At 41.8% G+C, this 72,089-nt stretch overlaps 1 protein-coding gene across 1 annotated transcript; it reads left to right on the top strand.

Moving 5' to 3' along the window:
* Positions 1 to 16,502: 16,502 nt before the first annotated feature.
* On the top strand, positions 16,503 to 37,246 carry DIRAS2 (DIRAS family GTPase 2). Its single transcript, XM_064140071.1, has 2 exons — positions 16,503 to 16,893; positions 32,606 to 37,246. Exon 2 carries the CDS (start codon positions 32,645 to 32,647, stop codon positions 33,242 to 33,244), a length of 600 nt encoding a protein of 199 aa, XP_063996141.1. The 5' UTR covers positions 16,503 to 16,893; positions 32,606 to 32,644; the 3' UTR covers positions 33,245 to 37,246.
* Positions 37,247 to 72,089: the final 34,843 nt, after the last annotated feature.

Here is a 72,089-nt window from a genome sequence, read left to right as displayed (position 1 = left end):
CCAGGGGAAATTTAAGCTTGAGGTGAGGAGAAAGTTCTTCACTGAGAGAGTCATTGGACACTGGAATGGGCTGCCTGGGGAGGTGGTGGAGTCGCCGTCCCTGGAGCTGTTCAAGGCAGGATTGGACGTGGCACTTGGTGCCATGGTCTGGCCTTGAGCTCTGTGGTAAAGGGTTGGACTTGATGATCTATGAGGTCTCTTCCAACCTTGGTGATACTGTGATACTGTGATACTCTGTCTGTATCCAGATAATCCTTTGTCAATGCACACTTAGCAAGGGACGTAACACCTATACTTTGGGTACTTTCTTAGTGAGTTGCCCTAGTTTTGAGCCACAGGCTGCCCAGGGTGAAAGGACAGAAAGGTATTTTACCCCAAAGGAGTAAAATAAAAACACCTGCACAGAACTGGTGGTTAAAGATGAATGTTATTTGCAAATATATAAACAAATACAAAAGGTGTTCAGGGAAAAAGAATAAATACACAAATTAGGCCCTGTTCTCAACCTGGCCTACTTGGCCTTCCAAAACTCCCTCCTCCCACTCAACTTCAAGAGGCCCAGGAGCAAGCTGAACTGCCCCCGCCAAAGATCAGCCTATCACGCCTCAATGCCCCCCCGAGGCTGGATGCACCAGGCATTGACCAGGCCTGAATGCCCCCCCCCACACACCCTGCCAAAACTGCAGCATAGCAAGAAAATAGTTTGCCAAGAAGGCTGCAGAAGGTCACAACCTCCCCCATAAACCAGAGAGATAATGGCTGTATGCCAGCAGCAGACAGAAGGGAAGGAGAGAGACAGAATTGCTATAAAATCCCTTTATATAGGGAAATACAGGAAAGGAAAATAGAAGACCAGTTTACAATATCCTGTCCACCCCCCTAAGACTTTCTGGTCCCTGGAGGACTTTTATCTCTATGGTAGGGTGTTGCAGAGGGCAAGAACTGATACGTGGCCGAGTGGAGAATTTATCAAAAATAGATATTTTTTATTTTCCCAAAAACCCGCCCCCACAACTATATATACAAAGATTAATTTAGTTTAATAAACAGGTTCAGTTGCATGAGAATTAAATCTACAAGGATACCATCAATAATCTGACTATATTAGAATAAAGTCAGTTTTTGGAAAAGGACTCAGCTATTAATTAATAGCAGTTTCTTACTAAATTAAGCTAAGCCAAATAACTCACTCAGGCTGGCTCGTGCGGTCTATGTTCCTCTCTTCCTTTCCAGCGGCTGCAGGAGTCGTTAAGGGTCGTTAAGGGTCGTTAGGCACACAAAGGTGTGCCTAACAGGAAAGCGAATCCTTGGTCTCTCTGCAGTCCAGGCACAGGGGAGTGTGTGAGCTCAGGCAGACACATATGTCCAGGCACAGGCAAAATCCAAAGCGGGAACCCCAAAGGCAGGAAGACCCCCAATAGTTATAACCTTCGCTAGACAAAGGGCAGAGTTACCACACCTTAGGCGCGAAAGCGCACGGCCAATCCCAGCCTGGCTCCAGCGCGGGAACTCACGGGGCAGTCCTCCCCCCTTCATGGCTGCAGGGCAGGCGAGGGGGGGGGGGAAACCAGGCGGCTTTTCCCCTTTCCCCCCGAAGTCTGGGCAGGAGAGGAATTTAGGGGTACAGGACTCCAGGACATAGGGTTCTGCACTTTGGCCACAACAACCCCAAGCAGCACTACAGGCTGGGGACTGAGTGGCTGGAGAGCAGCCAGGAGGAAAGAGTCCTGGGAGTACTGATAGATAGTAGGCTGCAGATAAGCCAGCAGTGTGCCCAGGAGGCCAAGAGAGCCAATGGCATCCTGGCCTGCATCAGGAACAGTGTGGCCAGTAGGACAAGGTCAGGCCACACCTTGATACTGTTTCCAGTGCTGGGCTCCTCAATTCAAGAGAGATGTTGAGGTGCTGGAGCGTGTCCAGAGGAGGGTGACAAAGCTGGTGAGGGGCCTGGAACACAAACCCTATGAAGAGAGGCTGAGCGAGCTGGGGTTGTTTAGCCTAGAGAAGAGGAGGCTCAGGGCTGACCTCACTGATGTCTACAACTACCTGAAGGGAGGCTGTAGCCAGGTGGGGGTTGGTCTCTTCTCCCAGACAACCAGCAATAGAACAAGGGGACACAGTCTTAAGTTGTGCCAGGGAAAGTATAGGCTGGATGTTAGGAGGAAGTTCTTGACAGAGAGAGTGATTTCCCATTGGAATGGGCTGCCCAGGGAGGTGGTGGAGTCACCATCCCTGGAGGTGTTCAAGAAAAGAGTGGACGAGGCACTTAGTGCCATGGTCTAGTTGACTGGATAGGGCTGGGTGCTAGGTTGGACTGGATGATCTTGGAGGTCTCTTCCAACCTGCTTGATTCTATGATTCTATGATTCTATGATTTGTCTTGAACCCACAATATGAGTGAAGATCAGAAGGTCATGCTGCTGTTTTGCAAAGTAACGGTAGTATGCCCAAATATTAACCAAAAAAAGAATATCATCTACTGCATTTAGTCAAGTTCCCTCAGCCAAACAGACATGTAGATATTAAATTTTGAGTTAAATGAATTAGTCAAGTGCACAACTATATGGTCTGTGCAAATGAACCTCCAGCCTCTCGCTGGACTCTGCAGTTCAACCTGGGAAGCATCAGTCTCTGCCTTGAGGAACTGCCATGGTCATGTTCACTGGTATATTTTTAAAGCTCACTGAAATCAAGATCTGTTTAAAGTACATTAATATTAACACAGAGTAGTCTCGCAATGAAATGCAGGCTGTGGAAACAGTAAAAAATCTAGTCTCTTGCATAGAGGTAGGTAAAGGACTTCAGTGAAATCTTTTGAAGTATTCTGCTCCTTCTTGCTTTCTTTGCCAGCTCATCTCCCTTAGGAGAGTTCTTTGTGGTTAACCAGAGTGGATTAGCAAACCTTATGTAAGCCAGTCTTATCTATCTATTACATTTCTATCCAAAATTTCATTCAATAAACTGTTTTCCTATTTTCAATTTATAATCAAAGCTGTAGATGCTGTAGTTGCCAAGCCACTCTCCATGATATTTGAAAAGTTCTGGCAGTCAGGCAAAGTCCCTAATGACTGGAAGAGGTCAAACATTACATCCATTTGCAAAAAAGGTAGGAAAGAGGACCAGCCGCTCAGCCTCACCTCTGTGCCTGGGAAGATCATGGAACAGATCTTCCTAGATGCTAAGGCACATGGAAGACAGAGAGGTGATTCAAGACAGCCTTAATGGCATTACTAGGGGCAAATCCTGCCTGACCAACCTACTTGCTTTCTATGATAAAGTAATTATATCAGTAGATAAGGGACAACCTATAGATATGATCTATCTGGACTTCTGCAAGGCTCTTGACACAGTCCCCCACAGCATCCTGCTTGCCAAGTTGGAGAGGGATGGATTTGATGGGTGAACTGTTCAGTGAATGAAGAATTGGCTGGATGATAGCATCCAGAGGGTAGTGCTCAATGGCTTGAAGTCCTGATGTACAACAGTGACAAGCAGTGTCCCTCAGGGGTCTATACTGAGACCTTTACTGTTTAATATTTTTATCAATGCTATAGATGGTGAGATTGAGTGCACCATCAGCAAGTTTGCAGATGACACCAAGCTGAGTGGTGCTGTTGATACACCAGGATGTCATCCAGAAGGACCTGGACAGGTTGGAGTGGTGAACCCAGGTTCAACAAGACCAAGTGCAGGGTCCTGCACCTGGGTGGGAACAATCCTCACTGTCAGTATAGGCTGGGGGATGAGGTGATAGAAAGAACCCCTGCGGAAAAGGACTTGGAGGTGCTGATGGATTGGAAGCTGGATATGAGCAAACAGTGTGAGCTTGCAGCCCAGAAGGCATATCACATACTGGCCTGCATCAAAAGCTACATCTCTACATCTGCCAGCAGATCCAGAGAGGTGATTCTGCCACTTTGCTCTGATGAGATCTCACATGGTCTCACCTGTGTCCAGGTCTGAAGTCCTCGGTATCAGGAAGACACAGACCTGATGAAGCAGGTCCAGAGGAGGGCCATGGAAATGATCAGAGGGCTGAAGCACCTCTGCTACAAGTGCAGGCTGAGGGAGCTGAAGATGTTCAGCCTGGAGAAGAGAAGGCTCCAGAGAGACCTAAGAGTAGCCTTCCAGTACCTGAAGGGAGCCTACAAGAAGGATGGAGAGAGACTGTTTACAAAGGCCTGTAGAGACAGAACAAGAGGCAATGGCTTCAAACTCGGGAAGAGCAGATTTAGATTGGATATTAGGAAGAGATTTTTTTATCATGTGGATAGTGAAACACTGGAACAGGCTGTCTGGGGAGGTGGTTGGGGCCCCATGACTGGAGGTATTCAAGGTGAGGCTTGACAGGGCACTGGGCAGCCTGACCTAGTTGAGGATGCCTCTGCCAAAGGGGGTCAGACTAGATGACCTTCAGAGATCCCTTCCAACCCAGATCATTCTATGATTCTGTGACTCTTGATGAAGTTATATTGAGAATATTTTTTTCAAATGAAACGTTTAACACACAGACAGAGCAATTAATTAGAATGATCAAGTGTGTTGGCGAAATGTCAGCAAATTTAGCAGGGAAAGGACACTGGGTAGGTATAGTGAGATTGGGTTACTCACAGAATGATGAAGTGGTAGCACTTAATGCAAGTGTATTCACTCTGTCTATGCCAGCACAATTGATTTGGGCAGAATATACCTACATTTATCCTTGTTCCAGGACTGCATCAGTGCTGCAGAAGAGAAGGAGCTCATTTATTTAGAACCTATATGCAGTGTACAACTATGCAACATAAGATCCAGGTGCTTGGAAAGGTCACAGATGTACCATCACTATCACTGAAGGCATCACACTGCATTTTTCAATACAAAGAGAAATGCTGAGCCAAGATTATTGTGCTGTTTATGATTTTGAAGCTAGCTTATCTGACACAGGCTCAAGTATCAGCATAGTCCATATTGTGTTCTTTAGACATGTTTTGAATGACCTGGAGCCTATAAACAAAAGTCAAACACCTTCTTGTTTCTAATTCTACCACCTTTCCTCAGAAGAAATGTTCAGAGGATTCAGATTGGTTCCTAGCTGTCTGTCTGCACAAAGACTGTCGGGATCACAGTTACTGTCCAGGTCTTCTGAGGCCTGTGCTTCACTCAAACCCATGCATATTAGTAGACTATGGTACAATAACAATGACAGAGAAAATAGTAGGATTGGCTTTCATAAGTAGTATAACCTTTTAAGTTTTTCTGCATTCAATTTAGATACTAATTCTCTTTAAATATGTTTATGCTATTCTGAAAGTGTTCTAGGATAGCATTATTTGTTTTAGGGACACATATGTGATATATTCCTTTCGTGTCGCGCAGCACAATAGCACAGAGCCCACACAGTGGGCAATTTAAATGAACAGCAGGTCTTCAAATTACACTGAAAGGGCTTTTGTATTTCAAGCAGGAAACAGTTTTATTATGGTCACATTCCTGTGAGTGCACACACAGTTGCATGCACTTTTTTTTCTCCTTTCTTTACCTTAGACCAGCAGGCAATCAGCTGGAATAAGTGGGCATCTCTGAGGTACACATAAGCAGTTTATGAATACGCTACTTTTGATGCTGGAATATTTCGTACTTAGGGAAAACTGCATTTTTGTACTGAGGAACTGTAGCGTGAATTGCATGCAGGAAGCCTCATCACATGCAATCAGTGATCCACAGTTTCAGAGCAGACAGCTACTAATGGCATTATCCAGCCCAGCAAGCAGGGGTTTATGTAAGAGGGCCTCCCGAAAGTATTAATGCAGCAGTGAAGTGAGGTGGCTGCTCAATATTTTCTGTTTACATTTGACCTTTTATCATGCTTTGGACCTTGGCACAGTAGCCATACTTCCCTCTTGCTTTGGAACAAACCTGGCCATTTTCCCTGTAGTTGTTCTAGGAACTGAGGGTAGTCCTATCCTACATATTTAAAGTATGTTTGGTTTCTTGCATTACTAGCTTTCTTCTTCCTCATCCTCACTGTCCTGTTCAATTTCTAGGCTACAGAAGCTGTAGTTTGTTGTGATAAACTGTACTGCATTAGTGGTGGTCTGCCACCCAAACAAAGTGAGCTAAAAGGCTGGGAATTTTATACTGTTCAAAGACAGTTTTTCAAGGCCTCTATCACCTAAAGAGGCAAACAAAAGCATCTAGGAGTTATTAAAAACTCTGTTGAAAAGATTCATACATGGCCATAGAATCATAGAATCAAGCAGGTTGGAAAAGACCTCCAAGATCATCCAGTCCAACCTAGCACTCAGCCCTATCCAGTCAACTAGACCATGGCACTAAGTGCCTCATCCAGTCTTTTCTTGAACACCTCCAGGGACAGTGCCTCCACCACCTCCCTGGGCAGCCCATTCCAATGGCAAATCACTCTCTCTGGCAAGAACTTCCTCCTAACATCCAGCCCATAGTTATGTACCTCGGCTAAACAACCAAAAGGTTTAGGGGTGCATAGAAGTCACCATGATTTGTGTAACATTTTGGAAATGAACTAAATATTTTTGAACATGCTACTTTGACAGCTGATGGCACTTCTTTATTTTCCTAATTTATTTTTCAGGCCAGCTCAAAGCATGAGCTACTGCTTCAAACTTGGTATTTCCACTTCCCCTATTTAAAAACATGCAGGATGCAACCTCCCAATCATGAGTACTGGCTGCCAAATTTATACCTGTTTCTTCAACTGCATCTTTTTTTTATATTTAGGATTTTTAAATTCCTGTAAAGTAGATTATTTTGTAGATTGCAATGAATGTTCACTGCCATTGTGAAACAGTCTCTTGATTGTATAATTCTTGTATAATGCTTGGGCTTTCAATACAGTATTTATATAAAGTATTCATAGTGTGGCTAGTAGGATGAGGGAGGTTATTCTTCCCCTGTACTCAACACTGGTCAGGCCACACCTTGAGTCCTGTGTCCAGTTCTGGGCTCCTCAATTCAAGAGAGATGTTGAGATACTGGAATGTGTCCAGAGAAGGGCGACAAAGCTGGTGAGGGGCCTGGAACACAAACCCTATGAAGAGAGGCTGAGGGAGCTGGGGTTGTTTAGCCTAGAGAAGAGGAGGCTCAGGGGTGACCTCATTGCTGTCTACAACTACCTGAAGGGACATTGTAGCCAGGTGGAGGTTGGTCTCTTCTCCCTGACAACCAGCAATAGAACAAGGGGACACAGTCTCAAGTTGTGCCAGGGTAGGTATAGGCTGGATATTAGGAAGAAGTTCTTGACAGAGAGAGTGATTTCCCATTGGAATGGGCTGCCCAGGGAGGTGGTGGAGGCACCGTCCCTGAAGGTGTTCAAGAAAAGAGTGGAGGAGGCACTTAGTGCCATGGTCTGGTTGATTGGATAGGGCTGGGGCATAGGTTGGACTGGGTGATCTTGGAGGTCTCTTCCAACCTGCTTGATTCTATGATTCTGTAATTCTAAAGCAATAAATATTAATGTTATGGAACACCTGAGTACATTTTTATCAGAATTGTCCCTCTTTCAATACTTTTTTCCCTTAAGTCCACATACCTGAAGCACAGAAATAACCTCTACAATACATGCTGATAGCTTTTTGTACTACATGCTATGCTCTGGATTGTTTGTAGAAATCTGGGCTTTGACTGATAGCAGAATGATTTGGCTGAATTGGAGTATTTTATAAAAGTTATTTCTTGATAATGTTACCTATGCAGACCTTAGCAAACAGGATTCAGGGAGAAGCTTTAAAAAAGGAAATGATTGAGATCCTCTTTACGGAAGGAAAAATGCATGTATTTTAATGCCACACAGAGGAGTATAGCTATCTAGGCATCAAAATGGGAAGCTAAGAGTGTTTGTAGTTTCCACAGGAGTCAGATTGTGTGTTCATTTTCCACTGATGTACATCATGAAGGTATCTAAAAGCATGACCCATAACCTTCTGTAATTCTGGAAGCTGTGTAGCCATAGGGACTTGTGCAATTCTGTGCAAGCACATTTCCCTTATTCCTGCAGCCACAATAAGATCGATTCTACCCCTCTGGCTAGCAGTGAAGATGTATTGTCAGCATTCAATAAAAATCAATAATACTTATTACTGTAAGTGATCCAAGAATTTTAAAATACTTTCATCCATAAGACCACAGCCCCATTCTCACAGTGAAAAGAAGAAACTAGCAGGAGAGACTTAGCAGAAAGCTATGCTAAGACTCAGCAGACTCCATTCTTAGCTCTGTTACCAGTGGACTAGATGACCTTGGGTGTGTGAATTCACATCTCCAGACCTCATCTCTACCCACTGAAGTACAATGGTAACTACCTAGCCCTTGGATTAAGGCATGTAGTTTGGAAAGGTTTAGTATTCCTTTTATTATTTATGGTTAAGGGTAAGTGAAGAACATGAAAATTCTGCCTATTATTCAAGCATGAGTTGTATTCCAGAAATTGAAGGTCTATAGATAGTGATTATTGGAATACTCTTCAGAAGGATAAACAACTTTCACCTTTCTCCAAATTAAGAGAATTTCTGCCAAGATATTTTGCTTACTCAGAACTGCCCTTTGGAAGAGCGTTCCTAATATTGTTTCCAAAGTGGCTTTGAAGTTTGTAAGGTCCACTAACCAACCTTCACTTCACATTTTTGGAGGCAATTGACAACTAAGAAACAAAAATAATTACTTTTTTGTTTGTTTGTTTGCCTGATTAATTAATGTAATATGGTCACTTGGGTGAAAGAATTTAATCTATCATGCTGTTCTTTTCCAGTGTGTGAATTCTTTGGTTTTGTGTGCCTAACAATTTTCATTCAAGATAATTTGTTTTTTGAGGAAGAGCAGAGTCATTAGGAAGAGACACTGTCCTTTTAAGGAGGATAAATGTACCTGACCTACTGGATTCTTCAGTGAGTCCACAGTGACAGGATGAACAAGAAGTAAAGACAACTGGTGAGAGTTATCAGGTATCCTTGATACCATGGTATTTTATATAGCTCTGCAGATGCGAATATTTATACAGATGCCAGCAAAAGCCTTAAAAATGTTAAGGCATTTAATAATGAAATATGTATCAAAACCATAGACAGAATTGAAAACCACCAAAAAGTAAAGAGATAGTAGAAATTCTCCTGCCATTTATGTGGAATCCCAAAGAAAAATCGGCAAAGTGGTGACAAAAGGGAATCTGACAGTAATATTATTAACAGAGTTTCTTATTTCTGTTATTTACAGTTTTCATATCTGAATATGAATGCAATGTTTTTTTGACTGACTTTGGTTGGTTGACGCAGAGCATTTCAGAGACGAGCAGGTGTATCTCCGTAACATGAGGTGGCTTATACAAGCTTTCCTAATCTCTGCCAGAAAAAGGATATGTGGAATGGCTTTCACTTTGGCAAGCTGTGTCAGCTAAGCAAACTACTTCCAGGTAGGGGCTGGCCTCTTCTCCCAGGCAACCAGCAACAGAACAAGGGGACACAGTCTCAAGTTGTGCTGGGGCAAGTCTGGGCTGGATGTTAGGAGGAAGTTCTTGCCAGAGAGAGTGATTTGCCATTGGAATGGGCTGCCCAGGGAGGTGGTGGAGGCACCGTCCCTGGAGGTGTTCAAGAAAAGAGTGGATGAGGCACTTAGTGCCATGGTCTAGTTGACTGGATGGGGCTGGGGGAGAGATTGGACTGGATGATCTTGGAGGTCTCTTCCAACCTGGTTGATTCTATGATTCTATGATTCTATGATTCTACCCTGCAGAAGCAAAGGAGAACACAACCTGATTTCTGCGCAAGATTGTCAGAGACACCTTCATGTCCCTGTCACCCTGGGGAAATATTCACTAGAGTCAGCCAGACCTACTGGAATGAAGGCAGGTGACTGTGGCATTCAGTGCTCTTCTTTAGCTTTGACAAGTGAAGATGAGTTTCGGTATTAACCAGGTAAAAGGCAGTGCTTTTCCAAACTGAGAGGGGGGAAATCTGTTAAATCTTCAGCCATTCTTGGCAAGGTGATGGAACACTGCTTGTTAAAATGTTGCCAGAGACACATAAAGTCTCTGTAACGACAAAACACTGATGAGAGGATTGAATCAACAGGAAAAAAAAAGGGCTGATACAGTGGGGCAGGGTGAGTGAAGCAGATCATTTTATCACTGTATTACATGACAGTGAAAAAAAAAGAGTTATGTTCTTAGACTTGCTTCACATCAGATGTCTTATTCATGGGTTAGATTCTGAGTGATACTAGTCCCAAAAGGTTTGTATACAGTGTCAAGTAATGCTGTATTATTTAACTTTTCATGGCAGTGTTAGGAGGGTAAGCCAGTTGGTGGTCAGGCAATTAAAGACCGTAGGTGTCAACTTAGCAAATGCCATTGAGAAATACATAGCTCTACTCTCCAGTGTGAATATCTCAAGAAAGAGATGAACAATGACTGCACGCTTCTGCATGTAGTGGAAAAAAAGATTCTTGCTACACAAACTCTCAGCTTCAAATCTAGTTGGCAGAAGTAAGAAATAATAACAGACTTATCAAGAGGAGAGTATGAAAAAGTCCTGCTGATATTCTGAGAATCTGGAGACTTGCTAATGTGTGTGCCTGTGAAATCAAACTGCATTGTTGTCCTTTGACATTTCTTCAAAGGCACAAGATTAAACCACTGATACTACGAAGACCTTCAAATCAGTGCAATTCATGTCTAATTAGCAATTGCCTGATTCTGCTCTCTATATGGAAAAAAGTTCAATGGCAATTGGGAGCAGCAATCTAACAAGTGATACCAGTGATACAGAGCTCTTCCTCTCTTGCTGCTCACATGCAATACCGTTGCAGCTGAATTATATTTGTGAGGACAACCTGTGATAAAAGTTCTATTTCAAGTAGGCAACCAGACGGTCAGAAGACCTCAGCTGCTCCTCATAAGAACTGTGTTCTAGCCTCCTCACAAAACTTGTTCTTTACACTCCACACCATCTTTGTTTTCTTTCTCTGGACATGCTCCAGCACTTCAATCCCCTTCTTGTAGCAAAGAATCATAGAATAGAATCATAGAATCAAGCAGGTTGGAAGAGACCTCCAAGATCATCCAGTCCGACCTATCAACCAGCCCTATCCAGTTAACTAGACCATGGCACTAAGTGCCTCATCCACTCTTTTCTTGAACACCTCCAGGGACGGTGACTCCACCACCACCTCCCTGGGCAGCCCATTCCAAGGGCTCAAATTGAACACAGTATTCAAGGTACAGCATCACCAGTGCCAAGTACAGGAGGAAGTTCACTTCCCTACTCCTGCTGGCCATACTCTTTCCAGTGTAGATCAGGATGTTCTTCGCCAATAGCAGATTATATATTTTTGTGTTTATATATGTGTGTTATGTACATTTACACTGCTGTAAAATTAACAAAGTTAATATACTAATGATAAATAATATTTTCTTACATAATACAACTTAACTTCTGCCTGATAACAGTAAATGAAGGTTTGTTTGTTTTTTGTTTTTTTTTTTTTTTATGATACTGAGCAAGGCAGTTATAACTCTTTTCACCAGCCACTCAGTTTTTGTGAGCCCTTTAATGGTTTACATTTAGGAGCTGCTATAAAACCCTGAAAAGGCTGTCTGCCTTTTAAGGAGTACAAGATAAATGCATACATTATAAAATGAAGGACTGAACAGTTATGGTTTTTATTTTCCTTCTTTATTTTTTTTTAATTATCAGGTACAATGAAAGTAGGTCATAAAATGTATTTTTAGGCATTGTGCTCCTATTAATATAAATATTTGACTACCTGAAATATAATTTTTCCTCCTGTGAGCTGTAATTACATTAATGACAATTGTGCCATCTTTGCTTCTTATGAGTCCCATGCAAATGTTGAAGAAAAGACTAATCCCAGTTCTGCAGTTCTGATACTTCTTTGTTTTATTTGATGTTGTTTTCCCTTGATAAAAAAAAAAAAAAAAAAAAAAAAAAAAGGCTTTACATACAGTTATATATTTGCACCCATGAATAACAGAGTTAAGACTAATGAATGACTCTTCTGGTTAATAGAATTTGTCTACATTTATCAAGTCACAAGTTTCTTAGCCTTCCTTTTTCATAGTGTGTTTCTTCAGTACGTCCAGAGGACAGTAGATCAGATGCTGAGGGGTTTAGAGTGAATATTGATCAGCAAGTGGAAAAACTATTCTTGACATACTTATTATATATCTTGGGTACTATTTGATGGTTAATGAAAACAGAAATGCTCTGTTACGCTCCAAAATTTCCTTAACAATTTAGGATTTTCACAAAATCTTTTAAATATAAAATATTGGTTATGGATTTATAATACAGCACAGTATTTCTCTCTGTATTTGTAGTTCTGTTCAATTCAATGATTCAAATCATTGTTTTGTAGGTTCACGTGCTTCTGTATGATTTAGTGAAAATTTATGCTTCATTTGCAGGAAGTTGTAGGAATTGGCTAAGATTCAAATGAACTGCACAAGCGCCAAATAACGGCTCTGGGATAACCTGTGCTGTAGCTACAGTCCTGTCATCCTCACAAAGTAGGAATCTAATTGCTTCACCAAGTACAGAGAGCTAACAGATTCACTTCTCACTACCATTTAACAATTCCTTGTCAGCTTTTGCATCTCATCCCTGCACATAAGCCTTCTGAGTTAAGGGAGGGGGTGGAAGAAGGATTAGAGTTAGTTAAGAGCCCTCTTGGGTGGTTTTACTATTTGGGAGGGGTTCTGAATTTCTCTATTACTTTTAACTTGTATATAATTGCCTATAATTGTAAATATCTGTACATATATTGTGTATATATGCTTTTAAATTTGTCCTGTGCTGTGAATATAGCTTCATCCTTAACTTCCAGCTGGCTGAGTTAGTCTGGTGAATAGTGGGAGGGGGGAAACTATCAAACTACCACACTCAAGAATATAGTGTGGGATGGTAACAAGTTACTTTTATAGATTTGTGGTAAAAGCCATTTGTAAGGACAATTGTAGACTTCTTCAACACACTGCAAAGTTTAAGACACTAACTTTCCAAGTGTGCAAGAGAAGAAGCCTGTGTTTTAGTGAGGGTGTGTGCTAGTTAGAAGCAAGCTGGAATGTTTTGGTAAAAGAACTTGATAACAGGCAGTGGAATGAAAACATGGTGTCGCCTTCTCTCACAGTTACGCTGAGAACTCTGGAAAGAAGAAAGACTTTTTCTCCATTTTTTTTTTTTTCTGCCTTTGCCTTCAGACCTGGTCACATCTCATTAACCTTCCTGCCACTAACCTTGCTCCCTAACCTCTTGGCCGCACCTCTCTTCTTCCTGAGAACTGGGGTAAGGTTGAGAGGGCAAGGGGAGGTGTTGGGGTGGTTTGAAAGCCCCTCCTGGGGACTCAGGTTTCTGGGAGGGGAGTTGTGCTTTTGTATTGTTTATCCTTTGTATATTTCTGTATATAATAGTATATAACTGTATATATTGTAAATAGCTGCTTGTAGATTCTGCTAGCTGTAAATGAATTGCTTCATCTATATTCCCAGGGTCCGTCTGAGTTAGCTGGGGCAAATACAAAGTGTGGGGGGGGGCGGGTAAGAGCCCAAACCATCACAGGGTGGGATACAGTGAAAACGTTTCAGAGAAATAGAGAATAACCCCAACAAAGCTATCCCAAGAAAGACAAAACTCAACTTAGTCCTTGCTCTCTGCTGGCTGTTCCCTGTCAAGATTATGTTCTGCCTTGCAGAAGGAAAGTCTTTACAGGTGAGCAACTGTTTTACATCTTAAATGTACAGGGAAACTGAAGACATTCTAATTTTCCCATGCCATACATGGGCCACAAATTGAAATCTAATTCGGTAGCTGTACTTGCAGTGCATATGCAGATTTGTACTAAATGCGCATTCAAGCTTTATGCAGCTCATATTTTACTTACTGAGGAGGTCTCTTGTTCCTTAAATGCCTTCTCTAGCTTTGGATAGATCACAGACACATAACAATCCCATAGCTTTCCTAAGACTTTTCTTTGTGAGGAAATTTTGTAAAACAAATAGTCTCACAGGGGTTTGTTCCCTTGTCTTCTGCACTTACACTCAGTAACATGGGAGGCACACTGGTACATAATTGGGAGTTGCAGAGCAGAGGTCCTCCGGGAGAAAGGCAGTTCTTGACTGAGAGCAGGCTCTGTCCACTCTGTTGCATGTTAACATCAGCTTCAGAGCAATGCAACCTCTCCGCACTTTAGGGCAGGAATATCTTTATCCTACTGTGCTGATGCTAGCCTTCATGGGACTGACCCCAGCTTATGTCTGCAGGATTCTCTGTTGGGCCCATATGTAATTAATCTGTACTTATATGGAGGTGACATACACCTAGAATTTTGGAAGTTTGCCTTGCCTGGCACACTTTAAAACTGCATTGAAAGCAGCAGCATTACAAAACCATTGCTGAGGGCTGAAACTGTCACAGTAGTTTTTAGCAGACATAAGAAAGAAAGTCCCTTTATAGTGTATTAACAGTGTGGTGATGCAGCACTGTGTTTCTACTTGGGAAAACCTCGTGGTGGTTTTAATGGGAAACAGCCTAGGTGGAAGCTGTAGAACTACACTTTGTGTTTGTCAGTGCATGTGCATGTACACATCTGTATTGTAGATGCCAGAGTTTAGTTCTTTGGACAGGTAAGTAAAGGTTTACAATGTGTGATATTGAAACTTGTAATTGATGTAATTTCCATTTTGGAAAGAATCAGGATTTTGAAACAGTATAATTTTTAATGTTTGAACATCCATCATTTTGGAGTAGAGTTCAATAACTAAAATCTCCGAGGCTTGTACTGTAAGCTGAGTGGAAGTTAGTCCAGATCATAACTCTGAATCTCACCAGGTTTGTCTGCTATTCTTGAGGAAAATTAAAATGCACATTTGCAAGAAGGAGACTGAGATCTTTGAAAATTACTGAGAAGCAGCATTGTTTGTAACTACAGAAGCACTTTGTGTAAGTGGAACTAGATTTTGTGCTCCTGCCATTGTGGGCCAGTACCAGGAAAAAGATCACTGTATAATGTTTTCAACTTTATAGATTAAACTTTGCTCTGTTGCTGGGATTGTAATACCATAGTATTTTGCTTTGGGATACTAATCAACCAATTCTTCAAGATCAAAGAATTAAGATATTGCTGAGAAGTGGTGACAAAACCAAGGGCAGGACTTTGCTACCAGGCAGTAGGATCAGGACTACAGCTGAGAAAGGTATGTGGCTTGATAAACAGCTTGATGCCTGGGAGCCTATAGAAAGTGAGGTCAAGATTAATCTGTATCAGAACATGCTAGGCCAAATTACTTCCTCAGGGTGTATTATCCAGGTCATCATGTATCCCAGTAGACTTAGACCTGTGTAGGACACATATGCTGAGGAGAAACCTTTTAATTTCTGCATTTGGCAAAAGTGTTAACACAATTAATGAATCTTTCATTAAAAAAAAACAACCAACCAAAACAAAACTAAGCCATTCCTACTGAGAGTGGCATTTAACAAATCGTGACTGCTGTTGGGAGCTGTCTGCTTCACCACAGCTTCTCTCTGACCATTAAGAAAAGTACATTTTCAATGCTGCTGTGCCAAGGATCTGGGTGCAACTTTTCCTCTGCAGGGCGATGCTTCCTGGGATGTGCACAGAGGCTTTTTAGGTCATAACTGAGTTCAGCTAGGTGCTGCAAGCTTAAAGAAACTGTGGTGTTGCATAGCCCTTCTTCTGGGTTATGAAGGTAGCATTTCCCAACACCTGTCCTGGAGATTCACAGAAAAGCACTGTACTTAGACTTCCTTTCTTTAGTGGGAGTTCAAACATCTCCAGTAGAACCTAATTCTAGTGTGGAGAGAAAATCCCTGAGTCTTTCTAGGAGTTGCTTAAAAATTAGACAGTTGGAGGAGACATTAATTCCTGCCTTTGGATTTTTCAGCAGTGGCAACAACAAAAAATAACCAAACCACTATTGAGGACAGGGGGGAAAAAAAAAAAAGTATTTTCTTAATTTATGTTTGCCCATAAAACTCAAGAGTTCCATTTTACATTGCCATCAGAAAAAAAACAAAAACAAAAACAAAAACCAACCAACCAACCAACCAAATCTCATCTGCCTCAAATGACTGAGGGTCTGTGTGGAACAAAAGCTGTTTTCATAGTGGTATGGTATCTACTGTACTTCTCTGAGTAATTGTTAGACCTACAGGATGAATTTCTCAGCTGATGCCGCAGCACAGCTACACTGATGCAAATCAGGCTGTGCTGGTTTATGCCCACTGGGGATTAGCCTCACGGAAGGCTTTGTAAGCTTTTTAAAGTTAAAGGAACAGGCTTGATTCATACTGAGGTGCTTTAAAAAGGGGAGAATTATGAGCACGGATGAATCTAAACTACAGTTTTAAATGTTAAGCCACGGAATAATTGGAGGACTTAAAGACTAACTGTAAAAATCTACGTTTATTGAGAAAAAACACATCCCACCGTATGTGCACTCTCTAAGTGTATATATATTCCACAATTATTCAGTAGGTGGCAGTTAAAAGCCTAGATGAGCTTTGCAGTCGCCATTTGGGCAGTAGCACCAGCAGAGGCTGGAGTCAGTCCGCTCGTACAATCAAAGAGAGGCTGCGGTGAAGCCAACGGAAGCATAAGGCACGTCCGGAGCCCTGGGAGCAGACGCGAAAGGAGCGGAGTCTCAGAGCGCCGAAAGAGTCCGAGCGCACGGCTGGCAGAAGCCACTGCAGGCTGCAAGGGGAAAGACGCGACAGAGCTGCAGCCCCCTTGGTTGAGACAGGGACTCCTTCCTCGTGGGGGAAACCCCGGGCAGAGAGGGTGAAGAGCGGGTGCGATGACAGTCAGAAACTGAAGAGCAAATATTTGGAGCTTTCCACTCCTATACAGGTAATTTTTTCTGTGTTTGGTCGTTTTTCTACATTGCCTCTTGCATTCAGCACAGATTTGCGTGTATGTTAGATACCTTCATTTACTTTGGCTGAAATACACAGTCGTCACTCAGGAAAAATTTCTGCTGGAGTAAATAGAGTTTTGCATGACTATGACTGCAAGATCTGGTCAGTAGAGAGTGTGGCATGCGATAAGCTGCAGCTGACAAGGCAGCCAGAAGCTGGTCATACGGATACTAACTAGATAAACAACATTTCCCCATGCGCTGGGATGCTAGTAGTGGCTTTATAACACACACACCACCCCCTTTGTCGTCGTCTTCTTCTTCTTCTTTTTTTTTTTTTAACTTTATGTGCTGAATTTTGCCCTGGTTCATACTGCTGCTTCTTGCTGCTGCAGTGGTTTAAAGAGAGACTAATTATTTTTAAAGTCAAAGCTACATTTTAACTCATGATTAAAGAGTACAAAAAATGTTGAGTTTGAGTAAAATCCCTCTAGGTATTTCTTTCTTTGAAACAAACACAACTTTGCAGCATTCCACTGAGAAACTGGCAAATTTTATTTGTTCGGTGGACTCTGCTGCTCTCCAACTGAGTGAAAGAAAATAAACCATGGAAGGGTGTTCTCAGGGATCTGTGAGTGACTAAATTCAGATTCGATAATACTTTTCTCTCTTGTTTTTTTCCCTGTGAAATGTGGGATGCTCCGTATGCTGCAGCGTTCAGTCACAGCTGGATTAGCCCAGAATGAAGCAACAAGATTTAGTGTATTTCGTTTTTAAAGCTTTTTCTGAATGTCTTGTTTTCATGAGTACCTAGTCAGAGATGAGTAACATATGCCTGTTTATAAAGGCATGCACATACATGCATATAATGTTTGCATCGCTGTATCTGTCCAACAAGGCTGTTGCAACTGATAGCTGTCATATATTTGCCAGAGTTTACAGTTTATGGTATCTAGAATGTTTGCATATCTCACCATTTTAAATTCAGGATCAGAGGGCTGTTTTGGTTTTCCCAACACCTCTCCTACCCCCTTTACTTTTCTCGTTGATGGTCTCCGCTAGTGTTCAGGAGCTTCTCCAGATGTGCTTACTGTATGAGGCAGCGTCCAGTCCTTGCAGAATGGCACCTGTGCTATCATTCAGGTGATACAAAATGTGATATCTTTCCAGCTTTTGTGCTCCCGTTCATGCTGCACACCACATTTCTGAGGCTTTTGCCATCAGGTGTCCGAACATGGAACAGGTTCAAATGCTCAGCTGCAAATCAGTGGCCCCATAGAATGATTGTTATGTACACCTTTTTATCTTCATCTCTGGGAAGAGAGAACATTGGATGGATATAAATGGGCTGTGAATGCACTTAAGGTTCATCTTGAGAAGCAATGGAAATTAAAATGTCTAAACGTTTTTCATTTGGAACTTTTTGGGATTATGTGAAATGGTTGCCTGCCTGATGACAAAGAATTTGATTTAGTAATCTAGAAGGTCTCTTTCAGTACTGAAAACCATTATTAGTTTTTTACTGGAAGTTTCCTGTGTTGAAAAGTCTCTTTGCAAATGAATAACCATGGTATGCTGTGCTGCTGTTTATACTGGCAAACACATAAACCCTGACTGTCATCAGGATGAGTAATAATCCCTCACAATGCAGAGAAGAACTCTGGAAAATGATTGGAGTTCAGAAGAATGGCTGCTTCTAGATGAGAGATTGAGGTTTTTTTATACTAGCGCTGCAATCTCTGTAGTAACAACAGAAACCGTGGACAATACATAAACTGATAATGCCATTGCTGAAGTTGTTAATAGTGCTGTTTCTAATTTCCTTTAAGAATCACTTGATAACTTTATTTTATATACTAACCAATATACCTGCCCATGTAAATACCCCGCAATTACACGTGTAAAAACAAGACTTACATTTTCATTGTGACAGTGTGCACTGTTGCCTCAAACTTAGCTGACTTTTAAAATCCCAAATAAAGAGTATTCTAACTCAAAGATGCTCCTGCAGAATGGCCACATTCAATCCCATATTCCCTTTTCCTCTACTTTATTCTCCTTGTAATGTCATCCTTTTCTTGTCCTTTAATGGTTTTGACTTAGATATTACATTGGATTGATTTCAAAGTGTAGTATACTTTAGTAACTATTTTGTAATATATAATAAGCTGCATCTGAATGTTTCAGCTCCCATTCTAGTGCAAGTATGGAGCCATTTGTACTCTTGAACTGAAATAATGCATAATGTCAAAAGATTTGGTTTGTTACACAAATTTCATTAACATTATTACTTTCCCCTTTATGTGAATAATTTCCTTAAGTGCATTGCATTGTTATTGTTGCATAAAAGTTAAAATAGTCCTTAAATTTTGTAATTGTACTGCTGGAAAGACAAAGGAAAAGATCTGCCAAGTGACAATGCATGTCTATGTATGACTTGGAAAAAAAAATATTTTTCCTTTTTGAGAAAACTGATATTGATTCAGCTTCAGCTACAAAATAGTGATTGCTGTATAATTCTTGAAATTAATATCAAAGGAAGATGAGGAGAAAAAAAACCAAAACCAACCAACCAACCAAAACTCAGCAAAAACAAAACCACAAAACATCGAAAAGGATGTCTCAGATCTGTGACATGCAAACTTTTCTATGCACATTGAAGCTAGGAGGAATTCCTCTCAAACATATGAGTGTTAGACTTTGGTATCTGAGATGAAAACCCAGTGGTTTCCTTCCACTCTGCAGGGCTGTACTCTACTAGGGCAGTAAAATGCAGTCACCCTCCTTTTAACTGCAGGTAATGGAATTAATCACAATTCCTTTTCCAGTTGAATCTGAAGAAATGTCAGTGAAGTTATGACAGCCTTTTAGCATCCTCATTTGAAATATATATGTAGTAAAGCAACTATATGAGAAGCAGAAATCCATTCCTGGACTGAAAGCATTTTCTTCCCAAAATACAGAATAATTTTAAATTAGAATTAATATGGAACTAAGACAGGAGATTTACCTTATTTTATTTATTTATTTACTTACTTGTTTGCTTATCTATGTATTAATTCCTTTTTAAACCATATTTTCATATTTTTCCTTAAAAATCTAGACTGACAGCTTTTATAGACTGTGAAAAATAATCAAATAGTAGCTGCACTCAGACACCAAAACATGGCAATTCAATTACAGCAACATTTTGTTCACTCGAATGTTGAAATGCTCCCAAGAGTTATTACAAAAGTATCTTTTAATCTTTAGAACATAGCTTTTATAATTTCGGGTGCTGCTGTAACAAAAATAAATGTGATTTGAGAACAAACCGCTCTAAATGCTAAACCTACCTTTCTTAGTGTAGAACAGAAAGTATTGAAAGCTGAGGCAGCGATGAAGATTAGCATGAAATAGCTTAACTGTTTAAAAATTAAATAAAGAGAATCAGTAAAGACAGTTTGTGTCAAAATCCTAAATTGCAGATTAGGAATTAATTCTTAAGGAAAATACTTTAAAGTAAAAAGTAAAATAAATAAATAGTGTCCACCAAGCATTGTTATGATAGCAGGCACCAAATGTGTTATGTTGGCTGGTAGGGTGTTTGGAGGGCATAGCACGAACAGCTAGTGCAGCTGGATAGATACTGATATTCTGAGTTTAAGCAACGTTGTTTTGAATGGGGCATTATTTGGGCTGTAGAAGAGTATCAGAAGTGTTCCAGTGATCACTACAGCAGTCAAGCTACCCTTTCCAGCAATCAAGCTACCCTTTCCAACCTAGTGAGAAAAATTAATGACATGAGTTATTTTCATAAGGGTAGGTCAGTAGCACTTAACCTCTAATAATTCTCTTGTGTAGAAGATTTATGCAAATCACCTCAAATTAACATTGAAGACTGCAGTGGAAAGGGAAAAGTGACAGTGGTCTTTTGTTCAGTTTCCTCTGCTGGATGGAAACCAGTCTTCCAAAGACTCATGGTTCTTCCATATGATAAAACGTACTTGCGTGGAGCTAGTTTGTCACCTATGCTGGATTTTTTACCATAAATCTCACAATGTGTGGAGTTTAACCTCCAAAGCCTCTAGAGTAAAATGATCATAAGGGACATTTTCCTTCTTGCATCAGGGTTTTTTTAGTGTTTTGTACATTTCTAACTTTCTTCATTTACAGAAACTGGAAAGCCATACCTTTTTCCATAACATGCAGAATAAAAAGTCACCTACCTTGCCTAGTGGACCTCTGGAGAAGAAGTTCATCAAACATGTAAAATCATGTGTGTCTGCCAAAAACACTATTCTCCTATTAAAAAAGAAAAAAAAAAGAAAATTAAAAGAGCTGAAAGGGCAGACTTCATCTCTAATCCTGTGTTTATATGAGTGACAAATTCCAGTTAATAACCTTACTTGTCTACCTGATGACATTAATGTCCTATATACTGAAAGGTGAACGTAAACTCTGTAAGCTGATCTGTTCATCTTTATTCAGGTAAATTAAACCTACTGAAAATTGGGCAAAAATTAGAGCATTTTGTCTGTTAAACTGGTAAGAAAAACTCCCCAAAAGCAGTCCCATAGGGGCTTCAATGCAGTGCTGATATGGTGACATTTTTACTACGCATACACAAAAACTGCTGAGTTATTTCTCACTGAGTTTTGACCATAAGCCCTTAAAAGATGGCATACCAAAATGCTTGAAAAGATGGATGAATACGAGTAGCTCCATTTAAGTCAACAAAGTATCTACCACGCCTAAAAGAAAGACTGGATTTAAATAGGAACGGAGCTATGAAATTATGGTGGTTTTTGTTTGTCTGCTTGTTTGTTTGTTTTAATTTTAAGATTAACCAACCCACTAAGTAGGAAGTGACCACCAGTAGAAAATCTGTGCAGCCTAGGTAAGCTTATTGTATTATTACTGCTTGTATGAAAGGAAGTTGTTTGTTTGTTTGTTTTCATTTGATAAGTATATTCAATGATGCTGAATCTTGACTTACGGTAAAGTGGTTCATTAGTACTTATCTGTATACTCTAGGATTAATTATGAAAGGTACAGGCAACAACAGGGCAAATATTTTAAGTATGCTTCTTGTTCTAAAGGTCTTTATCGGATGACATCCAGTGCCTTCTACATTTTTAGAACAGGAACCTACATCAGAGAAGGGTATCAACAGACCCTTCTGCATTGTTTGCTCTTCCATCAGCAGTACTGCCTTCTTCTTCAATAAACAATACCACTTTGCTTAAATCTCCAGAAATCCGTGATACATATTTCCTCTGTAGAAAACTCCCCTAATTTTATCTCCTTTATTTATTTTTCCAGTTCTATCTTGCCTGTTAAAGCTATTTCTGCCACAGTTTCTGTAGCTGTAGCTTATGCCCAAGGTCTAGTAAAGATTTTCTTATTGTAACAGCTAGGTGTTCATTGGTTTTGTTTCACCAAGAGATTTGTTTGAGAAGATAACTTCTTAGGGCTTAATTTTTTTTTTTTTAAAGACACTTGAAAATGTTTGAAAAACTTTAATCTATCACACCTTGCTAATGCAGAGCACAGTATCTCTGACCACAGAACAGCGTAGGGTTTGGTATCTGCTCCCTTTACTTAAAGATGTACGTAGAATAATACAGATTTTCTACTTCTGTAAATATAGGGGAAAAAGTGATAAATTATTCTGAAAGGCTCTTATGTTTCCTATTACTCTTCTATGTTAGGCCAGCAGCATGAAGGAAATCTGCAAAACCTCTCACAGAAACTCCCTACAAAAAATTGGTGCCTTGGCTTACCATCTAGACTATATCTGTAGTGCAGCATGTATAATGCAGTGAAGAATCTGTCCCAAAGTGAAGGAGGTGGTTGAGTCACCAACCCTGGATGTGTTTAAAAGTTCTTTGGATGTCGTGCTTGGAGATATGGTTTCAGGTGAACCTTACAGAGTGGGATTATCAGTTGCACTTAGTGAACCTGAGGGTCTTTTCCAACCCAAATGTTTCTGTGATTGATTCTGTGATTTTAGTCAACAGTAAAAGAGAGCAATTTTTATTTTTCTTGCTTTTTTTTCTGACATTGGAAAGCAAACACTATAATCACCTAGGCCAAACTGCCCCAGAGCACACATTTGTTTGATGGTATTCTGCCCATGCAGGGCTCTTTTGTCTTTCTTCTCCGTCTCAGTCTCATGCAATTTTGTAGAGACTGAACCACAACTTTCATTTCAATTAGAGAATTTGCAATGATTAATTTTTCCATTCGCATTCAAACAATTCAAATAGTGTAGAAAGTTTAGCTCTAAAATGGATGCTGCTTCAATATAAATAAAGGGAATTTCTAGTTTTAGCTTGTTTTTCCCATGGATATTTATGTGTTCATGGTTTGAAAATCAAATAAGGTTTGATTTTGTCTTTTGCTATCAAAAGCAAATATTACAAGAACAGTGTGAAACAGCAGGCTTACGACATCTAAGTTTGTTTTATTTTTTGTTTCCACAGAAGAAACCATTTTTGTTGTATCTCAGGAAGTCTGATCTATGTCATAGAATCATAGAATCACCCAGGTTGGAAGAGACTTCCAAGATCATCCAGTCCAACCTATCCCCCAGCTCTATCCAATCAACTAGACCATGGCACTAAGTGCCTCATCCACTCTTTTCTTGAACACCTCCAGGGATGGTGACTCCACTGCCTCCCTGGGCAGCCCACTATAAAATGTTAGGTTAGCATCGCTTTTCTTTCAAAGTGTAGCTGAGAACAGCTCTCTGTTGTTTTCTGCCATGGCCTGTGATGCCATGCAGTTTTCTATTCATTCTGTTCATTCACATATTAATATATTTTTTGGCTACACCTGGGAACCTCTACACAGATCTTAGATTATTAGGTTGCTTTCCATATCCCGTAGTTGAATACAGTTTTGGTGACATGAATTGTATTGAAAATTTCTCATGCATCTACATCGACTTGCAAAACAAAAAATCACTGATTTTCTTAATCTTTTCTCCATTGTAAACAGCATTTGTATCACAGGAGTGATGTATACATGTGCAGACTTTAGATACAGTGTTCAGTAAGACTACAGTTAAGCCTGGGTTGTGAAAACAGATTAGAAAATTGTACATAATTCAAGCACCTTTTATAAGACTTCGCTGGTCTTAGGTCATAGAAACAGCACTCATATTTCTTTCTGTTTTAACAGTACTTTATATGATATTAACTCAGCCTCCTTTCTTTCAGTAAAATCAGTGTTTTGCCATTCAGTGGTAGAAATCTTGAAGTAGGTTTAATGTTCACATAAATGTTCACTGACCATGCAATACTGTAATTATTTTGAAACGTGATTCTTCATATCCTCCAGGGTTAGCTGACAGTACTGTTAGTATTGGCCTATGTCAGCAGTAGTATGACAATAAGGAGCAGGGAAGTGCTTGTGCCTCTGTACTCTGGACTGCTGAGGCCACACCTTGTGTGCCCCGTTGAGTTTTTGGGACACTCACTACAGGGAAGACATTGTATTGCTGGAGCATGTCCAGAGAAGAAGAAAGAAGCTGGTGAAGGGTCTGGAGAAAAAGTCTTTATGACCATCGGAGGAAAGTGGGATTGTTTACACTGGAGAAGAAGAGGCTTAGGGGAGACCTTGTTACTCTCTACAACCGTCTGAAAGGACATTGTGGTAAGGAGGGAATCAGTCTCTGCTACTAGTAATGAGTGTCAGGATGAGAAGAAGTGGCCACAAAAGGTTTATATTAGGTATTAGAAGAAAACTCTTCATTGAAATGTTATAAAACACTGGAATGGGTTACTCAGTTAGGTGGCCAAATACCCATTCCTGTAGGTGTTTAAAAGGTAGTTTAGCACCAGACTTGGTAGAGGTAGATAATGATTGTACTCAATGATCTTAAGGTTCTTTTCCAAGTTGAATCTACTATTCTATGGGTCTACTAAAATTTCCATTTTTAAAGCCCATGCTCATTGGCAGATATAGTGAAAATCCCGTGGAGAAATGCCCATTTGCACACAAAATGGACCACAAGTAAAAGATCCTTGCATAACTTTCTTTCCATTTTGAATGTAAATAATGCTTACATTCTTCACGTTTGATATGGTGAAGTGGCCATTAGCCTTACAGCCATGCTGAAATCCATTTAACCTGTAAACACATTTGGTGTTAGCCTTCTCTTTGTGCCTTGTATCTTTGCACAGTAGTGTCATCACTGGGTAGCCTGAAGGATGGCTAATTTAAATTGATGCAAGATTTCAAACTAAATGCGTTGCTTGTAATTCATTGGATTTTCATCACAACACTGACAATGTGAACAAAGACATCTTGGATGTTTTTTTAATTATTTTTGGTTTGGGGTTTTTGATTGCTTGTTGGGGTTTTGTTTAGTTTTCTTTCAAAATAATAAAGTCAGTGACTAGCATGAGGTGATTTTACCTGAGGAAAAAGCTTTCAGGAAATTAATGTATAGCATCTGACAATTGCTGTACTGCATTTCAGAGTGACATCTCAGTAGGACATCATAAAACCTCAAGAACTGAATCAGTCAAAGCCTCTATCTGCAGACAGCAGAGGTGGTATCACGTTCTGTAAAATAAATGCTACCCTGAAAGAGATTATTAAAAAAACACCAAATTGCAACCTGTGACATTTCGTGGAAGTGTAACATTGCAATCATAGTAGCAATCTCTTGCAACAAACCCAGAACTGCAGAAAGGCCGGACATTGAGCAAGGTTTTCTGTTATCTTCTTTCAAATATCTGTTTTCTGTTATCTTCTTTCAAATACAAGCTTGCAAATCAACTGTGGGTCTAATCTCTTAGGGTAAGTTTTCCAGTACATTAATTTTCTGAAGTTATTTTTTTGATCCTCCCTATACCTTTTCCCCTTTCTATCATGTCTCATTAATGGCTTGAATACAAACATAGGAGGCAAGTCATAAATACAACTGATAGAAAAGGTTGATGGAAAAGTTTGAATATAAAAAAATTACTAAAGATGGGAGATAACTATGTAGATCCTGTAGCTAAATAAAGGATCAGTAACATCAACCACATTTTCCAGTATCACCTAAAGAGCATTAAGAATTTGAACTACCAAGAGAATAAAATGCAATCTTAGAAACTTTATTTAAACATCATTAAAGGTTTCAATTTTTGTTTGTTATCACTAAAAATAACTGATATTACACAAAAAATTACTTAGCCTTTAAACTTCATTCTCTTGTAACAAACTTTCAGTTCCTTCACCTGGTCTGTTAGAATCAGCTAGGGAAAGGATGCAGACCAATGTAAAGATCTGTACCTGAATTTGAAGTGGATGCAACCTTTTGTCACATTGAGTAGCCTGTTGAACGCACCTTCAGCAGCTGAGCTAGAGCAATCTGAGCCATGTGCTAGTGGAGCACTTACAGAAAGCAGAGCTGAGTTGACAGAGACTCAATAACTTACTGAACTTTGCAGCCACACACAAAAAAAATGGATGTATGCTATGGAAAGCACTTTGCCTTTTATGTGAGTATAGTCTTGTCAAACCGAGGTGTGAGAGGATAGTACATTTTCAGTGCCATAGTTTGTGAAAGTGGCAAAGGTGGCAGATGAGGTTTTATTACACACAAACTCCAAAAAGAGAGTAATTTCTAAAGTGGAAAAAGCAACTACTGTTTTCTGTGTGCCTAGTATGAAGCAGATTCTCAAAGCATGAAACAGAGACAGGATTGTACCTCTGAGAAGTCAGACTTCTTTCAGGTTAATTTTTCCATACCACGTTGCCTAGAACATTGACAGCTAATGTGGTACTATATTTTATCCTGTTCTGTGTTTTAGTTACTGTATTTTAAGAAACTGAAAAATCAACACACCAGTACGGTGTGTTGCACACAGTTGGGCACAAGTGCATCATAGTTAACACAGGACTGTTTTCACTGTGGGAGAATCTCTGACTAGATCCATATAGAGAGTACAACCACACTGTAAAAATTATGTAGGAAAGCCTTCCTCTGGTGTGATGAAGAAAGGCTTGCATGAACTTTTTCTTTTGTTTGCTGCCAGCTCTTGAACAGTAAACAGTCTTAGTAAGACTGGGGATCGTTAGGACTAATAGACCTGTATCTATGACAGACTAAACAGCAACTAAGTTGCTCCTGTGCAGCAACCCATGCTGGGAGCAGCTCTATGGAGAATGCCTTGGGTCTGCATTGAGGAGTAAGCTGCTGGACCTGAGGTCATCACTGGCCCTGGCTTCAGCAAAAGCCCATGATGTCGTTGGCTGTGTGAGCAAAAGCATAGCCAGTAGGTCAAGGGAGGTGGTAATTCCCCTCTGCTCAGCACTCAAAAGACAACAGCTATGTAGTTTGTTCTGTTGTGGCACCCACAGTATAGGAAACACATCAACAAACTGGAGTGAGTCCAGATGGGGACACTGAGGTGTCCAGGGCTGCAGCACTGTCCTGCCCTGCTGCCTGAGAGATCAAGGCTCATTTAACTTGGAGTCTGAGTGGCACCAAACAGCTGCCCTCAAAAACCTACAGGAAAATCATCATGATGATGGTGTCAAACTCCTCACAACAATGGATGGTGGGATGATTGGCAAGACAAGTAAGTTGGAACACAAATAGTCAGACTGGATATTAGATGGGAAAGTCGTGCTGAGGATAATACAGCAGTAGAGGAGGCTGACCAGGGAGGCTATAAGAAGCAGTGGAGATTTTAAACACCTGACAGAACAGAGCAACCTTGTCTGGTTTCATGTCTGGCTCTACAGTGATCAACAAACTGTACCCACGATCTCCTCATGTCCCTTCCAGACTGAATCATCCTGTGATTTATTGGATTTTTAAAAGTCAATCTGCAAAGTCTCCCTAAGCAACCTATATGCTCTTCTTAACACTGTAAAGTTTTCCTATTGCCTAATGTGAATCCCTTCTACAATGCACACCCCTTAATCCCAGATTTTTCCACTACAGATGTATGCTGTGCCTCTTTGCATCAATTTACCTTGCATTTGAGGACTGTTACCATGCCATTTCAGCCTCCCTTGAAGCCTTTTGGATGCCTAATACTCAATGCCATTAAATACCACATTCTTGTTTGTTCTAACTTTTGGGCAACCATGTGTGCCAGTTTTGTTGGACAGTTCTGAATATGCTTATGCATAAAGTTTCATATAGTAATAACACAACTCAGTTATCTTCAAAATTTTATTTCTTTCCACTGATTTTCATAGTGAAAATTTTCAGAGTGAATTTTTTTCTCATCATCCCATAATGTGTGGGCTACATATTATCTGACTGTGCAATTCTTCAGCTGATTCTCAGGTGAACTATCCAGGTTTTCCTCTCTTGCATTTTGACTCTCAAGAATTAATAAACTATAGTTCTTATGGTAACTCATTTTGCAGGGTCATGACTGTAAGCTCCATGACTATTGAATTACCTTGTTTGCAACTCTTAAGTACAGGTTTGTTCTCAGTGGAATAGCATCCTGCTGGCTTCCTCTGTTCTCATTTTTTGCTAGCTACCTTGGTTTTGTTAGTTTTCTCTATGGCATGAGCTGTTAACCCATTTTAATTCTTCCTTTGAGGATTTTCTCTCTTATATAAACACATACAGCAGTGTTTTCTGGGACTACTCTGATTTCCATGTCTTGAATTTTGCTGTTAAACAATGCTACTTCAGAGCCTCAAGCTAAACGTTCTTATTTATCAAACTTTCTTATATTTAAACAGGTCTCTGAGAGTGACAGTGACTGCAGTGCAGGAGAGATGGAAGGGATGAAGCTGCTTTCTGCCTGAAGCCAGGCTGTGTAGGCAGAACTGTGACAGCTCTCCACTTTGCCTCAGGATCAGCATTCCCAGTTGCACTGGTTATTCTGCCTACAATGATGCAGATGAGGAAGTATAAGTCCTTCCTCCAATGCATTATGTAAAGGCAGATGTTTCAGCTTACTGCGACATTAGAATTAGGACAGAATAGGATGCCCTGAACAAGAAGGAATAACGTTAGACTTGAACAGGAAAATGAAGGCATTAGTGCAGCATGGGTGCCCAAAGCTTTAATCTAACTGGCACGGGCAGCAGCAAAGATGTAGAAGCATGAAATTCACTGTGGGTTGACATGGTATAAAAGCCACGGGGAGGGCTTCTCTCATCATCCATTTCTTTACAGCATCACTCCTATTCTCTCTGTGCTAGATGGGTAAAGAGAAACTTAAAATCTTGCCCCACAATGCAACCACTCCTGCTGTTGCAGAGAAGAAATAGCTTAAAAGCTTTCCTTATCCAATAAGAATTCCCCATGGGTTGTTCTGGATTAGCTCTTACCCAGGCAACATTGCGACGGGCAAATGCAATCACCCGGCACCATTAAGACACTTGGACAAGATTCCCTGTTAAATCAGCCTGTTTTCCTGGGAAGAAATACAGATGCAAGAAATTCTGAAGTTTGCTCCACATACACTTTTTATTTATCTACTTTTGGTCTGAAAATTAACAATATCCTATACCCTTTTGTTAGTCTGTTTAAGTCTTACTAAATGGGAACATGCAGTATCTGTCTGTGGTGATAATTATTTTCATGATTGAAATGCTTGAAGCCTGCAAAGTTTTTAACGATCTTGACTTAATTACCCCTATGCAGTCCAATTCTCCTCATTCTTTAGCTCAGTTAACATAGATGTTCAGCTCCCTGAGGTTTTTGTCTGTCTACTCACCTACTCTGATACACACCCAGGTGCATGCACGGGTGCTTAGGTCCCTTGCTGAAACTTCCTCTCTTTGCTTAAGCCCTGGGCTAACTCCTACGGAGTTTTCCTCTCAACCTCTCCAGCAAGCATAAAAAACTTCCTCTCACCTTTCAGCCCAAGTGCTCCACGCCTGCGGCTTCATTAGGGCTCCCTGCTGTCTGCTTCCTTCACTTGTGTTTTTACAAGCATCTCTCTTTATTTCCCTTCTCAGCTTCCCAGCCAGTTCTTCCTGTGCTCATCCATGCTGTTGGTTCTCCAGTTTTTTTCTCTATTCTGCCAAATGACTCCACAGAAGTACAGAATTATTTTTGTTGGACCTTTATGATCATCAAATCAAACTGTTAACCCAATTCTGTCATCACTGAACCACATCTCTCAGCACCTTTCTTCATGTCTTTTAAACCACTCCAAGGGCAGCCTGTTTCAGGGATGAAATTATTCCTCACATCCAACCTAAACCTCCTCTTGTGCAACTTGAGGAAGTTTCCTGTTCTGTCACTTTTTCTATAGGAGAAGAGATCAAACCCCCATCTCGCTCCATTGTCCATTCTGGAATTTGTGGAGAGTGATAAAGAAATACTGTTAAAGCCTGGGTGATGAGGAAACATTCAGAGCATCCCATGGGGGGACAAGATCATCTACCACCTTCAAGCTCTGTTTGTGAAGTCCACAAACTCTGTGTTAAGTGAAGAACAGCAACCATCCTGTCAAAATGTAAATAAAGAAACACTTGTACATGCTGTGTACCAAATGACCTCCTACTGATGAGAGAATTAATTAATTTTCACATTTATTTCAGTTAATTCTAAACCAACTATATCTTGCAACCCTGTGAAAACTTGGCCATTTTTGTTAATAACCAGGACACTATCATGAGTTTACTGTTTACAGGCACCCTTTCAGCCTTTCTAATAAATGTAGCATGTCTCCACAGTAAAATATCATCTGCTGTGAAATAAAGATGAGAATCAAAAGGCAGACTGAACATGATCAATCTCAGTTTACCAAAAGGTACTCTTTTCCCTGAAATGCAAGCACATAGAATTTGGGCAACTGCTTCTGAGTGTCAGAAACAAAGAGGTACTTGGTTCTGTTGCTGAATGAGCTACAAATATGTCTTAGATGTCACTCAGGAATGTTGTCCAGCTGTGATGGAAATAAATTGCCTAACTAATGAAGAGAAAGAATGTTTAGAATGACTGACTGCCACAATTACAGAACCACAGAATCACAGAATCAACCAGGTTGGAAGAGACCTCCAAGATCATCCAGTCCAACCTAGCACCCAGCCCTAGCCAGCAACTAGACCATGGCACTAAGTGCCTCATCCAGGCTTTTCTTGAACACCTTCAGGGACGGTGCCTCCACCACCTCCCTGGGCAGCCCATTCCAATGGCAATCACTCTCTCTGGGAAGAACTTCCTCCTAACATCCAGCCTATACCTCCCCCGGCACAACTTGAGTCTGTGTCCCCTTGTTCTATTGGTGGTTGCCTGGGTGAAGAGGCCACTCCCCCACCTGGCTACAACCTCCCTTCATGTAGTTGTGGACAGCAATGAGGTCACCCCTGAGACTCCTCTAGGCTAAATAACCCCAGCTCGCTCAGCCTCTCCTCATAGGGTTTGTGTCCCAGGCCCTTCACCAGCTTCCTTGCCCTTCTCTGGACATGTTCCAGCACCTCAACATCTCTCTTGAATTGAGGAGCCCAGAACTGGACACAGGACTCAAGGTGTGGCCTGACCAGTGCTGAGTACAAGGGAAGAATAACCTCCCTTGTCCTACTGGCTACACTGTTCCTGATGCAGGCCAGGATGCCATTGGCTCTCTTGGCCACCTAGGCACACTGCTGGCTCATCTTCAGCCTACTGTCCCCAGGTCCCTTTCTTCCTGACTGCTCTCCAGCCACTCAGTCCCCAGCCTGTAGTGCTGCTTGGGGTTGTTGTGGCCCAAGTGCAGAATCCTGCACTTGGCCTTGTTAAATCTCATCCCATTGGCCTCTGCCCACCCATCCAGCCTGTCCAGGTCACTCTGCAGGGCTCTCCTACCTTCCAACAGATCAACACCTGCTCCTAGCTTGGTGTCTTCTGCAAACTTACTGATGCTGGACTCAATCCCAACATCCAGATCATCAATAAAGATGTTGAACAAGATTGGGCCTGGGCCCAACACTGATCCTTGGGGAACACCACTAGTGACTGTCTGCCAACTGGATGTGGCACCATTCACCACCACTCTCTGGGCCAGGCCATCCAGCCAGTTCTTGACCCAGCACAGAGTGAATCTCTCCAAGCCATGAGCTGCCAGCTTGGCCAGGAGCTTCTTGTGGCAGACAGTGTCAAAGGCTTTGCTGAAGTCCAGGTAGACTACAACCACAGCCTTCCCCACATTCACCAGACAGGTAACCTGATCAAAAAAGGAGATCAGGTTGGTGAGACAGGACCTGCCCTTCCTAAACCCATGCTGTCTGGGCCTGATCCCTTGGCCATCCTGTAGGTGCTTTGTGATGGCACTCAAGATGACCTGTTCCATGACCTTGCCTGGCACTGAGGTCAGGCTGACAGGTCTGTAGTTTTCTGGCTCCTCCTTACAACCCTTCTTGTGTATACCAGTGTATTTCAGAAGACTAGTTCTAGAGAGAGTTCCAGAGACAGGAGAGTCTTGGCCTTGGATTTTTGTGCTTGGGTTTTTGGTGGCGTTTTGTTGTTTGTTTTGTTTTATGGAGATGTTGGTTCAGTAATAGGAGTACTGAAACAGTGTTAATATAAAAAAAGTCATGAACTGATGAAGATAGTCTTCTGTTGTCAGACTAGCCTGGACTGCAGCCCTTCATTTAGCACTGCAATAAGTAGTTCTCTAACTCACTACCAGCCTTATTGCAGCTATCTTACCATTGCTGTAATTAATTTCTCGTGTTTAGAACGTTGTCACAAGGTGTTCTCTCCACATGCACGTGTACTAATGTTTCTATTGTTGTTTTTGTCATTTTCTTTCCCAGATTTCTCCCTCTAACTGAGTGACTGACATACCAACAAACATGCCTGAGCAAAGCAATGATTACAGGGTTGTTGTGTTTGGAGCTGGAGGAGTGGGCAAAAGTTCTTTGGTCTTGAGATTTGTGAAGGGCACTTTCAGAGAAAGCTACATCCCTACTATTGAAGACACCTATCGGCAGGTGATCAGCTGTGATAAGAGCATATGCACTTTGCAGATAACTGACACCACAGGGAGCCATCAGTTTCCAGCCATGCAACGTCTGTCAATTTCTAAGGGACATGCTTTCATTTTGGTTTACTCTATCACCAGCCGACAGTCCTTGGAGGAACTCAAACCAATCTATGAACAAATATGCCAGATTAAAGGAGACATAGAAAGCATTCCAATAATGCTGGTGGGGAACAAAAATGATGAGAGCCAAAATAGAGAGGTGGACAGCAGTGAAGGAGAAGCCATGGCTAAGAAGTGGAAATGTGCCTTCATGGAGACATCTGCCAAGCTGAACCACAATGTGAAGGAGTTGTTCCAAGAATTGCTAAACCTAGAGAAACGCAGGACTGTGAGTCTACAAATTGATGGCAAAAAAAGCAAGCAGCAGAAAAGGAAAGAGAAACTGAAAGGCAAATGTGTAGTAATGTAAAACTGCACAGACACAAGTCAGTTGTGCAGTCTCACTCATCTGACGAGACCCTTGTAAAACATACAGACAACAAACAACCATACAAGATTTTCTTTATCAGTATTCTGGTTTAAAATAAATATTTGGAACTTGACAAAACAAGTTACTGTGGTTACTTTAAAAAAAAAAAAAAGCCATCAATTTAAAAATCAGATACTGTAGCTATCAGGAAAAATATTCAGGAAGTACAAACAAGATGGGCCAGGATATCTGATTCTGTAATTCGCAGAAGAGAAATATCATCCTTGGCATAGATTGGAAGATTTGGAAAGTCAGGATAATACCATTTACATTTCCATACAACTGCCAAAGAAGGCAATGTGTAATTTTAGAAGAAGATCAAAGAAGCAGCTGTGAAGAAACCTAGAACATATAAATGACTGCTGTGTGGTGTTATTGCATCCTTGGAGAATACTGTGGACAAACAGTCCTGTTTAGTTTTCATTAATGACTGGTGGGGCATTGTGTAGTCTTGACTCTGCCAAGAAAATGAACTATTTCACACTAAGAGGAAGTGTGGGAGTAGCACAGTTTTAAGGAATAGAAAGAAAAGATATTCTTTCTGTCTCCTTTCATGAGACTTCTTTCTAGAAAGTATTTGAACTGAAGTATGAGGAAGAGCCAGTCTCTGTAGGAGCGGTGGAGATCATTTCCATTTCTGGACTCATCACTTCAAGAACAACCTGTGCTTCTGGCTCAAATATATTTCAGAAGAGCAGATGGTTGCCTGTGGAGGTTGTTGAGTTGTACAAAAATGCTGTGCATATACAAACAGAAGGGTTCCCCATGGAGAACTGGATAAGAAGTCCTCTATGAAAGCCTCCGTGGGAAAGGCACGGTTCAAATGCTACTGATGATTAAATGAACACATGGTATGATTGATCAATGAATGAAAGTCTGTTGAACTGGAGATAGCCTTGGAGAGGAATCAGTGTAGTGTACAAAGTTTTTACTCAAATTAGCAGATTAGTTTAGTGAAACACCTTTGTATTACTATATTCCAATCAAAAGGGGATTGCAATCGTGCACTACTAGATATATTGCCTTTATATTGCTTGAAGGGTTTTATATGTACCATATAAACTCATTATTTGAAATTACCATTTTTAGAACCAAATCCTGTAGCTAGAGTTATGGCCCATGCAAGTCTGTGAGAGAAAATTTACTGGGGTAGGTACTGCTGAATTTGGCAGATTAAGTGTTGCAGTCAGTACTGTGCTATAATGCAATACAAAGTTCAAAGCAGAAAGAAAAAAGGAAAACAAAACTAAACAAACAAAAAAAAAGCTGTTTTAAACCACTCTGTCAGGTTGATTCCAAAATCTTTGGAATAAAAAGTGTATAAAATGTTAGCTTTTGTTAGTTCTCCTTTTTGTTGTTGTTGTTTGGGTTTTTTTAGAAGCCAATATGAATATGTAAAGTATGTATTCTACTGATAAGGAAGACCATAAAGATAGATAGAAGCACATCTCTTTTTTTTGTTTGTTTTAAAGACATATCAAAATCATATAAGCCACAATTTGCACCTTAGGAATTGCTTTGAAATAATAAAAAACCCAAATGACTCTGTTTCTGGTTACATGTTTGCGTCAAAATCATACTTCATGAAAGTGCAGTTAAATACTATTAATGTGCATGGTGTTGCATTATAAATATCTAAGAGCTGAAAAATGAAGAATTTGCATTAAAAGTTGTCACCTTGTTCCTCTCAGTCATTGCTTGCTTACATTCCACCTTTCAAAGTGCAGACATCTCACAGATAGAGTGGTAGTATACATTTCTGTGAGCAAGAATAGCTATCACAGTATCACAGTATCATCAGGGTTGGAAGAGACCTCATAGATCATCAAGTCCAACCCTTTACCACAGAGCTCAAGGCTAGACCATGGCACCAAGTGCCACGTCCAATCTTGCCTTGAACAGCCCCAGGGACGGCGACTCCACCACCTCCCCGGGCAGCCCATTCCAGTGCCCAATGACTCTCTCAGTGAAGAACTTTCTCCTCACCTCCAGCCTAAATTTCCCCTGGTGCAGCAATAAGGTCACCCCTGAGCCTCCTCTTCTCCAGGCTAAACAATCCCAGCTCCCTCAGCCTCTCCTCGTAGGGCTTGTGCTCAAGGCCTCTCCCCAGCCTCGTCGCCCTTCTCTGGACACGCTCAAGCATCTCAATGTCCTTCCTAGACTGGGGGGCCCAGAACTGAACACAGTACTCAAGGTGTGGTCTAACCAGTGCCGAGTACAGGGGCAGAATGACCTCCCTGCTCCTGCTGACCACACCATTCCTGATGCAGGCCAGGATGCCACTGGCTCTCTTGGCCACCTGGGCACACTGACAACTTGTCGTTCACTCAGAATAAATTCTGACACCATTAAAATAATGTGTAAAACTGACTTTAAAGAAGACATAATTTTGTGTGTTTTACTTCATTGCATTAGGAGAGTTTAAGAAAGCATGAAAACACCGCCCCTCCCCCCCAAAAAAACCCAAACAAACCCACCGCACTATAGCCTTTCTTCAGCAATACATTTCTGGCTCTTACAAGATGTTTTTTTATTCTCCATAAATATCAAAGCCCTTTAAAAAAAGGACAGTGTCATTATCTTAACTTCTCAGGTGATGGAACTGAGGCACAAAGGGAGGAAGTAGGTATAAGACAAGTGACAGACTCAGAACAGAACTAGATCTTGGTCTCTTTAGTCTCAGTCCAGTGCTCACTCTACATCTGGCCAGATGGTCTCTGCACATCCTAAGTAATTTCTGAAACTCATGAAGAAACCTTATATGGCAAAGTGCATCTTGTCAATCTGTCAGTAGACCACAGTATTTCCAGATCAGATTTGCAAAACATTTAAAAGTACTATGTTTAGGAAGGCTGTTACAGATGTTTAGACATTTCCTCTGTAAACAAAGAGTTTTTGCTAGTTTTCACACTCATTTTCACAGCATTGGATTCCACTGATGAAACTGGAAAATAAATAGAATGATCAGACATAAGGACCAGTGGTCAACAGTACAGAGGTCTCCTGCTGATGCTACAATGCAAGTGTCAAAGGTCATCATGCATGGCACATGCCTAAGCATCCATCATGGAATAGTGATAGAAATTCCGAGGGAAAATGGCCATATAGAGTCCAAGACATAGCAAAGAACTTTGCAGAATTAGAATGTGGGGATCTGAATTACTCAAAAAAATATGACTGCAAGGATATTGCAGGCTGAAATTTGGCCCTGGCCTTTTTAAAATGTACCCCATAGCAAGAAAAGAGTAACTGTATGGCAAAGATGGACACAAAACAAGTAGCTGCTGGTTGTTAGGTTCGAGGACCATTTTCTTTACTTCCCAGCTGATTCCTCACCTTCTGTATAATAAACCATGAATTACATCATGGATTTGCATGTATCAAAGCAAGATCAGCACAGAAGCAATATTACTTGTGGACCAGAAACTCAAAAAAGAGCGTATTTTATACCCTTTCCTTGTCATCCTAGTTTATACTACTAGAACTTACCTATCTTGTGTACTCGTGAGCTAGTTTAAAACATTTGTTTTTGCTGTTGCTTACACAGTTTATTTATTCATTTATTTTTAATACAGAGAAAAAAAAAGGTAAATAAGGAGTATATATATATAGCTTTAATACACTTTGTGTTTTATTTTGGAATGTGGTACAAGTATAAAATGTACAGACAAAATTGTTGCATTTAACATACATAAGAATTTCAGCACTCAGAAAATAAGGTCTAGACAAAATGGCTCTTTACCAATGCATGACTTTCACATGTATGTGTGAAATATCCGAATATATAGATACCATGAAAATGTATTGTTGTGATTTCATCAGCAAGTATTCTGTTCAAAAACTCTGGATACAAAGTAATTTGTACCCACAAGTTTCTCTGTTTCCAGTGATGTTCTGAAACATAAAAATAAAGTTTTAAATGGAAAGACAAGTTTAGAAGAATCTTTACTGATCCCTGCATTGTGTTAATTTTGTAAGCGTATTAAATATGGTTGTTTTTTTTTCCCAAGTCCATTCTTTAATCAAAGTGGATTTGTAAATGTTTGGCGGTGTCCTGAAGTGTTTTCAGCTCTACAAGTCAGACTTCTGAAAAATCCTGAGAGAACTGAGACAGAATTATGGAACATGTAGTTTTCTTTCATTAGACTGTGGGAAATACCCATTGCCATTGGAATGGGCTGCTCAGGGAGGTGGTGGAGTCACTGCCTCTGGAGGTGTTCAAGCAAAGACTGGATGAGGCACTTAGTGCCATGGTCTAGTTGACTGGATAGGGCTGAGTGATAGCTTGGAGTGGATGATCTTGGAGGTCTCTTCCAACCTGGTTGATTCTATGATTCTACCTATGCATTCAAAGCCATCTGCCTTCAAAAAGCACAGATTGTTTTGCCTGTCAAAAAGTAAAATTGTTTTGGAAGCTACTCTGTATTTTATTATTTTCTTTAAAACTATGACAGCTAAAACTTTGTGCTTGTGCAAGTTGAAATTTACTGTGTGGATTCTGCTACTCCTCTTCATTTCTACCAAATTCCTGATGTTTTTGCAGAATTTCCCAATAATGCATATTATCTATCACCACCTGTTACCCCCCCAAAAAACAAAAACCACCACCACCAAAATTCAAAAAAACCAAAACAAACCCCAAACCTCCAAACCAGTCAACCGAACAAAAAAGTCAAATAGACTACTTTAACAATTCTTCACAGAATCACAGAACTAACCAAGCTGGAAATGATTTTTGAGTCCAGCCCATCACCTAATGCCTTCTCATTAAATAAACCATGGCATCAAGTTTCTCATCCAGCCTCCTTTATACACCTCCAGGGATGGTGACTCCACTACCTTCCTGGGCAGCTGTAGTGGTTTGGGTGTTACCTGCCTCCTTCGGAAATCACCCAGACTAGACTCAGCTGGCTCTGGAAATTGAATGAAGCTTATATTTACAGCTTAGCACAATATACAAGCAGATATTTACAGTATATACAGTTATATACAGAAATATACAACGTAAAAGGTAATACAGAAACACAACTCCCCTCCCAGAAACCTGAGTCCCCAGGAGGGGCTCCCAACCACCCCTTCACCTTCTCCCACTCCCCTACCCTACCCCAGATGTCGCCTTGTGCCCCAAGGAAGTATGGTGGGTTGGTCAGGGGGATTAGGAAGTAAAGTGGATTAATCAGAGAGATGGAAGGTGAGGTTAGAGAGAAAAATGCAGCCCACAGCCTGGATGAAGAGCGACTCCCTTATCTATGTCTGGATTCTTGTTCTTATACGTCTCAGCAAGCCTATGAGTGAAGTTGACATCACCATTGTTTAACAGCCTGGGATCTAATCCTTCTCACCAAAACATTCTAGCTAGCTTCAAACTAGCACAGCAGCCCATTCCAATGGCCAATCACTCTTTCTGTGAAGAATTTCTTTCCTAATGTCCAGCCTAAACCTGCCCTGGTTCAGTTTGCAACTGTGTCCTCTTGTTCTGTCACTGATTACCTGGGAGAAGAGACCAATCCCCACTTGGCTATAACCTCCCTTCAGTAGTCACAGGGAACAATAAGGTCTCCCCTGAGCCCCAGCTCCCTTGGCCTCTTCTCGTAGGGCTGTGCTTCAGCCCCCTCACCAGCCATGTTGGCCTTCTCTGGACACAGTCAAGCACCTGGACAAATTCAGGTGTGATAACAGTTGTTCAGTTACATACTCATTTCTATATGTGATCAGTCATTCACATTCAGCAGAAGAAGGGATCAACAAAAGAGCCTGAGTACTTAGGCACATTTGTAGGCAGTAGAATCAATGAATGAAATATCTAGCATTGAATGCAGATTTTGTATCACTGTGAAGTAACTGGACATGTGGTCCACAACCCCTTTTTATTTTTAGTAAAAGACACCTCAGAACTCCCAGCAATTACTGCTATTAAATCTTATTTCTTCTATGGCACTATCATGTGCCAGACTCTGTCCTGATTCTGACTCAGCCTGTTGAGGAACAGTGGATGTACCAGGTCATCATCCTGGGATTTACAGACTGCAGTGAGTAACTGTTTTATAGGTGTTTGCCCAGTTGTATTTCACAGTAGCTCCACAAGCATTACAAAGCCAGACTACTTCTGGTTTGTTTGTTGTTGGTTTTTTTTGTCATTGGTTACTACTCCTCTTGTCCACTGGAAAATGTGTTCCTTGTTAACACATACTCTCTCATGAATACATTCTTGTCACATTTAATTCACCAGCATTTTCACTGGCATTGTGACTGACACATCCTACCCACCTTTTCTAGTTAATCCACTCATTTATTTCCTATAGTCAATGGTACCTAAAGTTCAACTCCACTAAAAATACAAAGAGAGGAATAGAGCTTGGATATCTGTGGAAGTACATACTTGGATGTTCCTTGTGAAGGATGCAGATGCTTCTGTAACGTAGCCAGAGGAATAAGAGGTTTAGAGAAAGTGTTAAGCCTCTGCTGTTTCATACTGTTTACCTTGGTCGAAGTTCATCAGAAATAGTAAAGCTTGGCCTATTGAAGTTCACCATGAAACCATAGTACAAGGGAACATTTGTTGCTCAGTCAGATATATTTATCACTCACTCAGATGGTGTGAATTGGTCCACAATAGATCCTGCAAGCCCATCTCTATCTCAAGGCTCCAGAAGCTGTGGATGACCATGTCTGTCATGTGAAAGCTGCCATGGTATTAGTAATAATTTCTGTTCATAAAAAAGGAAGTAAAGAAGCAGAAGTGTTTTTCCGTATGGGGCATGGTGCAAATACATTTTTTTCCATGTACAAGAGGAGAAAGAGATTTTACATTAGCTTTCAGGAAGAAATGGGGATAGAACTGAGGTGCCAGTTGCACTAACACATATGTGCTTTACACAGTGTTTGTTCAGTGGTGTGAAGGTCCTTGGATTCTGGTACTTCGCTTCCTTAAATGACTCAGTTCCCCCTGCTTGTCAGCTTGGTCTTTAAAAATAGACTAAGTTATTCAAGGTTAATCACTCTTCAAATCACAATAGAATGGTGCTGTATGCTAAAGTGTGTTCAGTGCCAATCTGAATTTGATTCCATATTTTACCTGTGATCTAACTGTGACTGTAATAAAGAGGTAGGAAGAATATAATCTGGCAGCTGAGACTGGGGGGGCAGGAAATGAAAATGTCAGATTTTTATCCATGAGTACTGTTTCTCAGGAAATCTTGAGATCAGTGAGGACTTGTGTATTCAAAGTAAATATCAGTGTTCACTTTTCACACCCTGAGCTGTACTAATGGACACTGCTGCTACGGACATCACTACAGCAGGTTACCGAAGAAAAAAACATTGCTGCTCGCTCAGTGATCTACTGAAATCTGTGACTATTTACAAAAGCATTGCATGACTAATTTATATACCTGTGTAGGAGGACATGCTCTCTAGCCACAGGATTTTAGCCTTCTTTTTCTTCTTCCTTAGTCCAGGGAGGTCTCAGTTCTTCTAAAGCAGAGACTTCTGGCAGGCATTCATTAAAACCATCCAGACTTTCTCTGCACTAAGCAGGTAGGCACTTCCATAAAGCATCTGCAAAAAGCAGAAAGAAACCTCACTTGAGAAATAGGCAACAGTAAGAAGGGCAAGTGTGATCTGCTCCTAATGTGTGGAAAGAGGCAGACATTGCTCTCAAGATGAGGAAATGATCTCTAAAGCCCTGACCACTCTGTAGCACAAGTGTCAGGTCCTTTCCTTTCAGCAACTTCATAATGACCAAAACTTCCCTTTTGCAATGAAATTTAAAACTGACTGGAACAAAGTCTAACACAGCAGTGAGGGACAGCAACGTAGTTTTATAAAAGCAAGCATTTAAGTGTCCAAAAAATAAGCTCTTCATATCTGAAGTAATGAATATGTAAACATACATATTTATGTACGTTTACGTGTCAACAAATGGTGGACTATGGTGGAAGAAAAAGGCAGGATTGTGAACAGTGACTTGTCTAGGAGTGCTAAATATGAAGGAAAGGTGAATATATATAATTTCAATGGTAATATTTGGTAAGGATGAAGCAAATTAGGAAAAAAAGTCAACTGTATACACCTGAAATTATTGTAACAATAAAATCCACTTTATCACAGAACAGAGCAATCACTCAGAACAAGTATTAGTCACTACTTGAAGTAAAAGAAACCATCTTAAATTCTCCTCTCCTTTCTTTTGCTGACAAAACCATCAGGAATGGTGTGGTCAGCAGGAGCAGGGAGGTCATTCTGCCCCTGTACTCTGCACTGGTTAGACCACACCTTGAGCACTGTGTTCAGTTCTGGGCCCCCCAGTTTAGAAGGGACGTTGAGATGCTTGAGCATGTCCAGAGAAGGGCAACGAGGCTGGTGAGAGGCCTTGAGCACAAGCCCTATGAGGAGAGGTTGAGGGAGCTGGGATTGTTTAGCCTGGAGAAGAGGAGGCTCAGGGGTGACCTTATTGCTGTCTACAACTACCTGAGGGGTGGTTGTGGCCAGGAGGAGGTTGCTCTCTTCTCTCAGGTGGCCAGGCTCAGAACAAGAGGACACAGCCTCAGGCTGCGCCAGGGGAGGTTTAGGCTTGAGGTGAGGAGAAAGTTCTTCACTGAGAGAGTCATTGGACACTGGAATGGGCTGCCCGGGGAGGTGGTGGAGTCGCCGTCCCTGGAGCTGTTCAAGGCAGGATTGGACGTGGCACTTGGTGCCATGGTCTAGCCTTGAGCTCTGTGGTTAAGGGTTGGACTTGGTGATCTGTGAGGTCTCTTCCAACCCTGACGATACTGTGATACTGTGTGATACTGTGATATTTGTCCAGGGTTACTCTCCTGCTTCTTTTCAGACTCAGATCTAAATTTCACATTCTTCTCAGTCTGAAAGTTTGAACAACACCTGATCATTTCATGGTCTTTTGCTTACCCACTGGTTAAAAGTTGAATGCCACTTTACAAAAGCCACCAAGTAATGCCTCTATGATAGAAGACTAGTTTGAGTGGTTGGTTGACAAACAGTTTGAAATAATACAGCAAGTCCAGCAGTCAGGAGGATATGGTAACTCTCCTAAACAATTCACACACAAATAATAAAGCCTAAAATAATTCCCACCGGTTATGTAACAGCACATAAAGTTTGCCCAGACTGCAGAACTGGAAAATACCATCAAAGCCAGACTGACATAAACACAAAATCATGTTAGTAAAGGAAGAAGCTGTGCCGATGTTCGGCTGCTCCTCCCGTCTCTTTCCTGCCCAGAAAGAGCAGCCATCTAGGTTGTCTTTGCTGCAACCTAAATGCTTGTCTGCTGGAAATGATTTATAGAGCAGAGAGAAAAGCAAGCGCACCACTTGACCCGAGGCACTGACGCGCTTTCTTCCGCCCGGTAGAACCTGCTGCGTGAGCAGCTTTAGTCGGCGCTGCCCTGAAACACACAGCAGGGCTTGAGGTTCCCTCTTGCGCAGTAGGTGGGAATGGGAACAGGGAGCACAGGCGGTCGTTGTTGCCACTGCTTCTCCCACTGTTGAGCACAGTCCAGACCAGATTAAAAACTACAGAGGTTGTATGTGTGGTAAATATATATGGTATGTTAGTCCAGTGGTATAAATAATCACAGAATCACAGAATGTCAGGGGCTGGAAAGGACCTCAAAAGATCATCTAGTCCAGTGCCCCTGCCTGAGCATGATCACCTATACCAGATCACACAGGAACGCATCCAGGAGAGTCTTGAACATTTCCATATTAGGGGACTCCACAACCCTCCTGGGCAGCCTGTTCCAGTGTTCTGTCACTCTCACAGTGAAAAAATAACTCCTCATGTTTACATGACATTTCCTATGCCTCAACTTCCACCAACTGCCCCTTGTCGTTTCACCAGGCATCACTGAGAAGAGCCTGGTTCCATCCTCCTGGCATTCACCCTTAGCATATTTGTATACATTAATGAGGCCACCCCTCAATCTCCACTTGTCCAAGCTAAAGATCCCCAGCTCCCTTAGTCTCTCCTCATAAGAGGGATGTTCCATTCCCTTAATCATCTTTGTGACTCTGTGCTGGACTCTGTCAAACAGCTCTAAGTCCCTCTTGAACTGAGGGGCCAAGAGCTGGACACAATAGCCCAGATGTGACCTCATTAGGGCAGAGCAGAAGGCATGATTTGGGTATCATAGGCCAGTATGATAATGGGAGTGTATTCAAAAAGGATGTGACTCAAAAGCAGTACACTTCATTGTATTGCTCCATTAGTAGTGTTTTTAGTTAAAGCCCTCCATCTCTAGAAATCGCCATAGTCAAAGTAGTATTGGGCTATTTGGGTTACACAGCAACACTTCAAGCTTCTTCTGGAAGTTAGAGCACTCAATTTTTAAAAAATTAATGTTGTGGTCAAGAAAATGCATCATTCAGTACTGCACAGGTGTATGAGATAATTTTTTTTCATTTTGCCTTTTTTTTTTCTTCTTCCTAATTCAGCCTACTTATAACTATATTCTTAAATTGGTGTGATTTCTTTGGCTTCAAGTTGTGTTTCTGTGGTGACAGGCTTGATGGGGCAAACACGGAATCATAGAATCATAGAATCAAACAGGCTGGAAGAGACCTCCAAGATCATCCAGTCCAACCTAGCACCCAGCCCTATCCAGTCAACTAGACCATGGCACTAAGTGCCTCATCCACTCTTTTCTTGAACACCTCCAGGGACGGTGCCTCCACCACCTCCCTGGGCAGCCCATTCCAATGGCAAATCACTCTCTCTGGCAAGAACTTCCTCCTAACATCCAGCCTAGACCTCCCCTGGCACAACTTGAGACTGTGTCCCCTTGTTCTGTTGCTGGTTGCCTGGGAGAAGAGCCCAACCCCCACCTGGCTACAATGTCCCTTCAGGTAGTTGTAGACAGCAATAAGATCACTCCTGAGCCTCCTCTTCTCCAGGCTAAACAACCCCAGCTCCCTCAGCCTCTCCTCATAGGGTTTGTGTTCCAGGCCCCTCACCAGCTTCCTTGCCCTTCTCTGGTCACATTCCAGCACCTCAACATCTCTCTTGAATTGAGGAGCCCAGAACTGGACACAGGACTCAAGGTGTGGCCTGACCTGTGCTGAGTACAGGGGAAGAATAACCTCCCTCATCCTACTGGCCACACTGTTCCTGATGCAGGCCAGGATGTCATTGGCTCTCTTGGCCACCTGGGCACACTGCTGGCTCATCTTCAGCTTACTATCTATCAGTACCCCCAGGTCCCTTTCCTCCTGGCTGCTCTCCAGCCACTCAGTCCCCAGCCTGTAGCGCTGCTTGGGGTTGTTGTGGCCCAAGTGCAGAATCCTGCACTTGGCCTTGTTAAATCTCATCCCATTGGCCTCTGCCCACCCATCCAGCCTGTCCAGGTCCCTCTGCAGGGCTCTCCTACCTTCCAACAGATCAACACCTGCTCCTAGCTTGGTGTCATCTGCAAACTCACAGATGCTGGACTCAATCCCCTCATCCAGATCATCAATAAAGATGTTGAACAGGACTGGGCCCAGCACTGATCCTTGGGGAACACTACTAGTGACTGTCTGCCAACTGGATGTGGCACCATTCACCACCACTCTTTGGGCCCAGCCTTCCAGCCAGTTCTTGACCCAGCACAGAGTGAATCTCTCCAAGCCATGAGCTGCCAGCTTGGCCAGGAGCTTGTTGTGGCAGACTGTGTCAAAGACTTTGCTGAAGTCCAGGTAGACTACATCCACAGCCTTCCCCACATTCACCAGATGGGTAACCTGATCATAAAAGGAGATCAGGTTGGTGAGGCAGGACCTGCCCTTCCTAAAGCCATGCTGTCTGGGCCTGATCCCTTGGCCATCCTGTAGGTGCTTTGTGATGGCACTCAAGATGACCTGTTCCATGACCTTGCCTGGCACTGAGGTCAGGCTGACAGGTCTGTAGTTTTCTGGCTCCTCCTTATGTCCCTTCTTGTGGATGAGCATCACATTGGCCAGCTTCCAGTCTTTGGGGACATGTTGTCTTGCCTGGACATGTTCCCCTGTTCCCCTGCTCCTCCTGTGCTGGGGCTGGCAACCATGGGAGGGGAGGGAAAAAGCCCTGGCTTCACCTAATATGGTGAGGACTGGCAAAGTGCCATTCTGATTGGCTAATCTATGTCCAATGCCCCATTAGTCTTGGGCTGGATATTGATCAAAAGGATAAGCAGGTAGCACGAGGTGCTGCTGCTGCCTCATTTTGCATCCTCAATTTGCCTGGAGAGCTTACCAGGAACAGGCTCTAAATGCCTGCATGTGAGCTGAGATTGCACATCAGAAGACATCCTCCCTGCATCTGAAAGTCTTCCTGCTAAGACTCGAAGTCCTGGAGATACACAGATCATCCAGATAAGCCAGGAGACAAGGTCAGAGATTGTCTACCTCCTTTCCTCAGAAGCTTGGGAAGAACCAAGTCTCAGCAGCCAACAAGACAGAGTTCCACATGCTTTGGGTACTGTCTGATTTATAATTTCATGGGTAAATACCTAAAAGCCTCTTCCAGTATAATATTTGCTTTTGCTGCTTTAAGAAATAATTGCTGTAGTTTTGCCTCTGCCCTGCATGTCTAAACATCCAACCTGTATGTTTTCTGAACCTGTGAATTAAGTTTCTGGTGAACTTTAATGTTAGTAAGCAGTTGTCATAGTTGTTAATGATCATCACCTGGATGCCAAAATTAATACAGATTATTAGTTTTGCGTCATCCATCACAGTTTCCCCCAAAACTTCAAATCAGTGCTCTTATACTGGGTCTTTCAATTGGAGTCTAGCAAAAAAAACTTTTCTAATAGGACTACTCTCAGCAAGAGATTTTTAAAATTCATTCAGTGGCAATTGGAACTTAGAAGTTTAAGGGCAAAACTTAACAGTCATTTCTAGAAACAGTACTAGTCACTCATTTCCCACACAAATATGTTTTATAGTTTGAAATGTCATTTTAGAACACAAGCCAGATGCTTGGATAGGAACAGCTTTAGCTTCTTGTATTTTAACTTTGAAATACATGGAACTATGTGTAAAGTTCACATTTTTCTGAGTGTCGAAGACCAAACTCATTCTTGGTTTCATTTCTAATGTGTCCCTGTGTTTCACAGTGTGTTTTCCAGACGGTAGTCTTTGAAGCAGCAACAATGGTCTTGGTGTGGTTACAAAGAGCAAGCTTTTGAACTCTACAGTGTTACATCATTGATTTTTTCAGAGCAGGGAATCAGCAAACCAAGACAAAGATGAACCCTGAGTAAATTACTAAAGGAGACTTCTAGAAAATGTTGGGTTTTTTTACTTCTCACTCAAACTGGGTTTGTTTGTTGGTTGGTTTTTTTATATCTGTAGCAAAATAGCTAATAGAAATGTCAAAATCCCATGCTTATAAAACTGAAACAATTTTTTTTTTCTTCTTCTTGAAAATGCTGGAAACTTATGAAACTCAACCTGTTTGATTCTATGATTCTCTGAATATTTAATTTCTCTATGTTCTTTTAATCCTGCTTTATCATACACCTGCCAATTTTTCAGAACCTGTCACCTCTTCCAAACTTACAATACAAGGTGAAGATCTGATCCCTCCAGAAACACCAGAACTTACATCCTTGGTCCTCATGCACTCATTTCAAAACACTCCACTGTCAAAATAAAGTATGTCTCCCCCTCCTCCTTCTTTTGCTTAGCCCTTAGGCTATTGGTAATGACTGCAGCTCTATTGTGATGATGATGGCACCACAGGGAAAGCCATGGGACATATAAGGTGGTGTGGAAGGGCCATACTCTTAGTTCACTGCATTTACCTGAGAAACCTGTAATACATCCTCACTTCCTATGAATTTGGTTTCTTGTGAGTCATGTGTGCTGGGCTCCATCACAGGTCCCAACACAGGCACAAGCAGTTAACTCATCTTATGGAGAGAGTGCCATCCACCGCTACGCACACTATATCTGGCATGGGAACTATGGACTTGTGGTCTCACTGACATAATCCATTTTCAGGGGGCAAGACTGAAATGATAAAAGTTCTGAATTGCATCATGGTGTGAGAAAGGGAGAAAGTGAATGAAAAAAATACCTGGTGGGGACAATGTTGTGTTTACTGGTTTTGTTTTTAATCCTCCATCTGTAGGAAAACAGATTATATTCCCATTAGCATCTCTGAATTGTAAAGAATAGATGTTCAACCCTTGAGAGAATTTAGATGGCAAATAGAGCAAATCAAGTTCAGCAGGCTCTTCATTGATTGGAAGTGAGGGCTCTTGCCAGGACTCTTTCATGTTTCTTGGGAATGTATTGCAGAGGGAGTTAAAGGGTTGTGCAGTAGGTGCCAGGTTTCTTGACTAAAAGTTTCTTCACATAATACACAATTGCTCTTCAAACTTGAGGAAAAGCACCAAGTCTATGATCCAGCTGTTATCCAGACATCCTTGACTGGATATAGTTGAACCTGAGAACACAGCAAAAGGAAGGTGAGAAGTTGAGGAATATCTGCAGCAATTCATAGAATCATAGAAGCAACCAGGTTGGAAGAGACCTCCAAGATCATCCAGTCCAACCTCTCACCCAGCCCCAGCCAATCAACCAGACCATGTCACTAAGTGCCTCATCCAATCTTTTCTTGAATGCCTCCAGGGACAGTGACTCCACCACCTCCCTGGGCAGCCCATTCCAGTGCTTGGATTTTCAGTCTGCAATCTTTTGCTACAATAGCCATGACTCTGGTTCAAAGGGCTTTGCAGACACTTCAGCAAGGAAAATACTACACAGCCTGATGCTGATGGTTTCAGGAAGGGAGAGAATAAAGAGGCAGATGAAACAGAAATAAAATCTACATTTTTCACAATGCATGAAAACTTTATATCTAGTTGTTTTCTACAATCCCATTTACTGACACTAAAATGTCATGCCCTATTTAACTGTGTCCCATCAAATCAAGTAGACAACTGACAACAGCTGACATATGCAGAAGGTTGTGGACAGCAAAGCACAGTGCTAAATGTCAGGAAAAAGATACGATAACTCTGAAACGTGTTTCATCACACAGAAAGGTAGGTACTAACAATGACACACATCCAGTTATTTCTTCCAGAATCTTTGGGAAATATACTGTGTGACCATAGTTGTTATTACCCAGCTAAGTTTATTTTTTCTTTAGATTTGTATTTACTGAAGTGTTTTGGGTTGAACGAGATGATCTGACAGAATAAAATAGTTGCTGACAGCTTTCCTTCAGTTTGCATGAATATTTCCTGTGTCCAAAGGAAGGTAGTGGACCGAAGTGCTGTTCTTGAGTGGCAGTAGCAGCCAGCGTGGCGTGACAAAACATGCAGCCAGGTGACATATTTTCTTTGCTATAAACAGCAGAGTAAAATAGTTGATGCTGATGGTGGGGATTACATGTAATCATGGTGATTCACAGTGGAAAGCCTAGAACTTTCCACATTACCTTATTATATGTGCCATTCTGCTCCTCAGTCAACGGAACAACATGCTGAAGTTGTCAAGGATACAAAGTTTTGTGATCATGGTGGTACACCAAAACAGGCCAACATAAGGCCAGAACAGGCCTAGTACAAGTCCTGGCGTGTACTGGCATGGTTCCCCTATCCCCCTCCCTCTTCTGCAGCCTGGGGCAGATGTGGTGGGGGAAAACAAGGAGCAGACACCTGGCCCATGCTTGCCTCATGCAAGGCCCAGGCCATTCTCAAATTTGGTAAAGACCTGGCTTGATGACATTCTGTTGGCTCATTGTGCTGGTAGCTGACATTGCTTGTTGGCCAAATTTGTTCTTGGGCAAGTGATAAATACAAGGCCAGTTTGAAAACGAACTGCCTTGCCTTGCCTGCAACCTGGGAGAAGCCTACAGTTCCTCAGTTTACCTGGAAACAGCTTTGCCAAGTGCCCTTTGCTCATGGTGCTGTAAACCCACCGGCAAGAGAGAAGCTACATTGCTATGTCAAAAGCTGCAGGGACAAGAGATGCTCCAGACCCATGAGCTTCACTGTGAGAAATAGCAGCCACCTTTAGCACAGAACTCCTCCCAAGATGCATCCTGCTGGCCACCCGCATCACCTGCTTGCCTGCATGCACTAGAGGGATGCATCCCGTGTAATAGCAGCATAGCCATGAGTAAACCTGGCAAATCCAACTTTAAAAACTCCCCATAAAGATTCTTGTGTTAGTGGCCTTGCTTAGCAGCTATAAAACCCCTGGGTGGGCAAGTGCCATTGCTGGTGCAAATCTTCTAGTTCAAATTAATGTGCATTTCTGGTTCTGCTTATGCTGCTTGAGTCATCTGCTCCCTGTGTAAGTAACCACAACCGCGCATCTGAACCTTGTAAATACATTTTCTGCTGAGATGTTGTATTAATACATACTTTTCATATTTTATTCTTTTCTCCTTGTATTTGAATAATAATAAGCAATGTTTCTGCAATTCCTTTATTAGTTTAATTAAATGAAATTAATTAAATAAAAATAACTTCGTAGAGTATCATTGCAAATGAAATATAAGAAACTAACAATGGAATTAATTTGCCTGCTCAGGTTGGTCTGTTAGATAATCCAGCACAAGTATAATCCCAGATCACTGATGATTTTAGACTGCAGAGTTTTATGTAAAATGGAGAAGAAAGCAGTAACTTTTCATTAATAATACAATTCTGTATGCACAAATACATAAGTTTTTAAATTGTTATGACAGACTAAATACTTCACTTTTGCGATCTTTGGTTTTAACAGTGCTTCAAGGCCAGCTGGATAAACAGCCCTTACACTGGAAATGGATGATTTACTGCCTTGCTTCACAGGTTGCTTTTATAAAAATACGGCCAAACCCACAGTGACAAACCACATTAAAACCATAGAATCATAGAATCAACCAGGTTGGAAGAGACCTCCAAGATCATCCAGTCCAACCTAGCACCCAGCCCTATCCAGTCAACTAGACCATGGCACTAAGTGCCTCATCCCGTCTTTTCTTGAACACCTCCAAGAACGGTGCCTCCACCATCTCCCTGGGCAGCCCATTCCAATGGCAAATCACTCTCTGGCAAGAACTTCCTCCTAACATCCAGCCTATACTTCCCCTGGCACAACTTGAGACTGTGTCCCCTTGTTCTATTGCTGGTTGCCCGGGAGAAGAAACCAACCCCCACCTGGCTACATCCTCCCTCTCATAGGTTCTATGGCAATACCAGCCACAGAAGATATATTTTCCGGCATATACCTGGAAATGCCTTTGCTGTAGCTTGAGCCTGCTGTCTTTTATCCTACTGCTGCATTCTGCTGCCTTCTGGCAAGTCCGGATTTACACCTCCCCATGTAATAGTTGAAGAAAGTAAGAGCAGAAATATCCTCCTCTTAAGAGTGAACAAACTCAGTTCTTCCAGGTTCTCCAAGTAACTGCTGTGTTCCAGTTCCCCAGCCATACTGAAGGGGATCTTACAGTTTGTGGTTACACTGTTTGTACTGGCAGACTGAAAACAGCGTAGTAGTCCAGTTGGGGGTTTATGAATAGTGAACAGATGTGTCCACTGTGCTTTGCTGCTGCAGCCCATTATGTAATAAAACTTGATTTCTGAAAGGACACATTGCTGACCCGTACTCAGCTGAGTATGGTCCCTGAGGACCTTCACTTTTTGTTCAAGGTCCCTTCCCAGCTGTCAGCCTGTAGTATTGAGTTAATCCATCCCATAGGCATGAATCTGCATGTATTTTCATTACATTTTGTGGGATTCCTGTCTGCCCATTTCTTCAGATTATTGAATTCCCTTTGCCCTTTGGGCTGCACTGCTTTTCAGTCTACCAGCCACTCACCATAGCTTAGTGTCATTTGTGAATTTTCCAAGGATCTACATCCCAATGCCAGTCCATAAAAGTTGGCCTTCCAGATGTTGGTACTATTCTTCGAGTGTAACAGAATAGCAACTTTTCAATCTATCTGGCAGTCCTCGTGCAGTCAGTACCTCCCCAACCTGCTTATGAAGATGTCATCAGAGCCCAATCCAAAAGCCTGGCTACACTGAAAGTAAAAAGTATGTGATGCTCTTCACCCATTGATGGAGTTACCTGCCTCACCAGAGAGGACGGTTAGATTAGCCAGGCACAGTGCCCCCTTTGTAAATACAAGCAGGCTGTTTGCAGGCTTGTTCATTCAAATACAGGCACTTTTTGGATAGAGTCTCTTTGTACTTCTGGGCAATACACAGTGAAGCATACCATTAAAATCCAGGTGTCCCAATATTCCCTTCTATAAATACCAGCTAAGCTGTGTGCTTTGAATGTGCCTCAATAGCTTGGTGGACCAAATAGCCAGAAATGCTCTCAAAGGCATTTGCAGGCTAGGGAAAGCTGCTTCACTGGCCAAGTGCCACCACATGGTTAACACATCCAGGAATGTATGACAAAAGAGCATTTTTTTTTCAGTTTTGGTAGAAACAACACTCTTCAAAGTTATTTGACTCGATTCACACAAACAGGATTTAGAATCATAGAATCAACCAGGTTGGAAAAGACCTCCAAGATCATCCAGTCCAACCCATCCCCCAGACCTATCCAGTCAACTAGACCTTGGCACTAAGTGCCTCATCCACTCTTTTCTTGAACACCTCCAGGGACGGTGCCTCCACCACCTCCCTGGGCAGCCCATTCCAATGGCAAATCACTCTCTCTGGCAAGAACTTCCTCCTAACATCCAGCCTAGACTTTCCCCAGTACAACTTGAGACTGTGTCCCCTTGTTCTATTGCTGGTTGCCTGGGAGAAGAGCCCAACCCCCACCTGGCTACAATGTCCCTTCAGGTAGTTGTAGACAGCAATGAGGTCAGCCCTGAGCCTCCTCTTCTCTAGGCTAAACAGCCCCAGCTCCCTCAGCCTCTCCTCATAGGGTTTGTAGGATTTAGTCTATAATCAAGGAAGTTTATTTTGGTTTTTAGTATAAAATCTCTCTTTTCAGAGCATGACACGTTGTGAATGTGAGAACAACATCTACAAAGCACGTAATCCTTTATAGACTTTCTTAAATTGTACTCAGAGTCAAGCATAATGCCTGAAAATATAGGAAGAAACTTAAAAAAATTAGATTCAATGCACGGCTTTTTTCTTTTCAATTGATGTTCTTTTTACCTCATATGTAGTCTGAATGTTGTATCTTGCTGAAATGTTTTATAACATTAAACCTGGATCATCACTGCTCTCAGTCTAATTACAGAATCATTTTAATGGGTTGAATTGTCCAATTAGACTGCACCATTGGCATATACATTTCACATTTCATTAGAAGAATCAGGTTAGAATGTTTTGAAAGGTTAGTGACTTCTGTTGTTAAACAGAGCACTACATTTTAGTGAGTCTGTGAAAACTCACTAGAAAAACAGAAATTGAATTCCATCTAACATTAGGGTAGCTCAGCCATTAAAATAGTCATCCTAGAGATAGAATTAGATAAAATGTGATATTTCTAGCCTGCAAGTGATTTGTTTCACTGTTCTACAAATGAATTAGGTCCAATTTACAGAAAATTCTAAGTATTTTTTTTTACATTTTATGGAATTTGATCCACCAAATATATTTCCTTTCCTTGACATTCCTTGATTTTCCTTTGATTTGTCTTGCCTTGCCCTGCCTTAGCTCTTGCCTTGCCTGACCTCTTGCCTTGCCTTGCCTTGGATTTCTGATTTTTTTATGTGCAACAGAATGTTTGTTTTGGTGGGGTTCTTTTTGCTTGGTTTTTGTTTTGTTTTTAAGGTATGCAGTGCAAGAATGGTTTAGATAGAGATGTTCTGGATAACAGGTGTCACATAGGTAAACCACAGATAGGAAATGAAGGAAAAGCCTAGAAGAAGGTCCTTAGATTCTACTCTGGGTTAATTTCAAACAATAGAATTTAAAAAAAAAATTAAATTATTTTATATAATTTCTCAAATTATATTATATTATATTATATTAAATTATTTTTTCACTCACATGCTGCAGATGCTCCAGTTAACAACAACAATTTAAGAACTGTCTTCATAGATGTTCTGTGAGGCAGTATCATTATCTTTGCAGTCTAAAGCATGAAATCTACAGAAAATATTAATTGTATTTCTAACCTATTTTGCCTTTCTTCTGTTTTGAATTAATCTTTCTAAAGTGTGAGCTGTCAGAACTGAACACAGAACAGAGTCTCAAAAGGACGTAGCGTAACAGTTTTCATTTGCTTTTATCTAGCAAAACACAATGACTTACACAGATTAAGATCTTGCAATTATCCACTCATCCTTACATCAGACTTTCTCCAACTCTATCATTTCCAGCAGATGAAGTCTCTTACCTAAGAGAATTATCTGTTATTAGTCTCCAAGAACTTGTACCTTGCATAACTGAGCACTGAAATCCTGAAGCAAGGCATTTGAACCTCACATATTTAGGCAAGCAACAGCATGCAAAGGGAAATTGAATCCTTTTAACAAATCTCATATTCTAGACATGTACACTTCAGTATCAACTGACCTACATACTCTTAATGTATGCATCACAGTTTAACCATTCTTAAACTGGTGTCTGGAAATTTTTTTACTGGAAACAAGAGTGGAGCAGGACAATTCAGATTTTGCAGAGGCAGCACTGTTAGGAGGAGCAGAGCAGCTCCACGAATAACAGGATAAGCTTTGACGTACACACTCTGCATTTCATGAAGGCATCGTCCAAACCAGCCGACTCAAAGTAAGAATAGGGTCTGAAAGAAAAAGAAAGGGAAATAGCCAAATATAACAATCAGTCTTCTGCCAAATACCTAATGAAGTCCTCTGCCAATAAATGCAGACATGACATTTTTAAGGATTTTGTCTTTTTTTTTTATTTCATGAAACTGAGTACCGAAATGCAGAGATGGTTCTATTCCACAGGGAAGCAGTTAGCATAATGACTTGTGCAAGAAGCCCTGCTAATCTCCATTTAAGTAAACCAAAGAATAATGAATATAAGAATGTAAGATTGCAGATTTTTAGAATGATAATGATATGACATAATTTCTAAATAAAGCTTCCAAAAGAAGAGCTGGAAAGCACACTATTTTGATCTGCCCCTTAGAATTAATAGTGTTTTATCCAGAAAAAAAAAGCAGGAGGACATTGTAAATTTGTTGTTACCAGTCTGACTCAGAGTTGGAGGAAAAGTTGGAGAATTTCATGGTCATTCAAACCAAGCAATGTGTTTCTGGGTCTGACTTCAAACAGAAAAAGTATTTTGTATGCCCAAAATCTTACAAGTTTTGAAACATTTTTTTTTTCTCCAAAGAATATAAAAGATACAAATTCTCAGAGCAAAACTTTCTATACAAAGCTTGTATTATCAAATAACCTGATTTAAATTTGCAATGTGAGCATCAATTGGTAGCTGAATTGAACCCTGTTCCACACCAGAACATTTATGCAAAACATAAGATGAGAAACACAAAGATTATTCTGATGCATCATGGAAGTTGACCACATATTCTTTAGCAGGTACACTTACTGAACTCAAGTGAACTCAAGCCTTATGATCACAAAACCTGTGAGCTGCAGAAATAGACATGGCAAGCACTTTAACACATCACATCATTACACTTTTCTCTGTACAGCACAGCCTCAGCTTCTGAGCTATTTCTTTTCTTACAAAAATACAATTGGGAATCTGTCCTGTTCTTTTCTGCCTGTCATTGCTCGTTCTGTCATGCTTTTATGAAGTGCTACAGAGATATTCCTTCTGTGGCAGGGAACAGCTCTACTTTCATAAGCAGAGTTTCTGAGGTAACCCTATGATGTGTCATTAGGAAGTCATCCACTTTAAGCATGAAAAAGGCAAATAGCTCCATCTAAGCTTGTGAGGTAACATAATGTAGTCCTGTTTCACCATCTAGAGAAAACATCATTATCCCAACCTGCAAATAAATGCCACTTTGTACACTTGCAATGCTAATGCTGACTCTGTTAGGAACAGCGAATGTTGTGCTGTCATGAAAAAGAGAGAGATACTTAAAGTGATAAAGAATAAATCACTAACTGGAACAATAAACTCATTCTATTATCAAAACAGTTCAAGTATAGTTAAACCTAGCAGAATTGAATAGTGTATATTATTTTGTACCATATGAAATTATTTAGTTTAATTTGTTATTTAGTATTATTTGTTGTTGATTTTGTCTCCTTTGCCAGGGTAGACACTGCCTTCAGGTTTGATAAGAAAGAGAGCACATTCATTTTGCATGCATTAGAAATCTGTCAGAGAGCTCCATTTCAGATGGAATGAGTAGCAGCCTGCTCTTGTCGAAGAGCCAAGGAATATTAATTAAAAATCAATAAAATATCTTCTGATGAAAATATGTAAAGAATTTATACTTTCATGAAAAAAAAATTATCCCAATTAATTAATAGCAATATGTTGTGCTGGGGGAAGTATAGGCTGGATGTTAGGAGGAAGTTCTTGCCAGAGAGAGTGATTGGCATTGGAATGGGCTGCCCAGGGAGGTGATGGAGTCACCGTCCCTGGAGATATCACAGTATCATCAGGGTTGGAAGAGACCTCATAGATCATCAAGTCCAACCCTTTACCACAGAGCTCAAGGCTAGACTATGGCACCAAGTGCCACGTCCAACCTTGCCTTGAACAGCCCCAGGGACGGTGACTCCACCACCTCCCCGGGCAGCCCATTCCAATGTCCAATGACTCTCTCAGTGAAGAACTTTCTCCTCACCTCGAGCCTAAATTTCCCCTGGCACAACTTGAGGCTGTGTCCTCTCATTCTGGCGCTGGCCACCTGAGAGAAGAGAGCAACCTCCCCCTGGCCACAACCACCCCTCAGGTAGTTGTGTTCAAGAACTGTTCAAGAAAAGAGTGGATGAGGCACTTAGTGCCATGCTCTAGTTGGCTGGATAGGGCTGGGTGAGAGGTTGGACTGGATGATCTTGGAGGTCTCTTCCAACCTGGTTGATTCTATGATTCTATTATTTTGGGGGCATTTTAAAGGACTTTCACAAACGGGTAGATGATTGTAGCTGAAGTCTTCTAGCTAATTTCCTTACTTACACTTCAAGTTTATGATACTCTGTTGACCTATGGCACCATCATAGGAATGCTAGCTTTGAGATAGAGTACTTGAGGTTCTTTTTTCATTGTAATATAAGTAGCCCTTATGTTCCATGGTTAAAATAGGATTCAACATAGAATTGTAGAAGCATTAAGGCTGGAAAAGACCTCTAAGATCATCCATTCCAACCATCAATTCAACACCAGCACGCTTTCTGGACCGTGTCTCGAAGTGCCCTGTCTACACATTTTTAGAACACCTCCAGGATTGGTGGCTCCACCTCCAGCCTGTCAACCACTTCCAATGCCTGGCCAATCCTTTAGTAAAAATATTTTTCCTAATATACAATCTAAACCTCCTGAGGCCATTTCCTCTCATTCAATTGCTTGTAACTTGGGGGGAAAGGCCACATCCATTTTGCTACAACTTCTTTTCAGATAGTGATAGAGAGCAATAAAGTCTTCCCTCAGCCTCCTCTTCTCCAGAACAAACAATTCCAGTTTCGTAAGATGCTCCTCAGAAGACTTGATCTCTAGACCCTTCTCCAGTTTCATTTGACTTCTCCTGACACAATCCAGTAACTTAATACCTCTCTTGTAGTGAAAGGCTCAAAATTAAACACAGTGTTTGAGGTGAAATCTCCCTGCTGCTGAGTACAGGGACACCAGCACTTTCGTGGTCCTGCTGGACACACTATTCCTGATACAGGCCAGGATGCTGTTGACCTCCTTGGCCACCTGAGCACACTGCTGGCTCATGTTCAGATAGCTGTCAACCAGCATCCCCAGATCTTATCTGCTGGGCATCTTTCCAGCCACTCTGTCACAAGCCTGTAGTGTTGCATGGGGTTGTGACCCAGGTGGAGCACCTGACCCTTGGCCTTGTTAACCTCAGACCACTGATCCAGCCTGTCCAGATCCTTTTGTAGAGAATTTCTGCCTTTTGAGCAGGTCAACACTCCCTCCCAGCCTAGTGTCACGTGCAAACTTACTGAAGGTGCACTCAATCCTCTCATACAGATCATTGATAAAAATATTAAAGAGATCTGGCCACAAAACTGGGCTTTAGGGAGCATCACTTGTGACCAACCACCAATTGGCTTTAAATCCATTCACCACTCTCTTTGGGCCTGACCATCTAGCCTGATTTTAACCCAGCCAAGCATCTACTCATCCAAGCCACGAGCAGCCAGTTTCTCCAGAAGGGTGCTGTGTGATACAGCACCAAAGGCTGTACTAACATCTAGGCAAACAACATCCACAGCCTTTCCCTCATCCACTAATCGGGTCACCTTGTTGTAGAACGAGGTCAGGCTTGTCAGGCAGGACCTGCCCTTCATGAACTCATGTTGGCTGGGCCTCAACATCTGTTTGCCCTGCTCATGCTGCTTAGTTCGATAGCTAGAAGACACATTGAATATTTCTGTATAAATTACAATGATTGTTTCTGGCAAAGTTTATGCACAAGTTCAGTACTAGCAGAAAGCTAGCATGGATATGTAGCAGTGTAAGCCAAAATTGGAGACTCAGTCAACTACTATGCAAATTGGCATTTAAATAACCAACTTAGTTTTGAAATGAGCTCTATGCATACGATACCCAGAAAGTTTAATGATTTTATTAATAAGCCTTTTGTAAAGAATGCTTGATGATATTATGCATGATTAGATTTTTTTTTATTCTTAAGTTGTTTCAGTACACCAGAGTAAGCACATAGAAAATAAAGACAGGTAAATAAGGTAAGTAAGTCAGTTTAGGAAAAAAGTGCAGCTCTATAAATCAGTATCAGACTCACACTGGGAGACTACTTCACAGTATGACAGTATCACAGTATCACCAAGGTTGGAAGAGACCTCATAGATCATCAAGTCCAACCCTTTACCACAGAGCTCAAGGCTAGACCATGGCACCAAGTGCCACGTCCAATCCTGCCTAGAACAGCCCCAGGGATGGTGACTCTACCACCTCCCCAGGCAGCCCATTCCAGTGTCCAATGACTCTCTCAGTGAAGAACTTTCTCCTCACCTCAAGCCTAAATCTCCCCTGGTGCAGCCTGAGGCTGTGTCCTCTCATTCTGGCACTGGCCACCTGAGAGAAGAGAGCAACCTCCTCCTGGCCACAACCACTCCTCATGTAGTTGTAGACAGCAATAAGGTCACCCCTGAGCCTCCTCTTCTCCAGGCTAAACAATCCCAGCTCCCTCAGCCTCTCCTCGTAGGGCTTGTGCTCAAGGCCTCTCACCAGCCTCATCGCCCTTCTCTGGACACGCTCAAGCATCTCAACGTCCCTTCTAAAGTGGGGGGCCCAGAACTGAACACAGTACTCAAGGTGTGGTCTAACCAGTGCAGAGTACAGGGGCAGAATGACCTCCCTGCTCCTGCTGACCACACCATTCCTGATGCAGGCCAGGATACCACTGGCTCTCTTGGCCACCTGGGCACACTGATGGCTCATGTTCAGGTGGGTATCAATCAGTACCCCCAGATCCCTCTCTGTCTGGCTGCTCTCCAGCCACTCCAACCCCAGCCTGTATCTCCATGGGGTTGCTGTGGCCAAAGTGCAGCACCCTGCACTTGGAGCTACTGAATGCCATCCCATTGGACTCTGCCCATCTGTGTAGGCGGTCAAGGTCCCGCTGCAGAGCCCTTCTGCCCTCCAACCCAGCCACATCTGTCCCCAGCTTGGTGTCATCTGCAAACTTGCTGATGACTGACTCCATGCCCTCATCCAGATCATCTATGAAGATGTTAAAGAGGATGGGGCCCAGCACTGATCCCTGAGGGACACCACTAGTGACTGGCTGCCAGCTGGATGTGGCACCATTCACCACCACTCCCTGGGTCCGGCTCTCCAGCCAGTTCCTAACCCAGCACAGTGTTGCCATCCAAGCCGCAGGCTGAGAGCTTAGCCAGCAGTTTGCCTTGGGGGACAGTGTCAAAGGCCTTGCTGAAGTCCAGATAGACCACATCCACAGGCCTCCCCACATCCACCAAGCGGGTCACCTGATCATAGAAGGAGATCAGGTTGGAGAAGCAGGATCTGCCCTTCCTAAACCCATGCTGGCTGGACCTGAGCCCTTGGCCATCCCTCAGGTGCGCTGTTATCACCCCCAAGATAACCTGTTCCATCAGTTTCCCTGGCACTGAGGTCAGGCTGACAGGTCTGTAGTTCCCAGGTTCCTCCATCCGACCCTTCTTGTGGATGGGGATTAAATTGGCCACTTTGGATCACATTTGGCCAGTACTTGAGCCACTACAGAGAAAAACTGATGTCTAAGTCCCTTCATTTGTCACCTGCTTTGTGAAAATTTGAAATCTAGCTCACTTCCTGCATATTTTCTGATCCATCATTCATTACTCAGGATATAAATAATAATACCTTAATAAAAGCCCATCGAAAGATAGCCAGGACTACAAAGGCATAACAATTAATGACATTTGTTCTCTAGCTGTGCACAAATACCTATTCAAAGCCAACTTATAAAACACATAGTCCTCAGGCCATAACTCTTGAGCTTCTGATGAAGTTATGTTAAAAACTCTGGTTTCCAGAACAAGGCTTATTCTATGGTTGTGGACACAACAATTCAAATGTTATGTCATCTAAGTCTTAGCATAGCTTGCAAATAGCTTTCTATTTTTGAAATGGAAATTGCCACCACACATCCCTCATTAAGTCCAGTGGTGTTGGTAACAGTACTGCACTACTAGAACAATTATGTGGATCAGGTTTATCCTTTTTAGCCTGGAGAAGAGGAGGCTCGGGGGTGACTTCATTGCTGTCTACAACTACCTGAAGGGAGGCTGTAGCCAGGTGGGGGTTGGTCTCTTCTGCCAGGCAACCAGCAGCAGAAAAAGGGGACACAGTCTCAAGTTGTGCCGGGGGAAGTATAGGCTGGATGTTAGGAGGAAGTGATTTGCAGAGGGAGTGATTTGCATTGGAATGGGCTGCCCAGGGAGGTGGTGGAGTAGCCGTCTCTGGAGGTGCTCAAGAAAAGAGTGGATGAGGCAGTTGGTGCCATGGTCTAGTTGACTGGCTAGGGCTGGGTGCTAGGTTGGACTGGATGATCTTGGAGGTCTCTTCCAACCTGGTGGATTCTATGATTCTATGACTTGAACACGTGTGATGGTTTAGGTGTTACCCGCCCCCCCTACTCATATGGAATTACCCAGATTAGACTCATCCAAGCTGGAAATTAAGGAATGAAGCTTTGTATTTACATCTGATCACAACATACAAGCAGATAGTTAAAATATTTACAGCTATACACAGAAATACACAAGTTAAAGATAATATAGAAACACAACACCCCCTCCCAGAAATCAGTCCCCAGGAGGGGCTCCCAACCAGCCTTCCACCCTCTTTCTGCCCTTCTACCTTATACCTCACATGCAAGATGAGTTTATAGGATTAGCCAGGGAGGTTACAAAGGAGAAGGATTAGTTACACAGAAAGCAGCCCAGGGAGAAAGCACAGGCTCTGACATAGACCCCCACACAGAATGTCTTATCTATGTTTTGTGTTCTTGTTTTTATACATCTCATCTAGCCTATGAATGAAGTAGACAGCATCACTGTTTCCTTTTCACAGCCTATAATCTAATTTCTCTCACTAAAATATTACAGTTAGCCTCAAACTGGGACACATATCATGAGAAAATACATAGGTTATTTTGGGATTTTCTACATGTTTATGCATGGAGAAAAAAGGATTTGTTAGAACTCTTAGAGTCCCTAAAGTCTCCATGAAGAAGGGGATTCCTTTCACTTTATTCTGGGTAACAAGAGGAATGCAAAACCTTCCATCTAGATGTCCTGAAAAATGCCTGCTCAGAAGCACAGATTCACAGAAATTTAATTGAATCTAAATAAAAAGACCATCTCAGAAGGTGGCATATACAGACTTCTGTTGACTATATGGAAAGAACCTCAAGAATAATTTCTTTCTAAGTAATAGTGGTAAACATAAAAAGGAAAATAAGCAAACTGTGAACAGTAATAAAGAGGATTCCAGTTTTTCTACAGATGTTTTTCAGAGAAACTTTCTTCTGGAAAAACAAACAAGCAAACAAACCCAATCAAAACTATTTCTCCTAAATTTCTTGTATAGCAAAGAATATTGATTTATGTATCAATTCCTCTAGTGACAGGAAGAGAGATTGAGGGAAGGAAAAACAATCCATGTGATTAACACATGGCTTAGAGGTTGGTGTCACCAACAGAACTTTGGGGAATTTTTCTTGGCACTGGGTCTAGTGGCAACAGATGTATTTCATCTGTACCATAAGGGGAAAAGAATCCTTGCACTTGAGTTGGCTGGGATCATTGACAAGGCTTTAAATTAGAAGGGCTAAGGCAGAGGAAGTTTCATGTAAACATGAGGAGGAATTTTTTCAGTGTGAAGGTGACAGAACACTGGAAGAGGCTGCCCAGGGGGATTATGGTGTCTCCCTCTGTGGAGATATTCAAAACTCATATGGACGCATTGCTGTCTCATCTGGTATAGGTGATCCTGCTCTTGTAGGGGGGTTGGACTAGATGATCTTTTGATCATTCTGTGATTACCTTTGCTAGACTGTCGCTCACCTACAATGAAGACTTCTGGTAACCAAGCACTTTTGTGGGGTTTTCTACAGACATTCAGGATAATATTGGTGTTGGGAGAAGGAAAGAAATGGACACCGCATCCAATATGGATTATAAGCAGGTGACAACTTTATTGGAGCAGTAGTGTACTTTTATAGTAAGCAGTTAATGTATTCCACTGTCAGCAATTACTTTATCAGTAGCTCTACGGGATGCATTTGTGCGGTTCTTCCTTCAAAACAAGTGGCTGTTCTTCCTTCAAAAACAGGAAACACATCCTTTTCCCCTTTGTTTACCACTTCGCCCAAGGACAGTGTCCTTGGGCACTTTGTCACATCAGCATGTTGCAATCTCTTCATTCTGCTGACCCACCAATTTCATATATTCTCCATGCCCATTCTCTCTTAGCCATTCCTCAACAATTCCCCCGTTTTGTTTTTGGGCCAGCAGAATGTGTGCCCGAGTTACTTTCTCCACACCACGCAAGATGCATGAGTAGGCTATCCTAATAATCAAGAGCACAAGGAGAACTATTCCTAGCAAGCGAAGCCTTTCCTTAATAAGGCTCAGGAGCCATGGTGAGAGTCCACCAACAAGAGACTGGAGCCATTCGTCAAAGGGGCTCGTCTCCTGCTTTATCTTCTGCGTATGTCCCTTCAACCATGTCAGTTCTCCGTGCCCATTCTCTCTTAGCCGTTCCTCAACATATTGGCAATACTTGAAGAGATTTAAAATATGTACTCAATGACCTGCTATTTTGACCCACAGCATGGTGTATAGGGTTAACACTCCAGGGGGAGTAACCCTGAACCTGACCCTAGGGGTTTTGACCCCTCCCCAGGGGTGGGTCACACCACCAGGTGACGGTTTGCCCACTCCCCCCTTCCTGTCCCATAAAATGAGGGGGACTTCCTGTTCCTCCCTCTCTCTCTCTCACCCCACACCTCACTCTGCACATCTCTCCCAGCATTGATCATACCACCATTACCTGCTGTTTTACCATGTGCAGACACGAGGCAGACAAAGCCACCAGCACACAACTCAGGTTGTATTCATACATTTTGTATTTTGCTATTTTTCCTTTCCCTATCCTTTGTAAACTTCCCTACCTCAGATACCCTTCCAAGTTATTGTTAAACTTTTCCTTTTAACTTCCAAATCGAGTGAGACTGATTTATTTGGGTGTGCTTACCTTTCCTCTCTACTTCTATCTCCTTTCTGTTGGGAAGGGAGGGAGGAGAGGGAAGGGCACTCTACAAATTGTTATTGGTTCTATCAAATTTATTAGAGTCCCTGGGAATTTAAATTAGAAACCAAGACACATGGTAAGCATCTTAGGGGCCTCTTATGGGCAGCTGGCATCCTTTGTGGCTCTGAGGGTACAAATGTATCATGGTAGGCCTGAATAGGCCAAAATAGGCTTGAACATGTCCTGTCTTGCCCAGATATGCTTTCTGATCTTCTTCCTTCTGTTGCAGGGAGAAGCAACAGCAGGAAAGAAGACAAAGAACCTGGAGCCACTGAGTCTAAGGACTCGGGCATGCCCAGACTTGTTTTGCTTCTGTTTACATCCTATGGTAAACAAGGTACATACACTTGGCTTGTGCTTGCCTCATGCAAGGCCTATGTTTTCCCAAATTTGAGTAAAGTAAGCCTATGGTTTCCCCTAATATGGTCAAGCTTGGTTAACTGCTATTCTGATTTACTATTCTGTGTCCTAAAGCCCATTAGTCTCAGTCTGTATTGAAAAAAGAGATGACCAGGCAACACAACATGCTCTGCCATTGTATTTGTGCTTTCTGCTTGCTTCTAACATCGTTTCTGCTTATCATGCTCTTTGCTTCTGGCAGCGATTCTGCCATTGCCTTCTGCAGCATTATGCTATGCTAACCTATAAGCTACCTCTGCCACAAAGTAACAAGTCCTAATACTCTGGGTTTGTCTGCCTGGAAACTGCCTGCTTTGAGTTTACCAGGAAAAGGCATAAATGCATCCACACAATAAACCTGCATAACCAGCTTGCCATCCATGCCAAGATAACACATCTGCCAAGACATCCTGCCTACAACTGCCAAGATGAGGAGCTTTGGAAGGGACACTCAAATCATCCAGAGAAATCAGGATCAGGTCAGAGATCATCTGTCTCTCTCCCCAGCACCCTGTGGAGTGTGACACGAATCAGAAGACTCAGGAACTAAGGAGACACCAACAGAACTCTGCAAATGTTTGGCTACTGTTCAAAGCTGTAATTAGTCCTGGGGAACTGGGAGATTAATATTTTGTGAGTAAATACTTTAAGCCTCTTGTAATTCACCAAATGCCTTCTGCCATAAGCAGAAAGGAGTTTTCTAAGTCCATCTAGTGGACAAGCATTATAATTGACTGCAAGAACCCTCTCTTCCAGTTCAATTGCGTTAATGTTGCATTATTGCTAGTTATTTCTCACACATTCTAGATTCTATGCTATCATCTGTATAATGTTTCCATGACTGTTGCAAAAGAACCTAATTATTATTAAAATCAGTGGTCAGGGTGGCAAGACTCCTGAATATTGAAAATGAATAAACAATATTCATTTTGAAAAAAAAAATCTTGCATATATTAATTACAAAATATTTCAGAGGCCTGCTATTGCTCTGTGGTGGAGGGGCCGAAGCCCCAAAACTCAGGCTTCCCTATGCCTCTACATACCTGGACATGTTTTTCTGCCAGGACCCATGGTAGTAAACAGGTTGTGTAACACACACACACAGTCCGTGTATCCCTGGGGTCCGTCCAGGTGATCCCCATATTCAGGAGGGTCCAGGCAAACAGCTCCTGCCTATTAAGGTAAGGTTTGGCTTACTGCCAGCCTGATTGGTCACTTCAGATGGCCCAAAGGGGCCATGAATCTCGGTCTACAGTCCATAAAGAGGGGTGCGAAGGAGTACCACGTGTTCAGAGGTTCAGACTTAGCTGTTCAGACTCAGCTCTCTGATCCACATTGCAGATCTGACCTGCTTGCAAGGCCTAGACGTAGGATCTGGCTCTCACTTACATACTCACTGAGGCTCAGCCCTCTTGCACTGATTTTGACTCACAGTTAATCTGTCTGCGAATCTTTGGAAGCAGAGCACATTCACGCCTGCACTTGATACATATATGGGGAGCCGATAGCCCCCTGCCTAGAGCTAGCCGTGCATACCGGCCAACTATCTGGAATTATCCACAGAGATCAATCTCCCAGCAGCCTGGCACACACTGCATGCCCGCTGCTATGGCCTGGAGTACCAGGTCAGCAGATTTTCTAGATTGTCTGCAAACCCACGAACACAGCCTGCTAGCTGTACAGAAGACCATGCCAGAAGCTGCACGGACAAATCCTTCTCTTGTTCCTGGAATCCTGCCAGCTGACCATCCCTGGACACACAGTATCCAGAAAACCAGCAGCATCGAAGCAGAGACCACTTCACACCAGGAGAGAAGGTTAGAGAAATCCTGTTTACCCCAGGGACTGGGAACACTTATCATTCCCCTTGCAAGCCGGGAAGATTCCAGCCTCACAAAGACCTGGACACACTGGGCACAGGCTGTGACACAATCCCGAGAGGGTAATTAATAATTAAGGGCAACACATCTAAGTAAGCTTTGATTCCTTTGTAAAATAAGTTACTTCTGCCTTAGAGCAGACACAGTTTCAGCCCCTGCTGGGCAAACAGCGTATCTCCTAAGCAGACATTAAGCCTAAGGGAAATCTCTGTCTATAGTTGACAATTTCCATTTAATAATCAAACCCATGTAAATGTATCATATCCTAATTGTTTGCATAGCCATGCACAAAAGAACTATTCAGTGGTTGGGGGTGGCATGAATTTGTAAATATTAATTTTAATAGATAAATTTTATAAAAAATTAATATCGCCTCAAATTAATTTCTCACCTCCCCCTAATAAGGGGGGAATAGAGAAATCCCCCTCCGCAACATGCTGCCAGTGAAATCTTGACAAAAAAGACCCCTTAGATTTAATATGACTGGAATCAGGGCTCAAGAAAGACAATTTTGCAGGGTCAGGAAAGCCAAGAGACGACTCAATATGAGCCAGCTTTGCAAGGCAATCCAGTTCTTTATTGAGAGAATCAGGCTTCAAGTTACAAAGCACATACTTTCCAGTTAGGGTGAGAAAAGTGAGCACACGCAGCATGCAGTGTAGTACTGTTTAGCATTTTGGCGCATCTAAATATTTGAATATGCATGATCTTCCCTACTTACAGTAACTGTTACAGCATTTAGTGCACCTAGATATTAGAATTTGCATATTCCTTCTATTTCCCTCCTACTCTGGACACAGTCCCACAGAAGCTGCTTATCAAAAGGCTCAAGGACAAATTCCTCTGAGCTTCTTCACACAGTGCTGTGGTTTACTGCAGTTTCAATGCTCAGACCTTGCATCCAAGGCTTGGTTGTAAAAGCTTCTAGGGGCTCATGGCCTCTGTTTTTCAGCCAGTTCCCAACACAATTTTTTGACATTGTTTTATTAGAACTCTGTACTGGTAGTTGTGTCTCTCCGAGGATGGAAAATCTGCCCAAGCTTAGATTACAGAACTGTGCATGCCTACAAATGGGAGTATGATCTGATCAGCAGAGATTCATAAATAGTTTGTGGGGAAAAAACAAACAAACTCACTTCTACGCCTGCTGCCTGCGCATCTCTTCCTGCACCAAAGAAGAACAACATGGTTTCTGATCTGGTGGTGCTTAAATTATTTTAATTTATGCATGTAATAAATTACAGTAATGGCTTTGTGCTCCATGTGCAGGTGTTTTAAATCAGTCGAATGACAGCACCAATAGCATTCATATTTTTGGTAATTACAGTGATCAAAGAAACCGAGACAAATTGCAGGTTTCAATGGAGGAAACTGCTGCTTAGTTTGTTTACTACCTGGGATATATTGAGGGGCTAATTACTTAAATCATGCTGGTTTTTGAAAGACTTTATGTTTCCTAGAAAATGATTAGTGGTTTCATCAGAAAAATATTGAGGCACTGAGTAGAGGAATATGTAACATCAGTAATGTATGGGCACAATGTCTGCAGCTTCTTGGGTTACTTAGTAATTTATTTTTAAATAATGTAACTTCCATCAGCTACATTCACGTGGTGGTCATAAACAGCAAGTTTATCCCAGTGGGATACTCACTGTATCCCACAGCTACTTATTCTGCAGCCAAAAGTTGCCAATACATCTGGAAGTACATTGGCTTCTGCTTTCGTTGTACTGCTGATCTGTTCTTAAAGACTAACTTTGCTCCTAACTAGTAGTAGTAGTATATGAATCACTGCTAATTCTGTACCACACTTTGATGTTGTTTGGAGAATTTCAGAAGGCACAATCTGGGAGCTCACCAGTGTCACTCCAACCATTTATCACCATAGGCAAGCACTGTGCTCAAGTTCAGTGTCCAGAACTTTGCTCAGAACTGGTCAGTTTCCTAATAGTGATATAATCTAGGAATTTAGGTGGGTTGGCTTCCTTCTATAGTTCGTAGATACCATTCTGTATTACTTTCTAAGTCTCTGGCTAGTGGAAGTTTTTGTTATTGGGTAATAGCATTATTGCAATCAATTTGTTTTTAGAAGTGGTTAGAGCTTTAGAAAACAGGGAAACAAATTTCAGCAAAGAGTTTATAGAGATATATCTCTGGAGATTAATCTGCAATCAGTGGTCCTCTGCTTTTACAGAAGTATGCTCAGTTCTGATGTGTAGTGTGAAAAGGCAGCAGGAAAACTGCAAGGAATGTATGATGTATGTAAAATCAAATGTTGGTGAGAGATTGCTGTGGAACAGTGATAACCAAAAATCTAAACTGATAGATAAGGTGAATAGGGCGGAGAAAGCTATCACCCAACTAGCCAAAGGAAAGAAAATGTGTAATAACTTTCATAAGAGAGGGTGACTCAAAACCAGGCCACAAAATACAGACATGTATGCATCTCTTGAAGACTGAAGAGATCTTGTAAGTGTCTCTGAAAAAGACAAAAATGCACTGATGCTACCAGTGAGATTTTTTTTTCTTGTATTTTGATGGCATTTGGACTTGTTTCTTACTCAAAGTGTTGTTTGTTTGTTTGGGGTTTTTTTGTAGCTAGTTGTTAAAGATAACTATGCTTCTTCTGTACATGAGGCACTTAGTGCCATGGTCTAGTTGATTGGATAGGGCTGGGTGCTAGGTTGGACTGGATGATCTTGGAGGTCTCTTCCAACCTGGTTGATTCTATGATTCTATGATTCTATGTGAAATACTTGTTATATATGCAAAAAAGAAATTACAGAATGACAGAATCACAGAATGTTAGAGGTCAGAAGAGACCTACAAAGATTATCAAGTCCACACCCCCTGGCAAAAGTAGGATCACCTAGGGCAATCCTCACAGGAATGCACCCAGGCAGGTTTTGAAAGTCTCCACAAACTCTCTGGGCAGCCTGTTCCAGTGCTCTGTCACTCTGACTGTAAAGAAGTTTCTCCTCATCTTGAGGTGAAACGTTTTATGTTCAAGTTTGTATCCATTGTTCATTGCCTTATTATTGTGCACCACCAAAAAATCATTGGCCCCATCCACTTGACACTCATCCCTCAGATATTTATGGACATTGATCAGATCCCCTCTCAGTCTTCTCTAGACTGAACAGACCCAGATCTCTCAGTCTATCCACCAAGACTCCAGGGTCTTTCTCCACAGAACTGGTCTCCAGCAAGACAACTCCTAACCTCTATCGGTGACAGTTGTTATTTTCCCCCAGATGTGGGCCCCTGCACTTGTCCTTATCAGTCTTTACTTGGTGTGCCTTCACCCAGCTCTTCAGGTTGTCCAGACCTCATTGAATGGCAGTACAGTCTAACAGAGTGTTGGCCACCCCCCTCAATTTTGCACCATCAGTGAACTTGCTGAGGATACACTAAACCCCCTCATCCAGGTTGTTAATAAAGATATTGAACAAAACTGGACTCAGTGCTGATCCCTTCATTGCACCCTAACACAGAGGAAAGATGGTGGAATTCCTATCAAAGCTCACAGTGAAAACAATTATGTACCTGCATTTGAGCAACAAGAGAAATGGTCAAGAACTCAGATGTCATTGCATTCTGCATTCATTATGCAAAATACAGAGGAAAAGAATCAAAACAAGCAAAACTCCTAAACTATTTTTACACTCTGCTAGTTTGAAGCAGACTAGAATGTTTTGGTGAGAAGAACTAGGTTACAGGCTGTAAAAGGAAAACAGTGGTGATGCCTACTTCGCTCGTAGGCTTGCTGGGATGTATAGGAACAAGAAATAAAAACATAGATAATCACTCTCGCTTGGGCTGCTGCTGGGGAACTGGCTGAGCTGTGTCTTACTCTCTAACCCCACCCTCCATTTTGGACTAATCCACTTTGCTTCCTAACCCCCTGGCTGAACCTCCACTCTTCCTTGGGACTGGGGTAAGGTTGAGAAGGGTAGGGGGAAGGTGGAAGGGGTGGTTTGGAGCCCCTCCTGGGGACTCAGGTTTCTGGGAGAGGAGTTGTGCTTCTGTATTACCTTCTACCTTGTACATTTCTATATATAACTGTATATACTGTAAATATCTGCTTGTATATTGTGCTAGCTGTAAATATAAGCTTCATTCCTATTTCCAGAGCTGGCTGAGTCTAATCTGGGTGATTTTTAAAGTGTGGAACACTTAAATCATCACATACACAAATAGAGGACGTGGAGCACAGGTAACCAGAATAAAATGAAGTGTCTGCAGTTGAAAAGCTTCAACTCTTCAAGATCAGCTCTGGTAGATTAGTGTACTGCTGCCCTGCATGGCAAAAATATGTGAAAATGTGTGAATGGTCAACGGGAAGGTATAACACAGGGAAGGAATGTCATTTAAAAAAATCTCACAAGGGAAACATTCAAGACGTGTATATTATTTGACTGTACCTCCTCACCTCTTCACTAACTAAAGAGAAGTAGGTGGGTAGTAGAAATACCAGGGCATCCTCAGATAGCATGAGTGTTCTTGCTTACTTCAGTTGCTGTAATATTCACCTCAATAAGTATTTCTACATCAGTTCTCTCATACAACACTCTTTGAACACTTCAGGCAAATCAGGTCAGAATACACAATACACTTTTTCACTGAGTGGAGACGAGTTCAAAGAGTTATTCACAGAATAAAGCACTAGAAAAAAATTTGCTGCTTCTCAAAACACTCAAATGTCATCACTCTGTTCCTTACAGCTTCTTCACTTTCCTTTTCCTTTTTTTTTTTTTTAATCTCTGCAAGTGTGCTGTTTGTTGGTTTTGACTGTGTTGTGTTTGTTTTTCTTCTAAGTACCTAGTCTCCACTGTAAGTGATTATCTTAGATACTCAAGAAATGTTAGTGCACCTGTAGCTGTACACCCAAAACTCCTACCCTGCCACATGAAGATGAGATGGGGGGGAAACAGAGAAGTTGTGATGAAGGAAGCCAGGGGAGATACCTCTCCTTCCCATGCCTGTGGATGGGTATGTTCACATGGGCCATTCCCCCAAGCCACATGCTGGGCACAGACCCCATGCTGGGTCAAGACTGGGCATGTTTGGGCACGTTTATGCAGGCAACTGTGGGAGAATTTCTCCTGCAGTGGGGCAGGAGCTGTAAACATCAGACCTTGTGATGGGAAACGTCCTTGGAGTCTTGCAGGCTCCCAGGAAGCTAGGCTGTGGACTGTGAGCAACCCACACACACCTGCTAGGGGGTGGAATCTGCCGGCCCCTGAGGCAGGCACAGCTCCAGGGGGCTGACTCTTGTCAGCCTCCTGGGGTGGGAACCACAGGTTGTTTACCATAGGGTAACCTATCTCTGCCTTGCGCATAACTTTGAGCCAGTCTGTACCTTCCACTTGTACCAGCCCCAGGCTGGTTGTGCACACCTCCTCTGAGGCACTATATAAGCCGTTGTATTGCCTTACTAAATTGTACTGATGCACTGATGCATAGCAAGCTGCTGAGTCGAGTCGTCAGTACTCCGATCTCACCTCTTGCCAGCCTCCGGACCCCAACAGGTAACTGCTGGTTGTCAGTTTCTGGCCTTTTGTCTGGGTTTTGGACATGCTTTCTGGTGACAATACAACAAAAATTAGCCTGGCTGACTAAAATAGGTGAGCTGCAGGGCGTAAGTTCTTCTCTCCTGGGTCTTTGTCCCCTTTACACATGGACTATAAGCAGCAGCAGTTCAGCAGGACTGAACTGCTTTATCTCTATAAAAAGAGATAAGGAATTCCCACAATCAGCTGGCAGCATCATGAGTAATTGATACATTCCTTAACTCTGGGAAATTCCTTTATTTTGTTAGCATGGAATATAATTACTGCTTTTGGATTTTTTTCCAAATACTATTCTCAAATTATTTGTAACCATTCCTATTGTGAAGATAATTTCTCAACCAAATACCAAACCTTTATAACCTTCATAACTTTTGTATATAGTTATGTGGGAGGTGGGACCAAGATAATAAATAATTTGCATTTTTATTAATTTTTCACCTTATTACCTCTTTATTCATAACATCCCTCTGAAAAATACAGTATAGGATTTTAAATCTTTGTGAGCACCTTAAATCTTTATGAGATACTATCCTGAAATAGTTCAGGTATTCTAGTATCTCTTTCCTACCATAGATTTTGTTTGCCTTGTCATTACAAGACACAGCTCACAGTACCAAAAAATCAAGATCGCTAATTTCTTGCAGATACTGTACTATGCACACGGGAAAAGATATTGTTGACTTTCCTGGCGGATTATTGCTTACAACAGGAAGTGTATAATGGATTACAGAGCCTGAGGAGGAATTGCTCTACTCGGCAAGTTTTGCAAACATAATGAAAAGCATCTTTATTTTGAGGGTGGCAGAGCACTGAAACAGGAGGTCCTTCCAAACCCTACTATTCTGTGATTCTGTGGTTTGGGAGAGTGGGCATATGGAATGGGAACTTGTTCAGAACAGAATGAATGCCAGTGAATGTCTTGGTCTGTGTGAAGATTTTTAATGCTGTCCTTTCACAATGAAAAATTACAAATTGTTTCAAAAATGTCAGTTGCTTTGGGTTGTGCTTTAAAGTGACACAGATCCTACAAATCCTGAAACAGATGTCTGTTCCACGTTTTTTGAGATGTT

Source organism: Pogoniulus pusillus, chromosome Z (genome assembly GCF_015220805.1).
Source record: "Pogoniulus pusillus isolate bPogPus1 chromosome Z, bPogPus1.pri, whole genome shotgun sequence".
In the NCBI taxonomy this organism is placed as follows: Eukaryota; Metazoa; Chordata; class Aves; order Piciformes; family Lybiidae; genus Pogoniulus; species Pogoniulus pusillus.
The sequence above is the reverse complement of the archived record's forward strand: the minus strand, read 5'-3'. Positions and strand labels throughout refer to the sequence as shown.

Excerpts from the sequence above, each read along its gene's own strand:
- DIRAS2 (XM_064140071.1), top strand. The coding sequence starts at position 32,645 with ATGCCTGAGCAAAGCAATGATTACAGGGTTGTTGTGTTTGGAGCTGGA.